General features: G+C 33.8%; 3 protein-coding genes, 3 long non-coding RNA genes and 2 pseudogenes across 7 annotated transcripts; 3 read left to right on the plus strand and 5 right to left on the minus strand.

Moving 5' to 3' along the window:
- Nucleotides 1-3,082: 3,082 nt before the first annotated feature.
- LOC126723586 (receptor-like protein EIX1) lies at nt 3,083-6,313 on the plus strand. Of its 2 annotated transcripts, none has more exons than XM_050427152.1 (2): nt 3,083-6,062; nt 6,150-6,313. In XM_050427152.1, exon 1 carries the CDS (start codon nt 3,088-3,090, stop codon nt 6,043-6,045), a length of 2,958 nt encoding a protein of 985 aa, XP_050283109.1. In that variant the 5' UTR covers nt 3,083-3,087; the 3' UTR covers nt 6,046-6,062; nt 6,150-6,313. The 2 variants fall into 2 exon arrangements, with proteins under 2 accessions (XP_050283109.1, XP_050283110.1); XM_050427153.1 differs by having other exon boundaries at nt 6,167-6,313.
- Nucleotides 6,314-19,542: 13,229 nt separating this feature from the next.
- On the plus strand, nt 19,543-23,585 carry LOC126724539 (uncharacterized). The gene is made up of 4 exons (XR_007655025.1): nt 19,543-19,888; nt 20,652-20,710; nt 21,544-21,763; nt 23,443-23,585. It is a non-coding gene; the product is annotated as an uncharacterized LOC126724539 (long non-coding RNA).
- Nucleotides 23,586-25,251: 1,666 nt separating this feature from the next.
- Nucleotides 25,252-29,680, minus strand: LOC126722526 (probable LRR receptor-like serine/threonine-protein kinase At3g47570; annotated as a pseudogene).
- A 2,201-nt stretch (nt 29,681-31,881) lies between these two features.
- LOC126723588 (uncharacterized) lies at nt 31,882-35,215 on the minus strand. The gene is made up of 2 exons (XR_007654383.1): nt 34,556-35,215; nt 31,882-32,146 (listed from the first exon to the last, which is right to left on the minus strand). It is a non-coding gene; the product is annotated as an uncharacterized LOC126723588 (long non-coding RNA).
- Nucleotides 35,216-41,556: 6,341 nt separating this feature from the next.
- On the minus strand, nt 41,557-43,358 carry LOC126722528 (probable LRR receptor-like serine/threonine-protein kinase At3g47570). The gene is made up of 2 exons (XM_050425682.1): nt 42,251-43,358; nt 41,557-41,939 (listed from the first exon to the last, which is right to left on the minus strand). Exons 1-2 carry the CDS (start codon nt 43,356-43,358, stop codon nt 41,557-41,559), a joined length of 1,491 nt encoding a protein of 496 aa, XP_050281639.1.
- Nucleotides 43,359-43,497: 139 nt separating this feature from the next.
- Nucleotides 43,498-45,799, plus strand: LOC126723587 (uncharacterized). The gene is made up of 2 exons (XR_007654382.1): nt 43,498-43,713; nt 44,297-45,799. It is a non-coding gene; the product is annotated as an uncharacterized LOC126723587 (long non-coding RNA).
- A 305-nt stretch (nt 45,800-46,104) lies between these two features.
- LOC126722529 (LRR receptor-like serine/threonine-protein kinase EFR) lies at nt 46,105-47,478 on the minus strand. Its single transcript, XM_050425683.1, has one exon. It carries the CDS (start codon nt 47,476-47,478, stop codon nt 46,105-46,107), a length of 1,374 nt encoding a protein of 457 aa, XP_050281640.1.
- A 5,591-nt stretch (nt 47,479-53,069) lies between these two features.
- LOC126722530 (probable LRR receptor-like serine/threonine-protein kinase At3g47570) lies at nt 53,070-59,668 on the minus strand (annotated as a pseudogene).
- Nucleotides 59,669-72,089: the final 12,421 nt, after the last annotated feature.

The raw sequence follows: 72,089 nt of genomic DNA on the forward strand, positions 1-72,089 counted from the left end.
AAACCCTAAAGAAAAACCAGATTGTTTTACCCACAATCTCTACCTTAGAGTCTCATCAAAATCCCTCACTCTCTTCCTCTCCATTGTCAAATCCTTGAGAGGCCTTTATACCAAACCTGGTTCTCACCATTATCATCTCTGTGAGACAGACGTTTGGAGTTCTGGGAAGCAGTTAGGAAGGAGCCAATATTCATTGGTTGATGCTACGGTGTAGTAGCGGAATCCGGAAAGCTAGAAAAGAAAAAGGTTCGGCGCAACCTCGTTGGAGCAAGAAGCTTGGAGGGCTTAGGTGCATTGGGTAGATTAGGCTTGGAGGGTCTATTGCTGTCCTTGTATCCCAACTGTATTTTCTAGTGGATTGATTACCGCTTGGAGGGCGGCGGAGAGGTTTTTCGCCGAGGTCTTCGGTTTCCTCTTCGATAACATATCTGGTGTTATCGCTGTGTTTGCATCTTCCTTCCTCTCTATCTCTGCCTTTACATTATCTGCTGTGGTTTATTTTGTTGTGGCTTAGATAGTTGTTTAATCAATACCATGTTATAGCATATGTTAAGTTTCCGCACATTATTGTTTAACATATTGCGTGTGTTGATTAAATTGGTTTTTGGGGGTCTAAACGTTCAAAAGTGTTTTTGTACACGTTTTTGAACTTTCAACTTCATTCTCTCTAATCTCTATTACTCTCGCCTTTTTCTCTCTCCCTCCCCTTTCTTGGTCTCTCATTAAACAATGAAATCCAGTGATGTAGTTGACAAAACGAGATGAAAGCTGGAGATTTTTAGCAAAATTATGCGGGGAAGAAAACCAGAAAACCCTTGCCCGGTTCCATAAACCGGACGGTTTGACCGGGGTTGGAATAGTTTGCTACAAAACAGAGAGTTCCGGTTTTTTATGTTTAAAAACCCAAATTGATGGCCGATTTTCAGTTAATCTGGTTCGACCGTACAATCCGGTCTGGATTTCAAAACCATGCTTAACACCACGCACATTAGATTAGCATTTACCCATCCCAAAATGTTTCTAGGCATGGAGTAAAGGCACCTTACGAAGTGTTATTGATCCAGTTTGATTTCTATTTAACACCTTTGGTCGTCTTCTCTAAGGATTTTTTCTACAACTTTATGTGCTACCATTTATTAATTCTCTTCTATGATTAAAATTATGCATGCATCAAGCTTGAAAGAGTTTAATCTATTGTGAATGTATATGCAATGGGTGAAATTTGTCCCTGCATCATACATTCCCATAATCAATTCAAACTAACGACGACCCCAAAAAAAAAAAAAAAAAGAAAAAAAAAAGATGTACATAGGCAATTTGCTATCCAGTCATGAGTTGCCAATTTTCAAACGCATTGGGACCAATTTATTATTGTTGGAACTTGGAAGCTATTGCAACTTGCAAGTGAAGTCTGTCGATTCAGACATGGTGCAACATCGAGATGGATAGGTCTTCCTGGTCTCGTCATTCTTCTTTGCTTAGCCATCGTAAGTTACAAGTTTCAATGACTTAGACTTGGAATGGGCCAAATGGCTAAGTCAGGATTGCTTAGCTTGCTTCCACTAGTGATCAATCAAACGTGAGTGTGGAATTTTGGTGTAGAAAACATAGCACCATTAATAACAAGGAATAAAACACGAGGATGGATTAAGTTCCACTGAACTCTTTGTTTGTTGTGAGTTCAAGTTAGCTTAATTGCTAAAAATTTCTATAATCGAATAAAAAAAAATCTAGGGTTCGAATCTCCGTCAATACCAAAAATTAACGGGGTGTTTTAGCTTGATGGTAAGAGTAATTTTCAAGAAGTGGTTATAGGTTGAAATCGGCTATTTATATAATAAAAAAAAAAATTGTTTGTTTGTTTTCTTTTTAAAAATATTTCAATGAGAGGGAGGGTTAAACCCTACCTAGACACATCAAGAGATACGGTGTAAACTCTAAATTAGTTAATACTTAATATTTCATAATTTTATAATTTTTTTTTATTGAATGCTTTTTTTTAGATGTTTTTTTTCTTTTTTATAATATTATGCTTACAAAATATATTGGATTAAAAAATAATAAATATCTCATTTAAAAATGTTTAAATTTCAACTTTTTATTTTAATATTATACACAAGATTGTGTTATGGATGGTAGTACATAACATCTTATTGATAAGTAATTTGGTATGTTTATTAAGAATAAAATACCCTATAATCCAATTATTTGATTTTCTAAATTAATCTAAATTAATCCAATTATTGTAGTTTAAGATTATGCATAAAATATAAACTTATAGATCATAAAATAATAATATTCAATCGACATAAAATTTGATATGTTTATTAAGAGTGTAAAGAACATGTAATTCAATGGTTAGATTTTCAAAATATGTAATAATCTTTATTTTATTAAGAAGTTGTAGCCTTAGATTATAACCAATTTTGTAGCTAAAATTTGTTCAAATAAAATCATTACATTGATTAAAATTTAATTATCAAAAGTTTCAAGAAATTCAAAGGCAATTATTATTTATTGTTTTAAATTATTTTATAAGCAATTATAAACTTTGGTTTTTTTTTTTAATTTTTTTAAATATATAAAAACTTAGTCCCAATCGATGTACATTCTTCATGTAACTTAAACTTTATTCCATTGAAAAAAATGACTTTTTTGTTTTAATTTTATCATCTATTTCATTATTCAAATGTAATTATATATGCGTGTGTGTTTCTAATGAAAAACATAACAAAATATAAAAGACATTAGTATATATGTTGCTTGATTGATTTAATAAAAATTAATTTCATACAACCACTTATAGTTTTTTTTTCCTTTTTTACTGCTTGTTCACTCAGAAAACAATTTTTTTTTTTTAACAATATAGTATCCATTGATATAAGTAGAAGACTAATAATTTAGCAAATAAAACAGAAACAAAATTAATTTATATTTATTTCTTAAACAAAACTATTCTATAATAAAGTATATCCTGCAAATTCTACGTACCAATAATTCAAGTGAAAAAAAGAAAAGTTAATAGACAATCCGCATGCTTATAAATAAGCATCTATAACAACGATCCTTGTAAGGAGATAAGGGGAAATGGCCAACATGAATACCACCTTTGTACTTCTTCTTAATCTTCTTTACCTTCTTTTGATAACCGAATCTATTTCACTTGAAGCTGTACCATCCAATTCTATTGCTGTAAATGCCAACGTGCGTTGCATTGAGATAGAGAGGGTAGCCCTTCAAAAATTCAGAAAAGGTCTTAAGGATCCATTCAATAGGCTTTCTTCTTGGGTGGGTCAAGATTGTTGCAATTGGGAAGGCATAGGTTGTAGCAATCAAACGAGCAACGTAGTAAAGCTTGATCTTGGAAGCTCAAATCTATGTGGTTTTGGAGGAGGAAGCCAATATACTCCTGATCAGCCTAATTGTTTGAGTGGTAAGTTAGATCCTTCTTTACAAAATCTGAAATATTTGAGTTACTTAAACCTAAGCAACATCAATTTCCAAGGATTATCATTCCCATATTTCCTTGGCTCTCTCAAGAAGCTGACATTCCTTGACCTTTCCTTTACAATGTTTTCTGGAGTAGTGTCTCCCAGTCTTGGAAATTTAACAAATTTGAGCTATCTTAATCTCATTCCATCTCAATTTTCTGAAAGAACTCTTTCGGTTTCAAATATATATTGGCTCACCAATCTCTCTTCCTTACAATACTTGAATTTGCAAAACATAGACCTTAGCAAAGCAGAAACTCATTGGCTGCAAGTTGTTAATATGCTTCCTTCACTATCAGAGTTGTATTTGTCAAGTTGTGGTCTTCATCATCTCCCTCAAACTCTTCCATTTGTGAATTTAACGTCCCTTTCGGTCCTTGATCTCTCAAATAATGGCTTCAACTCTTCTTCTATTCCCCCATGGTTGTTTAATCTTACTGCCCTCATTAATCTCAGGATCAATTTATGTGACCTAAAAGGCCCCATCCCTAACATAGCAAGGGCTAGCCTATGCAATTTGAAGAATTTAGATATGTCGTTCAATTTTTTTATCGGTGGCCCAATAACTGAATTTATCCAAGCATTATCCGGATGTGGCAACCATAGACTAGAACAATTAAATTTGGGATCAAACCAACTTAGTGGTGTTTTGCCTCATTCCTTGGGGTATTTTACACATTTAAGAGAGCTCCATCTGTCCAACAACTCATTCTCAGGCCCAATTCCATCAAGTACACAACATTTATCACGTTTGGAGATACTAGATCTCTCTTACAACTTGATGAATGGAACCATCCCAGAATTTATTGGACAACTTACTGAGTTGAGCACTTTGGATCTCTTCAGTAATTCTTGGGAAGGTACCATGACTGAAACTCATTTCCTAAATCTCAAAAAACTAACTTGGTTTTCCTTGTCATCAACTAGGAAATCCTTAGTTCTCAATGTGACACATGATTGGTCTCCCCCTTTTAGTCTCCAAAATGTCCTAATCAAAGACTGCCAATTGGGTCCTGCATTCCCGGCATGGCTCAAAACTCAAAAGAATCTTCTTCAGATCTCCCTTGTAAACTCTTCAATTTCAGCTAAAATACCAAATTGGTTGTGGAATTTGTCTTCGTTGCCTTTGAAATTAGATCTTTCTCATAACCAATTGAGGGGAGACCTTCCTAAGTCATTATCTTTTGAGTGGGTAGATCTAAGTTACAATAATTTAACTGGTTCACTCCCACTGTGGCCTAATGTGTCATATCTCTCATTAAGGAAAAACCTTCTTTCTGGACCATTACCAGTAAACATCTTCCAACGTATGGAAAAATTGGTCACCCTAGATCTTGCAGGGAACTTTCTAAATGGTAGTATCCCCTCATTGACCATTGGGCCGACGGGTTTGTGGTTTGTTGATTTATCGAACAATCTTTTATCAGGAAACATCCCCAGGCATTGGATGAGTATGCAAAATTTAGAGGCCATTGATCTGTCGGGAAACAATCTATTGGGTAGCATCCCAACCTCATTGTGCTCACTACCTACTCTTAATTGGCTGCAACTAAGCTACAACAATTTTTCTGGAGATCTCTTTTCCACCTTGCAAAACTGCTCGAGCTTATATGCACTTGATGTTGGAGGTAATAGATTCTCAGGGACTTTGCCAAAATGGATTGGAAAAAGGCTACCTTCAATATCAGAATTGCGCCTACGAGGAAACATGCTCTCAGGACCCATTTTGGAACAATTGTGTTTTCTCGCTCGTCTACATGTTTTGGACTTTGCACATAATAATTTTTCAGGATCTATCCCTACTTGTTTGGGCAATTTGGCTGGTTTGAAATCTTTGGTCGAATATTCTATATCACCAATCCGTAGTCTCCTTCTTCCACTAACCTACTCGGAGCATATGGATTTGACTGCAAAGGGTGCCCAACGTGAATATTACAGCCAAATTTTCTTGATGAATAGTATAGATCTTTCAAGAAACAATCTAACCGGAGAGATTCCAGAAGCACTAACAAAGCTCTCATTACTATTTACCTTAAATTTGTCATGGAATCAATTGACCGGAAAGATACCAGAGAATATGGGAGCATTGCATGGTTTAGAAACTCTTGACCTCTCATGCAACCATCTTTCAGGTCCCATTCCTCTAAGTATGTCTTCTTTGACTTTTTTAAGTCATTTGAACTTGTCATATAACAACTTGTCTGGACCTATTCCATCAGCCAACCAATTTCAAACTTTCATTGATCCGTCCATTTATGAGGGTAACCCACAACTTTGCGGGCCTCCATTGATAACAAATTGCTCATTATTGCCAAGTGATGGGGATACAAAAGCTGTAGATGAAGACAATGAGGAATTCAGGTCTGAAAAGTTATGGTTCTATGTAAGTGTTGTTTTGGGGTTCATTGTGGGATTTTGGATTGTTTGCGGTAGTTTGGTGATAAAGAAGTCTTGGAGACATGCTTACTTCAATTTTGTTGATGAAAAGAAAGATAGGCTTTTTGTGGCTGTCAAAGTTAATATGGCTCGTTTGCAAGGGAAGATTGAAGCATAGAGACGCAAAGATTGAAGGTAATTCAAAAAAGAAATCACTTTGTAGCTTCTTTTTTGTGACATCATTTCTTCTTTTTAATTTCTCTTTATTATTTATCGGTGCAGTTATGCTTCATTATCAGGTGGAAGTCTCAGTACTTGGAGATCCTATGATTTACAGTTCATGTTTCTTCAGTTCATGCACGTGGAGAAGTACTCTATTAGAGATTAAGTTATGTTAGTTTGTTTATTGTAACATAGATAGTTGTGTAGTTGTATCAATGGAAAAGCTCAGGTGCAGTATTTTGATTAATATAAATAGATAGCTCACTATAATTAATGAAGAGTAATTAGTTGTATAATTTTTCTCAATTTGATCCAATATTGCGAGTTTCTTCTCTTCTCTTCTCCTCTCTCTCTCTCTCTCTCTCTCTCTCTCTCTCTCTCTCTCTCTCTCTCTCTCTCTCTCTCTCTCTCTCTCTCTCTCTCTCTCTCTCTCTCTCTCTCTCTCTCCTCACCTGAACATTGATAAACATGAAAATTAAATAAACCTTTCAAACACAAGATGAATCTTACATGTTCGATTGTACTTCTATAATATTTTTTGAGCATTCACTTGCAGCCAGCTATATTGTAATGGAAAATACTAAAGTCATAAACTATTTTATAATTTTTTTTACGAATTGCTAATATGACAAGTGGTTATTAGTATGTAAAAAAATGATGTTGATAATGAGCACAAATAAAAACTATTAATAATTTATCATATTAATAGATTATAAAAATATTGTAAAACATTGGCGGAGCCAAAGGGGGGTGAGGGGGGGCACCTGCCCCCTGACTCCTCCTAAAATTTTCTAACATTAGTAGTCTAAAGCAATTACTTACTGACATGGAGGAAAAAAAGAAAAAGAAAAAAAGGACTTCTACTTGGTTGAAAGTGACTTTGACACAAGAAAAAGAAATGAAAAAAAAGTTCTCAAGCACCAAACCATGCTCTTGTCTTGTCCTACGTGAAACTTGCACCTATTTCAATATTTTTATTTTATATCATTATTTACACTATTTTCACTATTTATGATACTTTTCACAGCATTTTATTCTTGAATGATACTAGAGATATTACAAATTTTACTACTTATGTCTTACAAATTGGCATGTTACCAATTACAAAAAATCATTTCAAACATTTATTCATTATATTTTTTAAGTAACACTAATCACATTTTTACTCCATTAGTTTGTAAAGCTTTTAGTAGCTATGAATTGGTTATTTTTATTTATTTATTTTAATAATATGAAATATATTCATATTTGCTTACAATTGTTTATTTATTTTGTTATTATTGTTGATTAATATTATTTAGATTAATTTCACTTTTAATATCTTCTTTTAATTTTTCCCCCTCTAGAATAAAATCTTAGCTCTGCCACTGTTGTAAAATACTTTGTGATAATTGTAACATTATTCTTTTGTCATGGACTATACTAAACATTACGGCGAACAGGGACGAAGCTACGGTGGTTTGCAGCAACTATACATACTACACACTACACAGATGATTTTTTAAATGTAGTATCTATCTACTAATTAAGGGGCTCCCTTGGTTTGGATTCCTCATTTTTTTTGTTCAAAAATGCCCATACACTCCTATGTTTAAGTAGAGAAAAAAAAAAACAAAATGACAATCCAATAAAAATGCAACTCTAACTCCTACTAAAATATTGTTTAAAAAATAAGGTTACTCTACAGTTAGATTTTCAAAATGGAAAATATATATATATATAAAATAAAAATTATGACACTATAAAAAAATAAAAAAAGTCTCATCGCATGCACAAATAGCTAGTTAATAATTAACTTATGCCTTTGCTATTATTTACTAGTATAACTTATTATTATTATTGACTTCAAAACTCAAAATTATTATTATTATTATTAGGCGTAAATGCACTTTTAGTCCCTACATTTTGACCTTTTTTTTTTTTTCTTTTTTTTCTTTTTTTTTTTTCATTTTAGTCCCTACATTTTATTTTTACTACTTTTAATCCTTAAACCAATTAACGCGGGACATTTAAGTCCTTGAAGCACCATTCTATCACTAAACTAACGGGGAAACTGACGGATCAATAAAATAATAATTTTTTTTACACGTGGAAGCAATAAAATAACGGGAAGAAATCAGACTCATCAAGCAATAAAATTAACCTCATCCCCTGTTATGGTAGCTTACAGTAAGTGCAGTGTTATGGATGGTGCATTTCAACTGTTTTCTATGATGCATGGGGTTCAGAATGTTGTGTCATGGACGGCCATGATCAGTGGGTACTTACAGAATGGTGGAACAAGGCAGGCAGTGAATTTATTTTGCCAAATGAACAGGGAAGGTGTTAGACCCAACCATTTCACTTATTCTACCATCCTTACGGCTGATCATCCTGCCATTTCTACTTTCCAACTACATGCACAAGTCATTAAAACTAATTATGAGAAATCATCTTCAGTAGGAACTGCACTTTTAGATGCTTATGTTAAGATGGGCTGCATTGATGAAGCTGCAAAAGTATTTGAATTGATTGACGAGAAGGACATTGTTGCATGGTCAGCAATGGTAGCTGGATATGCTCAAAGAGAAGACACAGAGGGAGCTGTTAAAATTTATCTCTGGTTGGCGAAAGAGGGTGTCAAACCAAATGAGTTTACCTTCTGTAGTATCGTTAATGCCATATTTTTTTACACGTTTATGAGGAGTGGGCCAAGAGCCATTTTTTAAACAAAAACCTTCCTCATCTGAAATTTCTCCACCAAGTCCCCCTCAAGTCAACTTAAAATCTTCTAATGCATTCCAAATTCTCCAATCTGACGTGAGTGAAGTGGTGGCCCCTATTGAGTTCGCTGACCAATGTATTTCTCCAGCTATATCTCCTAGACTGACTGAGGTGGACACTCATGGTAAAACCCAGTTTTTACCTTCGCCAGCTAGCTCACACACGGACTGCATGCAGGCCTCTCTTGGTGCCAGCTGTCCAAGTACAACCTATGCATGTAAATGTCCTTTGCCATCTTTTACCTCTCAAACCGAATTAATCTCATCTCCTGTTTCATATATCTCAAAACAGGGGATGAGGTTAATTTTATTGCTTGGTAAGTCTAATTTCTTCCCATTATTTTATTGCTTCCACATGTAAAAAAAATTATTATTTTATTAGTCCGTCAGGTTTCCCTTTAGTTTGGTGACGGAATTGTGCTTCAAGGACTTAAATGTCCCGCATTAATTGGTTTAGGGACTAAAAGTGGTAAAATAAAATGTAGGAACTAAAATAAAAAAAAGTTAAAATGTAAAGACTAAAAGTGCATTTACACCTTATTATTATTATTATTATTAACGCGTGTTCCAATTAACTTAGTTGGTAAAATCTCATGTCATCGAATAAGATTCAAAATATGAACTTTATCTATATTAAAAACCAATTAGTGTCTTAACATAATGATAAGAGCAATCATCATGGAATGAACCCCATAAATTAGAAATAATAACATCTCAAATAAAAAAGAAAAATATTTACTTAGTATTATTATTTTTTTGATAATGGTAATAATTAACAACTGAAGTATAATTATTTGTGAGATTGCTACAAGATTTTTCTCCCTTGGTTGGCTGGCTGGCTGGACCACATGAGGATTCCAAAATATACTTCTGCTTTGTTGAAAGCTAGCTGGTGGAAGTGATGGGTGTCTAATAAATGACTTTAATCTAATGACTTAACAAGGAGTCGGTACAGATCTTCTACCGTGATTTACTGTGATGGAATAGGAATTTGGTTCCGGTTTGGTTTTTTATGTAATACCTTTGTTCATCTTCTATCGAAGAGCAACCACATTAGTTAGTGCAAAATTTTCATCTATTTTGTAAGAAAAAACCTACTTTTTCTATTATACACACTCACTTTTACAAAACTCTCACATCAGTTTATCTATTCTACACATTTATTCAATAAAATAATCATTTCTTTTAACACTGTCATCTCTCAACACAACCCCCACAACCACCATCATCAAGCAACCACCATTATCAACCCAGCCTCTGGCCTCCCACTGAGCAACAAGATTGACACCAACATCCAACCAAAAAAAAATGTAAAAAACCTAGAAAACCAGAAAAACAACTCATAGAACAGATCGGCAACCCACCGACCCACACCCACAATCACTGATACCATCAACCCACACCCATAATCACTATCACCGCAGCCTCAAGCTCAACCAAAAAAAAAAAAAAAAAAAAAAACAAATCAGTGATCAAGAGAAATAGCCCACCACAACCTAATCGGCGATCAAGAGAAAACCAGCAACCGTTATCTGAGAGAGTGAATCTGATCCACAACAGATCGGCGACGAGGCTTGAGTCAGTGGCGTGGGTCAGCGAGAGTGAGGTGATATGATGAAATGAGAGAGTTGATCGATGAGAGTGAGGTGAGAGAGGACATGAGAAAAGAGAGAGGTGAGAGTTAGGGGTAATGAGAGGAGAGAGAAAAAAATCTAAAATAATAGATAGACAAGCTACAGTAACCATGTAAATATACACAGTTACTGTAGCTAATGTGTATATATACACATTTTTAAACCCACTGATGTTGGTGTTTTTTTGCTTAAAATGTGTAAAATGGGTACTTTTTTCTATTTTAGAAGACTATACAAGGGCTGATGTGGTTGCTTTAAGGATTTTTCTTACAACTTTTTGTCCTAGGGTTTATTAATTCTCCTCTATGGTTAAAACTATGCATCAAACTTCAAAAATTTAATCGGTAATTTTTTAATAAAAAGAAAAGTCACATCATTTAAAAAATGTTAAGTCATTATTTAGTTAACCACTTCAGCAATACTACTAATGGAAGTTACTCAAAGGATTTAAACGGCTTATTTTGAAAATTTGAGGGACCAATTGTGCTCACTTGAAACTTGAGAAACTAATTGCGCATATAGGATAAACTTCAGGAACTAACAGTATAATTTCGCCATATTAATTTAATTCTCCTTTGTATTTTAAATTATGCATAAAGCTTTAAAAATTTTAATCTGTTGTTGTGAGTGAATACGCAGTGGGCAAAATTTGTCTCTGTATCATACATTACCATAATCAATTCAAACTTGGCAGGAAACAAAAACAAAAAGAAAAGGGGCCTACTGAATCCAAAAAAGAGTTGAAGTTTCTATAGGCAAAGACTTGGGACCGCAGCTGAATGTTCAATTAGTGTATAAAACACCTTGAACGTTTAGACCCCCAATTTACAAATTACCAATTCAAGCTTAATATCAAACAATATATGTGCGGAAAATGAATATGAGCTTATAACAGAATTGATAAACAATCTAAACCAAATAAAATCACATCCAAAACGGAAATTAAATGACAAAGATTAAGGGAAGAGAGATGCAAACACAAGGACAACACAACGATGTGTTATCGAAGAGGAAATCGAAACTCTTGGTGTAAAACCTCTCCACCACCCTCCAAGCGGTAAATAATCCACTAAAGAATGAAGTTGGGATACATGAACAACAGAAGACCCTCCAAGCCTAATCTACCCAATGTACCTAAGCCCTCTAAGTTTCTTTCTCCAATGAGATTACGTTGAACATTTGTCTTCTTTAGCTTACCAGATTCGGCTATAACCCATAGCATCAACCAATATCAATTGGTCCATTTCTAACTACTTCACAAGCACCAAATAGCCTTCTCACAAATATGGGTATGATGAGAAAAGGTTTTGGCTAATGTACCTCTCAAGGAAGTAACAATGGAGAGGATGAGAGTTGAGGAATTTGAAGAGTCAATATGTAAAGATTGTGGATGAGTCAATCTTGTTTTTCTCTAGAGTTTCTTTCTCAAAATTCTCTCTAGAAGCTCTCAATATTTTGTGGGTATAAGGGGTATTTATACTGGAGTGAGAAAGGAATGCGAAGAGTTAGTTTTTCCATAACAGAGTGGACTGGCGACTTGGCCTCGCGACTTGACTGAGTCACGAGTCTAAGCCACGAGCTAATTGAATGGCCAGTCTGGACTTTTTGTCCTATAATGCTATAGCTGGCATGACGGTTCAGCTTCTCTGCATGCTTCACTCGTGTGCATCATCTGGCAGCTTGCAAGCCGCGAGATCCAACCGCGAGTCCCTGCTTCACTGCACAATCTTGAACATTTCTTCATACTCTCTTACACACTATACCTTTACATGATTCCCACCTAAACACAGGGTTACTAATTGCTAAATTACAAGTAAATTTGACACGGAATAAAGCCAACAAGATGGTTGATTAAATTCAACCTTACAACATCGAGTAGGACAGGTCTTCTTGGTCCCTTGTGCAAAGCCGAGATACAAGATTTTTGACAATTTTCTATTATTAAAAGTATTTTAAAATATGGTACAAACTACTAAGTAACAAGTTGGTACTATTTGTGAGGTTGATAGAAGATTTTTCTCCCATGGCTAAGCCTGTAGGATTCCAAAATAGACTTCGGGTTGCTTTATTGAAAGCAAGCTGGTGGAAGATGGAAGTGATGGGTGTCTAACCTAACCAAGATGTTTTCTAATTTCTATGAAATCTGTAGCAAATAAATGTGTGAATTATGCATAACAAGGACAGGTCTTCTGCCGTGTAAGCCCTTTCCTTCCATCCTCATGATGGATATGTGTGATGTCTAATTTACTGGGTTGCTTATCTCTGCAGTCATAGAAAACGAAGTTAAAGAATACACTAGTTTTTTTTTTTTTTTAAAACAAATAATACACTAGTTGGCAGTTGGCTCAGGTTTGTTATTGAAATTTCAAAAATGTATATGGTCCACAAATACAATAGACTCATATATGGGTATATTATACTCCCTCTGTGGTTGGGCTTGGTCGTCATTTAGTTTACAAACTTTCAATTGTTACATTTTCCATTTATTGTTTGAATTAAGATAAAATGATTGGTTTGGCCCAAATCTATAGATTTCGCATTTTTTAAACAAATAAATTACTTGTTACCGGTTTGATAAAGAATGAGGAGCTACACATTCCGTTCGATTATGTTATACTTGTACGATAATTATATTGACTCAATCAACTCAATTTAGATTAAAAGGCACATGTTTAATACAACTTGTTCTATTATGCAAGGTTGGAATCTATAGATGCAAAGCTATTCAAGTCTTCAAATATTCATGAAAATACTCAAAATAGACCTACTTCATGATAAAATTCCCTTAATGGATCAGTTAATCATTCTAATTTGATGACGTTATAATAAAGTCTAAACACATGAGATGTACCCCAATCTTTCATGAAAAATACTTCAGATTATTCAAAGTTGCATCAACAACAATCTGCATAAATCATTCATTGCTTCCCAACGAACTGAGCTCTCATTATCAACAACACTTGGACCAAAATAATTTTGAACCCAACAAGGGCCAACCGACCCAACCCATGAAACTGGAGCAGGACCAAACTGGCTCAGGCCTAAAAACATTGTCTTTTGTTTAACATAAGATTAGGCCAGATCCAAAATGAGCCCAATTTGAATTTAACTGGCTTTAGGCCTGAAAACATTGACTTCTGTTCAGAATAAAGTTATACCTGACCAAAAATGAGCCCAGTAGTATAAAACTAGGATTGGGTCAAAAGTGTTTGATCCTAACCAACGTTAAAAATAACAGGAAAAGACCAATATGTAGGCAAAAATGGCCCATTACCATCAATTTTGGAAATAATTTGCCCAGAAACACTGTTTCTGAACTATATAGCAATGTACCACCTTTTCGGGTACTCGAGCTTGGTGAGCTCGAGTACCACGTTTTTTTAATCCACTGTTGCCCCATATTCAAGGAGCCCTATAGTGGCGTTTTAAGCCCTATAGTGACGTTTTCGGGCCCTATAGCGGCGTTTTTAAGCCCCCATTAAGGGGCCCTATAGTGACGTTTTCGGACCCTATAGCGGCGTTTTCCTGCAAAATATTTTTGTAAGTCCCCATAACAGGTTCAAGGGGCCCTATAGTGGCGTTTTTATGCCCTATAGTGACGTTTTTGGGCCCTATAGCGGCGTTTTCCTGCAAAATTTTTTATAGTCCCATAACAGGTTCAAGGGGCCCTATAGTGGCGTTTTTGGGCCCGAAAACGTCACTATAGGGCTTAAAAACGCCACTATAGGGATCCTTGAATATGGGGCAACAGTGGATTAAAAAACGTGGTACTCGAGCTCACCAAGCTTGAGTACCCGAAAAAGTGGTACATTGCTATATAGTTCAGAAACAGTGTTTCTGGGCAAATTATTTCCAAAATTGATGGTAATGGGCCATTTTTGCCCCAATATGTATATTACAAGATCCAAATTCACATGAACCCAATCTTAAATAGAAAGTGACCGAAAAGCAGTACAAAAAGAAAAAAGAAAAAGGAAAAAACAAATTCTCCATCAAAATTTGTAAAATTACATCTTCTATGTTTAAAATTAAATTCACCTTTCTCTATAATTAAAAAAAAAAATTACACCCAAGGCCAAAACTGTTAAGATTGACAAAAATTATTCTTGAATATTACACATTACTTGGATAAAATTCATGAAATTAGTTTGAATTATAAAATATAAGTTGATGAAATTGTAAAAATTACCTTGGATTATACCTTAGCCAATTAGATACCACAGCATATACAAATGCGTCATAGCCCATTTTTAATTTGTTGAAGGGAAAATCATCCACCTGTGACATGCGATGTCTTTTGAAAATTCAATGAATTTCCAAAAAATAAAATTTAGAAATTGAAAAGGGAAAAAAAGAAAAAGAAAAAGAAAAGTAAAAACACCCTTGAAATAATTGAATTTCCTATTGGCTTGAAATAATAGTGATACCAAGCACGGACTTCTCTGTTGTGGTAAAATTGGAAAAGGTGCACATAGCTTCTAGGACACAGGATGAGAAACTGGAAAAGGCAATAGCGTTACGATTACAAATAATATATTAACTAAGGGCATGTTTGGTAGACTGTAATAGACGCTGTAATGTAATAATTATTCCTATGGTTTAGTTATTCTTTAGTTTGGTTATGTTTTTATTACAAGGAATAATCATTCCTTATGAATAGCTATTCTTTAAAATGAGGAATAACTATTCCTCTTTAAAATGTTGTATTAGCTATTCCTTAGTAAGTACAATAATTTTAAAACTTAATATATTTCCAAGTAAACAAACTTTCCATATACATCTAACAATTATAAAAATAAAAATCATAAAAAATAACATATATCTCTCTTAAATTTAAAAATAACAATTTTTAAGGAAACATAATTGTATGAGTAAGAAATTTCCTAAAATAAATGTTAAGTTTCATTCTAATATTATAACTCAACCAAACTAATGAATAGATTTAGTTAAAGATTACAATCCCTGTCGTAATTCTCATTCAGTGTATCAAACGTATTCTAAATGGGCCATGCTTGAAACAATTATTGGAAAATTGTCTCAAATTACAATTTTAACCTAAAAAGCTAATTGAATTAATCATTCTAGTGCTAATATGCAAAAATGGAATCATAGATGCAAGATAGAATTCTACTCTAGCCTAAATCTAAGTGTATATGTATGTGTAAATGGAATCATAGTCATAGATGCTATATTATTGAATTCTTCTTCATTAGTGAAAAACATTACCATCTATATAACTAAAAAAACAGGAAGCTAAGTTATATTTTGTTTTCTTTTATCGTAAGTTTGACATTAATTTATTTGACTTTTGTTGGTTGCTTTTGCAGAAAGTTAGGTAAAATATATTTGTATTTGAAAAAAAAAAGTTAGAGATTTTAAAAATTGTGCATAAACAAAATAAATTAAAAATTAAACAAAAAATCCTATGACAAAATCATTTTAATTTAATAATAGATCTCAATCCGTTGATCTGTTAATCATTTTAGCTTAATAGCGCTATGATAGGTTTAATTTAACTTAATTGACCAATTCATCATTTTAATTTGCACCATTACCCATTAATCTTGAAAAAATATTATGCAAATTTTCAGGATTGCATAATTACTTGCAACAGTTTCAAGGAATTATAAGACAAGGAGTATCATGATGTCTAATGCTAGCAAGTAACTCACAACATATGCGCGAGTACACTTGACTTAAACTCACAACGAGTTTAATACAACCAATTTTAGGTTTTGAATTTCTACCATCTCTTGAAAGAACCTTGTAAGGGCATTGACAATGACTTCTACAAAGTTCTAGCAAATTTTTTGCTAGAAAGCTCATTTCCATTTTTAACTACCGACCTTTTTGAATATAAGTTTTAACAAACTCTTTATTTTTTTTTTCTCTATCTATTTAAATATTTTTATTTTTTTATCCCAATAACCCCCACAGCAGCACACCTACATCAAAGAATACCCCCCAAAAAAAACCCATGGAAACCCATAAATTCCCAACAAAGTTTGGCTCCAAATATGTTTGAAGTTTTGGATTCCAACGCTCAATAAAAGATGATATGTATTCTTGTTAATTGCAATATACATGACTCACATAATCTAACTAACCGAGTAAGTCATATGTATTATACATAAGAGGGACACACAAATATCATCTTCTTATTGGGAATTAAAATCCAAGACTCCAAACATTTTTAGAGACAAACTTTCTCCGCCCCACGAACCCACCCCGACCCACATTTGACCAAATTCCATTTCTCATCAACCCACCAATGCGATAGGTAAATTCTTACCCCCATCAACTCCCCACATAGTGTCAAATTATAAATAGTATTAGTAGATCTAGTATTGCATATTAGAAGTCAAAAGACCGATTTAAGAACCAAGTGTGGTTAGTATCTTACAATTCCTATCTCGTAATTAACTTGATTTATGAATCAAAATCAAGGAATGTAGATAGAGGTTTCCATTGTGTTTGAATCATATATTATAATTTTTATTTATTCTAGATTGTAATTAAGGCCAAAAACTATATAATTGATTTTTTAAAAAATTTATTTGTGATAATTTTTTTTTATTAATATTCTCTCTATTTAATATCCCAGCAAATTTTCCATCATAAGAGTTGCAATTGAGGATCCAAATATTTGCAGTCCATTGAGCAATATTCTCATAATATATGATAAGATACTTGGATTGTCCTATCTTTAAGCTTTACTCATAGCATGGCAATTCTCGAAAAGAAATACTAACGGCATGACCAAGAATAGCATATGTTTGTTTGTTTAGACCCCTTAAAGCAAATTGTTTAATCTAATATATTAGCCAAGTGATTACTTAGGTTAATTATGAGATCTAGGTTAAACAAGAATAGATTATATCATGCACAGCTGAGGAAAATAAAGAATACAACGATATGATGACCCAGGGAAACCAATGAAACCAACAGTTTCAACGTAAAAACCTGAGGATAATTTGACCTAGTTATCCTCAAGGTAAAAAATCCACTTTAGAGAATCAAAGTTTTTACAATCAGATTTAATCCTAAATCTATTACTATCTCTAGTAACTTAACTGACACGATCACGTGCAAGAATCGACTCCATGAACTCCTTTCTTGGATTTGCACCACACAAGCACCCACGCTTGTAACTTTGAGATCCCGCTCAAAGGTTTCATATCAAGGCTTGTTGATCTTTGCTGCAACTAGATTCCACCAACACTTGATTGTAGATCTTGTTCCGGTAAATGCTTGTATCGTTAGAAAGTACAAAATCTCTCAGATCTCATAGGAGTAACTCACAAGCCTTCCAAGAGCCTTCAAAACATAGCTAGGGCTTTCTTTTATCCATAAGAGTGTTGGATTGAAACTCTAAACGTTTTCGCGGGCTTGAGCCTGTATAAAATTCTGTAGAAATTCTTTTTCTTCAATTTTCGATCGATTGAGCTTCACCATTCGATCAATCGAGCTTCATAGAAAAAATAATCTTATTTCTTGTAGTTTGTACATTCTTGAGTCTTGACCTTTACAAGTTTGAGCAATGTCTAACATCCATGATTGTCAAAATCGCAATCCGGATCGTAAAATCGCACGATTTTACGATCCCACCTCACCAAAAAGTTTAAAATCATAGCAGGATTGCAAAAATGGTAGGATCGTGTAGGATCACATAGGATCGTAGGATCGTATGGGATCCTGCCGATCTTACTGATCCTACCATTTGGATTGATTATTTTTTATTTTTTATTTTTAAGTGGGATTCATTTGGGTAAGATAATCCACCTAAACCCACAAGCCCAACGGATTATCAAAAGCCCAATAATGAATTGAAGTCCCAAATTTACCCCTATGTCAACATAAAATATCAAAAAAACCTATAGTACTTAAGTTTAACGTTTTCAAAAACAAAACCTAAAATATTTAGATGATGAAATGGGATATGACAATGGCAGTGATTAGATTATAAGAACCTTAGAATGAGAATTCTCTTTTGGATTTCATATTTGTAATTAGCTAGTTTACCTTAGATTGAGAATTCTCTTTTGGATTACATATTGTAAATTTGTAGTTAGTTAGTTTTTATATGCTAACTAGCCTAACTTATTTTGGATTTGGAACTTAGAATTTGGAAAACATTTTCCATATGTGTAGATAATATTTTGGTACTTAGTTGCTACTTAAACATGTACTAAATTTTTTATGATGCAATTTTTTTTAATGACTGGATTCATATTTTAAGTGATTATATAACATATAAAGTCACTATCAATATATTTTTTGCTTAAAATCTGAAAATAGGTAGGATCTTACGATCCGATCCTACGATCCACGATCCTACCTACCTCCCACGATCCTACGTAGGATCCCAATTTTGACAACCTTGCTAACACCTATCGTAGACATTTTTTTTTTTTTTTTTTCTGGTTTGCCAACACATACAAGTTGAAATTCTAAACATTCAATCCTAAATATTTAGAACCTAACAGCATAGAACCGCATGGAATATAACATTGGCTGCATAGAAAAATCAATCTTTGGGTGTACTTGTTTTCATGCATAACTTTAGCCTTCATGTATCAACTTAAAATTTTCTTGAGCATGTAAATTCTATAGGTCTTGATTGTGAATAGCTTTGGATATAAACTTATTTAATAGTACATTAAAACATAAAGTTAATTATTTAAGAAGATATTACATACTTGATACAGGAGGGGAAAAAACAACATACATGAATCATGACTAGTCAATATATATATATATATATATATATATATATAAAACCGAAGCTTTTGAAGCTCCCACAAATTTCCACATCAGCATAATATTAAAAAATAAAAAAATAAAAAACGTTATAAAACTATAAAAAAAACACCCTTTCACACCGCTTATCCACAAAAAAAAAAAAAAAAAAAAAAAAACGCAGACCCTAAAACCCAAATCGACTCAAACGTAATAAAACTACAAAAGACACCCTTCACGCCGCTTATCCACAAAAAAAAAAAAAAAAAAAAAAAAAAAAAAAAAAAAAAAAACGCAGACCCTAAAACCCAAATCGACTCAAACATGCGATTCTTCGCTGCACCTCCATATACACACAGATCGAAATAGAGAGGCGATGAAAGAGAGAGAGAGGCGACGAGGAAACGGTGAAAGAAGCAGAGAAAGAGAGATGGAAATAGAGGGAGGAGATGAGGCCTGGGACACGGAGAGAGAAACTGAGAAGAGAAAGAGGCAAAACACAATTACTGTCAGATTTTCCGCCGCCATCCGTTCCCTCGCCAGACTCAGAACACCGAAACCGCAGGCACACACAGGAATTGAGATTGAGGAAGAGAAATCTAAGTGCCATTAACTCCGTTCAGGCCATTTACCTACCATCATCAGATCGTCGAAATTGCCACCGGTTATTTTTTTCCCCTTTCTTATATCTGGGTTTTTAATATGACTTAGTTTTTGGGTATTTTGGTTGGATAGGTATAGATTTAGATATTTGCTTAGATGTTTTGGGATTTTCTGTTACGATTTGTAGATTTCAGATTTTGATATTGTTTGTTTGGTTCTTTCCTTCTTGCCCTAACTCACCTTTTCTCTCTTGCTTTCCATCTCTGTTTCTTTCCCAAGAAAGCTGTGATTATATATGCTTTTTTATTTGTTATTTTTCTTTAAAGAGTATAACTCAAGGGATTATTCAGTTTGCGTAATTAGAAACAATGAGGTTTTTGATTGGTTGTTGAGAAAATGGAGGATTAAGTGAGGGAATGATGAGGGAAATTGGAATTTGTTTTTGGTTCAATTGGGGACTCATTGAATGAGCAAAGTTTGAGTTTTTGGTTTTGTTAGAAACTAAAAAGTAAAAAATGTGTGAAAGGTTATTAATTTGATGCTTCATTTTTTGCTGGAATTGTACTGGAAAAGAAATAAATGTGAACAATATTAAGGCTTTTACTGTTGTTCTTATTTTAAATTTTATGCTTGGTATTTGATGCGACCTTTTTTTTTTTTTTTTTTTTTTTTTAATTCAAATACTTATCTCTGTTGCCTATGACATTCACATCAAATGGTATTTCCTCATCCATCTATCATCCGCTTCTCTCATCTATATCTCTAGTCACGCTTCACTGCTCCTCTAATTTTCTCTCTCTCTTTTTAATTTTTTTTTTTCGCAGATCAAGCATAGATTGTTTCATTAGCTTCGAAATTCCTATCCACAATCCATCTTTTCTGAGTGAGTTATTTTCTTAAACAATGCTTACTCCTAAATCAGTTTTATATATGTTCATTATTATTGATATGCAGATTATTTATCAGTTTTAGTCTTGGTCCTATGAGCATTCGACATTACAAGCTTTTTTTTTTTTTTTGCTTCTCACCAAATTCTGCACATGCATGTTTTTGCTACATTTTTCAAAATTTTAAAAAGTGAAAGATACAGAGTTGTAGATATAAAGGGAAGGAACCAAATTGATTCAATAATGCCCCCCTGTTATAATACTAACAGTTAAGCTGATGGTTTATTAAAATGTTTCATGTTATGCCACGTAGGATAAAAACCCACTTAAACTTATACCTCATGTACAGTTAAAAAAGAGAAAACACGTTATTCTGCTTAATGTATTAGTAAGTTAACAGGTATTTCCTATTAGCGTAGGGAGCAGAGAGTATTTTTGGAAATGGTTATTTTGAATTCGTGTCTTTTGGAAATCCAAATTCTTATATGTGATTATTATTAATAAATATTTTTTTTGTCAATGGGTATCTTTGATCACTTGGTTTTTGTTAAATTTCTTATTCAAAATCTTGGTTTCTTTGTTTATGCTTACCTTTTTGTTAGGGCTTCCAAATTTCCATAGACATTGATTTCATGTCTAACATTGAAAATTTCATTGCAATGTGGCAACTGTGGAATGACAATGGTTAAACACACATGCAAATGTGGGTTTAGCCCTATAGATTTTTTTTTTCTTTTTTAAATGCTTGATGTAATTATTTCCCACCCCCTTATTTATGATGCTTTGATATTGAGTATTTTTTTCCTGTTATCTGTTATTATATGCCTAGATAGCAAAGAGTAGATGAGAGAATCAAAAGCGTGTCCAACAAAAGTTACTAGAAGATCTAGGAAGCAAAAAACTCATTCCAAGTTTGCTGTATTGGACAAGGGAACCGAAATCTATTCTAATTTAAAAGAGATCAGTGACTCAAATATGTTGGCGCCACACCAAATCCAAGATAAGGTTCTAAAGGATGGCTAGAAGAAGAACGAGAAGACTATATCTAGGTAATACTAACTGTTATGCTCGCATCCGAATTGGTTATGAATAAATAGTTTAGAAGAAGCTATAATTTTCGTATATATTAATAATTTTTTTTAAAATAAACCTGAGTGGTTCTATCATCTGTCACTTAGATTTGGAAACTTGATCCTATTGATACAGTTTACTGAATACATTTGACTACATTTGTTTCTCCTAAGTGGTTCTGTTTGAAAATGTATGAAGGATTTGTCACTTTGTTAAAACTATGAAATTTGAAAGTATAATGTTATTTACTTTTACGTTTTGATAGAGATTTATTTCTTAAAATATTTTTAACTGATGATTTGATTGTTTACAATGCTCGATTTTATAGTTTTTTAAAGTTGTATTTCATTCTTAAAATTAGATTGGCAATCTGTTTGGTGCTAAGAATTAAAAAGTAAAACAAAGGTAACCAGTTCTCAAGTTTGTTTCATCGTACCCTTTTGTTATTTACTTTATTTTTTGTTTTCTTTCAAATTATGAGAGATTTAATATTCTATATTTAGGTTATGGTTTTATAATTGTTGGAGGATTTGTTTTAGTTTATTTATACCATATTTTTCATTAAATTTTCGGTTTTGTCATAGGATATTCCGAGTATCCTAAGACTTATATCAACATGAAATTCAAGTGATGTAATATTTGTGATTCCAGTTTTGAACTCAGTTGTAATTTAACCTAATGTTGTTTGCTTAATTGTAGTTATGGTTAGGGGGTTTTTAGGTAGATCTTGCTTGCATCTCAATGTGTTAATGTCATTCTTTTTAACTTATCATTTTCTGTGTCTTTGTTCAATTGAAGAAAATTTGTGTTAAATATTATTAAGGTTTTGTTATTTGTTAGTTTTTTTTTTTTTTTTTAAGATTTAATTTTGTGAAAAATAATTATTAATATAACTCATATTTGTAGTCTAATTATTGTGTTGATGGTTTAATTAGGCCGACAACTGTTCACAGCTGCTTATGCTTCACTGTCATCATTCTTTTGAACCCTTGGAAGGTTGAGCTTCAATAATTTGAAATAAAATGATTTAGAAAGAAGATAAAGTTTTTCACTTACCAAAAAAAAAAAGGAAAGAAGATAAGGTTTTAGTCAATAGGCTTTCTATGTTGCTCCTATGGTCATAAGGCTAATCTTCATTTTCCAGTATTCAAACTAACATTATTGCTGCTGTGTGCTGCTATACTAAGGCCTGGTGCTGTTGTTTGTGAAATTTTTTTGTTGTTGTTGTATATGCTAATATGCATTATGCTTCTATTGTACTTAGTGTTAGCTGTATTGTGATAATTGGTAATTGTTGGCATTGTATTAGGAATTGATGCAAAGTCCAGGATGTTTTGGTAGTTATTGGCAGATTCTTAAAAAAGCACTTAGTGAGAAATATTAACATAGGTTGTGTTTGTTTGCTTCATGTTAATAGAAGGTTACAAGGAAATTCAAATGTTAATAAAAAGTTGGCCTTTTAAGAGTGTGCCACCTCAGCTTTGGAGTCTTCACAATTTTACACCTCAACAATATTTTTAATTTTTATTTTTAGCACGGTATTTTAGTTAAATATTTTACTTAGTTTAAACTTAGAACTACTTTGAACCCGATAATGCACTCCCCCTCTCTCTATCTCTGTAACCTCAATAGGCTATGGCTGCTACCGTGATTTCAGATATCTCTAATAGCAACCTCTGAGGACAACCATCCAAAGGCAAGATGGAATGTGGGGTACTGCTGCAAGTGTTGCCTTGAAAAGAAAAGACTGCAGTTGATTCAAATGCTCCAGCTACTGCTTGCAGTGCACACAAGACTGAGACAGGGCTAATGAATAACTTTATATGCAATAACATTATAACCTTATTTCACAAAGATCAAGGTCCTTAATGTTTTTCTTTTAATATGTTTTTTTATTTATTTAAATGGATGTAGTTTATTTAAAGATATGTAAAGCATTCTTGTGTTTGCATGTTGTGCTCCCTTTCTACTGTTTATTAATTGCACCCATAGTTGTCAGTATCGTACGATACGTATCGCGTATCGTACGATACGTATCGTATCGTGTACAAAAAGTTTCGTATCGTAAGGGTGTATCGTAAGTGCTCATGAATCGTCCGATACATAAGTGCGTATCGTATGAATCGTATCGTATCGGTGAATCGTACGTATCGTACAATACATAGACATGTGGGTTTAAAATGGGTTTTTTTGTTAAAATTTGTGATTTTATTTGATTTAAACAAGTTGTTAGACTTTGTTAACATAAAATTATTGGGAAACTTAATTAAGTCTAATGAAATAGCAAGTCCATGAGTTTTTTCCTCTCTTCTCTTTCTCCTACAAAATTTAGACAATACTCATAATACTCACTTTCATATGTGCAAATTTATTTTCTATGATATTAATAATGTATTAAATGAAAATATAATTATTTTTTATTTTTTTATTATTATTTTGAATCTAAAAAGCTAGAATGCCAAGAAAAAATATAAAGAAAAAATTATTAGAATAAAAAAACCAAAAAGAGAAGAAGTAAATGTTGATAATAATAAAGAAAATGTCTACGAAAAAATAATTTTGCAAAGTGCTAAACATGATGATAACATTGACTTAGATGGAGTTGATTAATCAAGATGATGAAAAGATATTATTATTTTGGTTCATATATCATGTATTACTTTTGTGTTTAATTAATTTGAATGTGCATGTTATAAATATAAGTTAATTTGATTTATTTTGTTAGCTTTGTTAAATTTTATTACATAAGTAATGATTAAATTGGTCATTAGTTGAATATATTTTGAATTTATAATGAATATACATTTTATATATGTATATTTATAATTATTTTATAATTTTATTAGGTGTTTGTGTATCTTACGATACACGATTCGATACGATACACGATACAAAAAAATCAAAAATCGATTCACGATACGATTCACGATTTGACAACTATGATTGCACCATATATGACTTTTCAAATGATACTCCTAAACGTGATTTTTAAAGCACATTGATGATGACAAAAATAAGGAATAAACAACTAGGATTACCAAGATTTTGCAAACAGACTGAATAATAGAAGGGATTATGTTAAAAAAAAATGATAGAGACCTTAAATTTCATGAAAGAAAGGATGCAATTCATAATAGACGTAGGATGCCTACCAGTAATTTGAGGTTGTTAACTAAAGGTACAAATAAGTAATACAAAGTTAGATGTTGTTTTTAACTTTGTATTTAGGTAGAACACAACAATCAAATTTCTCATATTGGTGTAGTGTTTTAAGAGATTTGAACTTCGATAAATACTCATGTATATTTAACAATCTTAAAAATAAATAAATAACACTATTTTGGAACTTAGTTATTAATTTGCCCGTGCATCGCACGGGTTAGCGACTAGTGTTGTATATAATAAAACTAGAAAATCATGATGATCACAACCTTCATGATAAATCATCATTCTTGTGCACCTACGAAGAAGGAAGATAATTTCAATATATTAGAATGATAAGCTTCGGAATTCATAAATGACAGTATGCTAAATGACCGTTTTCCCAAAAATAAATAGAATTCAAAAGATATTCATTATCAGTAACTTAATATTTATGTTTTACTAGTGAGAAAATTCATGATGGGAGAATCCTTACTTGCGGTATGAAAAAATCCCAACCCATTCAATAATTGTGGAATTGGTGGGCATTTACTTGGATTTATTTAGAATTCTAAACAAGAAAACTTCTCCAACAAATTCGTTAACTTCAACTACACCCTTCAAATGTCTATGTTATTCATTCAGTAAAATTGAGATAATATAATCTTATGTTATCGATATGGAGACCTCCTACATCTTGTGGACCACTTCAACGATAGAAATCAACAAATAGAAAGTAGATTTTAGAGGTATATTATGTGTTTTGGTATTATAAAAAAGTAATTGGGCTTATTCCCCAACTAAATGCAACATAATGAGCTATATGATTAGTGACACCTTCTTCCCTTAAAATATTTGGACTAGCCTTATCATATTAGATCATGTAGTGTGGGGTGCTACAAAATTATAACATATACACAAAGGCAAACAATATATTACCTGTTTATTGAAGCCTTCGTCTGCGTCTATTAGTTCCAAGAAGTTTCTGTCGAATTGAATGTAGCTCAATTATAAGAGCACTCATGTTCATCCTTTCTCTTGGAAATTCAACCGAACAAGCAACCCCAATTTTTATAATCATAATCAAGCATTCTTGACTTGTTACACTTCCATTTTGACCCTCATTGCGAGTAATGTTGTTTGTACGTGTCTCTCCTTCTCTTTCATGCACACTCAAAAGGATAGGATCTATAATGTCAATTATCTGTTCTGGCAAAACTGCTTTAACATAGTCATGGAGGTTTAAGTTATCTTGAAAAATATTATCAGTAGGCTTTTTTCCCGTGAACATCTCTAATAATAATATGCCATAACTATAGACATCACCATATGTTGACACATTATTTCCCAAACCATACTCTGCAATAAACAGTTACATATAACATATATGTAACGTGAGCATAGGTTTCTACTAAAAAAAAGATGGAAAAATATATGTAACAGACAAGTATATTAAAAGAGCATTTTCAATGGTGCATAATAAGAATTAAGAAAAGCGGAAAATTTTGTTATATATCATTCTATTTTTTTTGGCTACAGTTCGTCCTTGTTAAAATCTTCCTTCAAAACTTTAAAATATAGTAAAAGACAAAGGGAAAAGGAACACAACTAAATTTAAAAAATAAAAAAAATATTTACCTGGAGGAACATAACCAATTGTGCCTCTTATTCCAATGGAGCTTGATTGGTGAATAGAACAATCTTGGGTAGCATCAAAAAGCAATCTTGCCAAGCCAAAGTCACTTACATGTCCAACCATTTCATCATCAAGAAGAACATTGCTAGGCTTGAGGTCACCGTGAATGATTGGTGTATGGCAATGATGATGAAGATAATTCAATGCATTAGCAACATCAATGGTAATATCCAGTCTCTGAAGAAGACTCAAATTTCTTGGTTCCTCAAGAGTCTCGCTTGTTCTTAGAGTTGGATGTAGCCATTCATCTAGGTTGCCATTTGCCATGAACTCATATACCAATGCTTTAAAATCATTACCTTGATGGTCAATACTAGAACATGATGTAAGAACCTTTACAATATTTCGATGTCTAATGTTTTGTAGAGCCTCACACTCGGCCATAAAACTTTTAGAAGCTCCATGATGCAAAAGGTTGAGCACCTTGACAGCAATCGTATGTCTACCTTGATCAAGAATTCCTTTATACACGGATCCAAAGCTACCCATACCAATTAAATTGGTAGAAGAGTACCCATCAGTTGCTTTAAAGAGATTTTGGTAAGATAGATTCAAAAGCAAATTCCCCAAGTCACTTGAGGTATTTTCTTTTCTTTTCTTTCTTAAAGAGGAAAGAAATAGAAGTAATAGAACCAAAGTTACTCCAAGAAGCCTAGAAAATATAGAGAATATTAACTTAAAGGTGAGGGTCAGCTTTCTCTTCTTAGATTTTTGGTATTTACATTTTGGAAGCTGAAACTTAGGTATACCCCCACAAAGCTTCCTATTACCCTTAACGAAAGTTGCACTTCCATTCTTAAAAACTCCGATTGTTGGTACCTCACCCTCAAAATTGTTGTAAGACAGATTCAGAGATTGCAAGTAGACAAAGAGCTCCAGAAACTTTGGAATTTGTCCAAACAAATTATTGTTGGAAAGATCAAGATTTTCAAGACCTCTTAATGATTTCCTCTCATGGCTAGAGTTTCGAGCTTTACACAACTACCAAGACTTGATGGAATTTTACCAAAAAACTTGTTTTCAGAAATATCCAAATATTCAAGATTCTTAAAATTTCCTATTTCCATCGGAAGTGCTCCAGTAAATTGGTTGGCAGACAAATCAAGAAAAGTTGGTGAGAATGAGAGACCAATGACTTGTGGAGATATTGAACCATTGAGATTGTTATTAGCAAGAATCAAAGAAAACAATTCTTTGCACCTGCTTAGACTTAACGGAATGTTTCCTTCAAGATTATTATCAAGTAAATACAAGTTCAACAAGACCGTTAAATTTTCAAGAGAGGATGGAATGTTCCCAAAGAAATAATTTTCATGTAATTCCAAAACTTTTAACTTTTGAAGCTGTCCAATTTCAGAGGGAATATTACCTGATAATTTGTTGTTCCACATGTTAAGTCTCTCCAAGTTGATCATGTTTCCAATTTCAATAGGAATCTTTCCATATATTTTATTATTATCTAGAGTTAAATAGATAAGAGTAGTTGAAAAATTTCCAACACACTTAGGCAACTCTCCCCCAAAGTTATTGAAACTTATCTCCAAATCAGTCAAAAAGGTGGAATTTGTCAAAGAACGAAGAAAACTCAAGTCATTCTCACCTCCATTTCCAAAATTGTTACTGCTAATGGAAAAAGAGGAAATTCTAATTAGCTTTTCCAAAGAATGAGCTTTTCCACTTAGCTCATTTAGATCTAATTGAAATATCTCTAAATTTGAGGCATTAAATATTGCAATAGGGATAGATCCAGTAAATTGGTTGTTTGCAATAATAAATATTTCCATATTTTGTAGGGTGATATCTATGTATGATGGAAGATGTCCTTGGATTTGGTTGTCTGCTATATCAAATAGTATCAATGAAGAGAGATTGGATATTGAGGGAGGAATTGTACCAGAAAACCTATTTCCAGGCACACTGAATAATGTAAGTTTGGTCAATTGACCAAAAAATGGTGGGATAATCCCACCTAAGTTATTATCAGATGCTACAAAGGCGTCTAGAGAAGATAAGTTCTCGAAAGAAGTGGGATACCTCCAATCATTTTATTGTTAATTATAAAGAAGGATTGGAGCTTTGACAAGGTGCCAAGCGTTGCAGGGATTTCTCCAGTCAGAAGGTTGTAAGTGACAAGAAGAGTTTTTGAGATTGGCGCAACTGGATAAATTGCTAGGAATTTTACCACTGATTGAGTTACCGTTCAATCGTAAGACTTGCAATCTATGCAAATAACCAATTTCAAGAGGGATTTCATTATGCAAGCTGTTGTTTTGGAGGGTTATTTGCCTCAAAAAACTTAAATTTCCAATATGTGGTGATATGGAGCCTACTAGTTTTGAAGATGGCAAATTCAATACGGTGACCCTCTGATGTCGACGACCACAGGTGACCCCTTGCCATTGGCAAAAGTGGATGCTGTCATTCCAAGAGCTCATAACCTGGAGAGGATCATCAGCGATCTTCGCTTTGAACTCAAGCAATGCTAACCGGTCTGTCTCATTATTCCCGCCAGCAACAAAGGTGACCAACAAGCCACAACACAAGAGAAGGACAAAAGCATGCGTGGAAAAAGAAGAGGATGGTGGAGCTGAAATCCAGTGGGAAAGTCTTATATGCAATATGGTTGAAGAAGCAGTTGGCTTTTTGAAACAAGGCAGATAAAGAGGGTTTGATTTCGCAGCTTAGCACTCATGGGAAAAGCACATTTATAAGAATTTGGTAAAGATTGAAGAAGAACCAACTTACTGCATGTAGTGCAGACCCAGTCGGAAAGAATACAAGGACTTGGGGGATTCACCTAACTGGAATCAAAGCATGTAATAGTCAGTGACCTCAGTGGTCCCTTTACCTTTATAATTAGTGGAAAAATCAAAATATTCTTTGTGATTGAATATGAAAAATATTTAAATAAGCCTTATTTCCGAATGCTATATCGAACGGAAGTGTGTTTTGTTTGTTTGTTTGATTTTTTTTTGTTTTTTTTTGTTTTTTTTGGGTGTGTTGAGAAACTATCGAATCGAAGCTTAAAATTGCAATATGGAAATTGAGCAGATTCCATGTTCCAAGATTTTGTGTAGTGTTCAACACAAAATTTCATCAACGTAAAATAGATATGCAATAAAGAATTAAAAATACACCAAAATAAAAGGATTTATATATATATATATATATATATATATGTAAGGACTCAATTTGTAATGACCCAAAATGATATTGGGTTCGCACGTAAAAAGGCCCAAACAATATCATTTGTAGAGCGTGGGTTTGAAAGGCTAGGCCTTGGTCACCGGACGGTAGTTAGTCGTGGTGTTCATACAGAATTAAACCGTGTTCGCTCGAGGAGTCTTTCTCCTTGAGGCGGTCTGTGAGGCTCTGGTTTTTGGCCTTTTTTCCCCAGCCCCTTTTCCAGATTGCTTGTTTCTCCTTTTATATTAGCCTGTATTCCTTATCCTATGTCCACGTGTAGGTTCGACTTTCCAGGACTGATACTTGTCCCATCAGCCCATACCCAAAGTGGTTGGGGGTGGTTGTAAAAGCTGAAGAGCATGGCTCTGTCAGGTACAGAGTATTTAATGGCAGTAATGGCAACTTTTCCTTTGTCCTTAGTCGTTATACTATCCAGCGTCCCCTTCTCTATTAACATAGATATTTTAAGTTTTTCCCAAAACTGTTCCTATTCCGTTCTTGCCCTTTCTTTCAAGGGGACCTCGAATATGTCGAGGACAGAATTATCCTCGGTTATGTCTCAAGACTACTTGGACTTTTATTACACGTCCTCGGCTATACCCCTCCTCGGCTTGGGCCTTGGGCCCCAATGTAAAAATGGGCCAGGGCTACAAATTCTTGGGCCCCACAATATATATATATATATATATATATATATAGAGAGAGAGAGAGAGAGAGAGAGAGAGAGAGTGAGAGAGAGAGAGAGAGAGAGAGAGAGAGAGAGAGAATTCACCTTTTTGTGCAAGCAAAATATGGATTGAATGGAATAGAGAATAGTAAAATTTCTAGTAAATAAAATGGGAGAAGAAGAGTCAAACTAAAAGGAAGATGGAAGGATGGAGGAATTGTAACATTAAGGCATTGAAAATAGGTAGATGATGTGACTCAATTAGAGCGTAGCAACAATAAATGCTACGCTTCAACTTTTATATATACTAGTGTTTAACCCGCGCAATGCGCGGGATCGTTTTACATATTAACAAACTTTACATCCAACATAAACTTAATTATCATACTTATACTACATATATTCAAACTTAAATAACATAGTATATTTAAGCATATAGTGTCCAATATCCCCTAAATTTTTTAAAAATTAGTTTTCTCAAATCACTCATGTGTTCTTCCTTGTTATGAGAGACTTAAAAAAAAGAATCTGACTTTAAACAGTTAAAACTTACATGACAATTTCAAATAGCAAGATCGCTATTTCTAGGAACCACAATGAATCACACCGAACTAAAACTTGCAAGACAATTTCAAATACCAAATCTACCATTCCTAGGAACCACAATGAATTAAACCATGAGATTAGAGAATTTTACAACCAAAAAGTTTAAAAGAGAAAAATGGCTACTAGTTTGTGAAACAAAAAGTCGGAAATATATTAGTCAAATAATAATATGCATAATCAATAGTACATTGGAATCTCAAATTGTAAAACCAAACCAATATATAACCCTTAAAAGGGACATTGAATCCAACTTTTTCATCGCAAAAGAAAAAAGAAAAAGTTGTAGTGCATAATCAAGCCACAGTATATAAACAAAACAGAATTCAACCTGCAACATATAAAATGCATAATCAATAGTAGATGGAAATCTCAAATTCTAAAACCAAACCAATTCATAAGTCATAACCCATAAAAACAACATCGAATCTTAATCTTGACCCTAAATTTCAATTGCAAAACAGAAAAAGAAAAAAGCTCACAATCCCCAAAATGCTGTAATGATACAGAGAAAATTTGTTAACAAACCTCATCGTGATAAATAAAACAGATATATTAGATTATACACACACCCAAGTTATGGAATTCATGAAACTTTTCACCCATTATTATGTAATCATCTATTCATAAAATAAATAAATAAAAGTAAATCATCTAGAAGTACTCAAATCCAAAACACTAAGACATACACAATAAAAACAATCATACTGTAGATTATTCTTTTAAAGGTAGTCATATATATATATATATATATATATTTTAATAATCTATAGGAAGTGAATCTTATGATTCACAATCTTCAGTATTGTGGAATTGACTAATCTCTGTCTTATTTACACTAAATGTATCACTTTTTGTAAATATAGGACTTCGAGTCCATTTTCTATTGTCAGTCCTACTCAAATTATGGAAGCTTTCCCTCCAAAAAGCAGCTAAGGTGGGATTCTGCATCTAGGAACTTCCAAGATGGAAAAGCACATGGAATCTGTCCTCATCTTAACTCACTATAGAAAAGCAAGGTTCCTATACAATTATAGATTCCACATAACACAATCAATCAGCTTTGACCTGAGGAAGAAAAAAAAATTGATAAGAGAATGATTGGAGGGAGAAAAAAAAAGTTATCACAATGAACCAACTGCAAATTATCTACCACCTCAAGCATCAATGCTACATAATGAAATATTGCAGATAATTTTTTTTAGTATTCTCCTCAAAAAAAAATTCCAAATCTTCATTAAAGTAGAAGAGCCCAACAATCTGACATACATCATCCAAAATACGATGCCTATCAAACTCTAACATGCATACTATAAGCCAATTAACAATGTGTCTGTTACAAAACCGAACCACCTTTCAAATCCAAGAAAAACCAGAATAAAAGGCTTCCAATCAGACTGACGAAGGGTACATACAAAAAATGTACATAACTCTACAGTGGAGGAGAAGTCACTAAGAAAGTCCTCACAAATTTCGTACACAATCAAAATCAATCCCACTTCTATCTTAACATAAAATACTTCAATGCTAAATAACAAAATGATACCAAAAAGTATAAAAATATACCTTAATATTAAAAAAAAAAAAAAAATGCCATAGGAGACTATTTATTTTTTATTTTTTATTTTTTTGAGAGAAACCATTAAAGCCAATTTGAATCATTACTCTCCACTTGAAATGAAACTAAATGGAAATTAATTTGAGCTATAAATACTCCGTGACAATTTGCTGTCATTGTATGTGGGGTTTGATATAGGACACTTAGATTATTGTATCTGAATTCAGAGGAATATTCTTGAAGGTATTTTTTTACAGTGAGGGAGATTCGATTGTGTTATTTAGAACACAATACTTCAATTCACAGGTGAAAACATTTATCATAAAATTAATTAATAAACATAACAACATAGGTATCACAACATCAATCAATAACAATAACAATTTTTTATAAAATCAATCAATAATCAGAACAACATTCACTGATAACCTGAATAACACAGCCCAACAAAGGGAGGCAGGTAATCTCAAAAGAATTATCACACAATCTTCAAATCAAAGGGTGGCCATTAGATGAATAATGAGTAATTATAATTAACAAATACTGCTATTAACTCATGATGATGAACAAACTTGGCTAATAAATGAACAGAAATTATTATAAGACAGTTTATGGCCTGATGGGTTAACATATTGAACAAAGAGTGGTATTCTCTTAATATTAGGAAATTAGGCGATTGATAATTTGCTGATATAATGTCAGTGGTAATTTGCCAATGAGTAATAATTTCTAATTTGTCATTGTTTTCAGTTTATAATCATAAAGTCATAATAACTGGAAACCTATTGATATCTATAGCCATCAATAGAAATTGTGAGTTTAAAATTGCATCAACTCACTCAAACATTTGTAGGATAAATTCACATCAATTTCAACATGGGCCTAGTGGTTTTCAAGATATCTATTGTAGACGATCATTCATCTAATTTGAGAAACAATTACCAATATTTCCCTATGCATGCCATTATTAATGATTATAATAAATCAATATTAAAAATTTTTAAATAGGAGATTAGTTACATTGATAATCATGTAGAAGAAATTGTCTAAATAATGTAACTATGCAATTAAATCACTAAGCAAGCACAAATAAGAAAACTCTGTATCCATATAAAAGAATGGATAAATAAACCCATCAAACAACCTCACCCACATCTATGGTATCAACCTTCCCCAAAAATGGCCCATTCATTCTTCCATCACCACAAAGAGGAAATCATCTATACATAAAATATATCCATAACAAAACAAACAATATCAGAACTAAAAAAAAAAAAAAACTATATCAGAACTAAATCTCCACAAACCATAACAGAACAAATAACCTAAAATAAAATTGGAAACAAAAAATATATAACAGCAAAATGTTCAATCCTATTCTAATAGGATCCCAAAAATATCTTCAAGATTAGTTACATATATAAATGTTTAAGTTCTGTTTCTTTACAGTGAATAACCAAAACCATTTTCTTTCGTTGTTGTAATTTCTGTAATCTATAATAAGAAATAAGAAAAGAAAATATAATTGAAAAGGTTTATTGGCAAAAAAATCAAAACAAAATTGAATGCAATTCAAATACCTTAATATAAACCAATCCAACCAAAATATCCAAAAACTAAGTCATATTTCATACCTAGATCTAAGAAAAAAAAAAAATACCAGAACTAAGTGATGCGGCTTATTTCACCATTAGCGAGTAACACAATTATTCCGATTCCGAAATGTAGAATGTGAACAATTGAGGAAGAAATACATTGAAATCGGAACATTCAAAGTTGAGTACTAACACCACCAATAAACAAAAGCAATATATTCATCCAAAAAGCATATGATAAACCCTAGATCCAACCAAAAAATAAAAATAAAAAATAAAAGTAGATCCAAGCGATCTGGAATCTGATCGATACGAAATTGGTACCTGGCTAAACTTGAGGGCGTGCTGTATTGTTGACGGTGGTAGAAGCTTGGATTGTCTTACATCTTGACACAATTGGCGTACATGTTTCTCAGTTTTTTGCTCTCTCCATCTTCCGTGCCTTCTTTGTTTAAAGGATCGTCTAGGTATGGGTTTGCAAACCGTTTTTGAACTTTTTATATCTTGTCTTTAGTGAAACGATAGTATAGATTAAAGGGTACTGAACCGGTGTAGTGTTTGGGTTTAAGATAGACAGTGTATTAGTGACACTGTAATTCAGTACTCAAACGATATAACGATCGCTTTTGTAACTCTTTTACTGTCAACGTGTCAAAGTTTTAAGTGGGCATTTTTCCTACATGTCACAACTGCCTTAATTGTAGGAAAAGGCTTCTGCTATTATATATATATATATATATATATATATATATATATATATATATATATATATGTAGTGCCTCTAGAGACTACATTAGACTAGCGTATGCTCATTCCCAACATGGTTCCAATTTGATTTCTATGTAACACCTTCGTTCGTCTTCTCTAGGTATCTTTCCTACAACATTCTGTGCTAACGTTTATTTATTCTCTTCTATATTTAAAATTATGCATCAAGCTTAATATAATAGAGCTTAATGCATTGTGAGTGTATACGCAGTGAGCCAAATTTGTCTCTGCATCAATTCAAATTTTGGGAAGGAAACAACAAGAAGAAGAAGAGAGAGAGAGAGAGAGAGAGAGAGAGAGAGGACCCACATGAGCAATTTGCTATCCAGTAAATCCCACATTTTCAAATGCACCGGGACCAATAGCTTGGAAGCTATTGCAAGTGGAGTCTATCGAATCAGAAAGAGTTGGAAGTGTTGTGTAGCCAAAGACTTGGTGGAACATCGAGATGGACAGGTCTGCGTAGTCCCATCATTTTTATTTAATTAGCATCGTTAGTCACAACGAAGAAGACAAGAAATGGCTTGAACCTATATATGACAAAGAAGTCAGATTGCTTGGCTTGCCTACACTAGTCAATCACGAGTGTGGAATTTTGGCATAAAAAACAAAGCTTTGGCTCTGTTTGTCTGTTACAATACGCAAGAAGATACTAGTCAATCACGAGTGTGGAATTTTGGCATAAAAGAGAAAGCTTTGGCTCTGTTTGTCTGTTACAATAAGCAAGAAAGAAGATACTAGTCAATCACAAGTGTGGAATTTTGGCATAAAAGAGAAAGCTTTGGCTCTGTTTGTCTGTTACAATAAGCAAGAAGTTTTGAATTCTGAATATGACTTTGATAGTTATAATAGGGGAAAAGGGTTTGAATTCTGAGAGCCCGTTTGGTACATGTGTTTAAACACATGTTTTCAGTTTTTAAATAACATTACAAGTATTTTCACACACTTTTTCACCCACACGTATTTCCAAAAAATATAAACAACATTATTAGAACAATATTATCAAACGGACCCTGAATGTCTCTAATCTATTGGAAATGTTATCACCTAACAATTGAGCTCAAGAATTAATTTACATAACTTAATAATATTTTAGTTGAATGCATTTTTTTTTCTAATATATCAATGGGTAGAATTATGGATTATATTATCACTTTATAGTTTATACTCAATGCTTACAAAATATCATGATTTTAAAAAAATTGATAATTATCTCTTTCATAAAAATAAAATGCTTAAATTTCAATCTTTTTCATATTAAAAATTATACACAAATATGAATTTATGGATTAGCTAGTACTTAGTACATAACATCTACTCCAATAGTCCAATTGATAAGAAATTTAGCATAGGTGTGAAGAATAAGAGAAATATAATCTAACTATGAGATTTTCAAAATATGAATTAATAAAAATTTATTAAATAATGTAAAGTTAACAAAGAATTAACATTAAAAATTTACAAAATTATGTATTTCGTAAAATTGAATTGAGGTTTGTTACATCAGAATAAACTGAAGACAAGTAATAACTCAGTCAGACCCCCCCCCCCCCCCCTTTCCCCTTCTGAAAAAACGCCTAATTAAAAAAAAAAAAAAATTCTAAATGTGATGATATAATAATGTTTGAGTTATATTTAGAATTAAAAAACCTATAGATATTATTTTTCAATTTTTATTCTCTTTTGAAATTCTTTCCATAATAAAAGAACATCCCTTTTTAGTTGTAATTGAATTTATAGATTATATTTGTCCTTTTAATCTCAATTTACTCTTAAGTATCCATATTAATTTTTTTAACAAAATATTTTAATTTAATTTATTAAAGATTAGATAGATATTTGTATATCTTTTATATTTATTATACATATATTTATTGAGATTATGAAGTAACATTAACATAATAAAATTGTAAAGTCTCAAATGAACTAGTTCGTACAATAATTAAATATTTGCTTAATTATGTAATTTTTTAAATTAAATTTTGTGCTCTGATTTAAAATTTAATTGCATCATAAATCGGTATAAATTAAATTATATTAAAGTAAAATTTCTATCTTAAATAAAAAAAAAAAAAAACAAAGATTAAAGATGATTAAAAAAAAAAAAAAGTAAAGTAAAAAAAAAACATGTAAAGAGCTCCAGTCGAGCAAGGTGTCACACTTAGGTGCTTATGGTCTCACAAGTGCCGATTCAGTCGTTGATAGTCTTGTAGCAGGGTTGTGGCTCCACGGAGTATATCACTTGGTTGGGACTGCTTAGCTTTAAAACAAAACTGGTTCCTGGTGTTCCAAATGGATCAAGCGACAATCACCCATAGCTCCATCTTATTTCCCGTGAGCTTCCCCTTCATCTGCCTAGCAAGGAGATGAAAGTTCTGCAATATCGCTGCACATTTCTGCAATTTTCCTTTAACCATTGCCCAAACATTGGTAGCCAAAGGGCACTCCCATAAAGCATGATAGACCGCTTCTTCAACCTGGCCACAGATTGCATAAAGTGAGTCAATGGGTACTCTCCTGCAAGCAAGGTTTGCTTGAGTAGGGAGAATATTGGAGCATGCTTTCCATGGCCAAAATGGTCATATACCACTGTTTGGGAAAATATATATGGACCTACAATTATTTGCAAAATATTTAGCAATTTACCACCTCTTTGAAGCTCGAGTTTGCCGGGTAACTCGAATTTCAGAAATTCGAGTTCTTTAAAAAAATAGTCTTCAAATTTGTCATGTTATTTTTTTATGGAATTTGAGTTCCATAAAAAAGTTTCAAAAACTTTCCATGGAACTTGAGTACCATGAAAAACTTGAGTTCCCCAAAATTGAGTTCCCAATTAGTGGTATATCCTTATATATTTCAGAAACAGTGGTAGATTGCAAAATATTTTCAAAAACAGTGTTATTTGATCATTTTAGCCCGCTCTCCATAGAAAATTATGGACCTTCGGTGGTATACCTAGTTTCCACAATTTGTTCCAGAGCCGTTTGTCATCTTGAGCTAGGGAATGCTCGACCATACCCACTTGGTTCAAGCGAAGTGCGACTTGATAGGTAGTTCTAACCGTGAACCGTTGGGCCTTATTCTCTTTCTAGCATATCCCATCCCGTGTCTAAAGGTTGCCAAGTTTAATGCTCAAAATATCGTCTTGTGTAGACTATGTGAAAGTGGCTTGTATCAAGGATCTGTTCCACTGCTTGGTTTGATGATCAATAAGGTCCCCACCTTCATAGTTGTGTCAACACCTAGTTTGAAAATTGGTGAGCAGGGCAGCCACCTGTTGTTGCTAATCTTGATGCTCTGCCTATTACCAATCGGTCATATCGATCCCTCAAGGATGAGGTCTCTTGTCGACAACAAACTACACCACACAAAGGATGGGTTTCGACCTAACTTGGCCTCCAAAAATGAACACCAAGGGAAGTATCAGGCCTTATATACTCTATAAAATAGGGAGTGTGTACTAGTGACCAAGCGCCATGCTTGCTTGGCTAACATAGCATGGTTGAAGGCGTGGATATCCCTAAAGTCCGTGCCTCCTTTATTCTTTGGGGTGTACAATCTTTTCCAATTTATCCAATGTATTTTTTTCTCATTATGAGTTTGTCCCCACCAATACTTAGCTAACATTGAGTTAATACCCTCACACACCTTTGGAATTTTGAAAACACTCATAGAGTAAGTGGGTATTGCTTGAGCCACCATGTTGATCAAAACCTTCCTACCCGTCTTCGATATTGATTTTTCCTGCCATCCAATCACCCTTTTGTTATCCTCTCTTGTAGGTCCATAAAAGTGCTCACCTTAGATCTTCCCCCAACCATAGGGAGTTTGAGGTATTTTTCACAATTGGTCATGACCTGTGCTCTCAACAAATTCTGAATTTCCTCCTTGTCCCTTCGGCTAGTGTTTTTGCTGAAGAAGATTGTGGTTTTTTGCTTGTTAATGGCTTGTAAATGGAGAAAGACTTAATTCAAGACAAAATTCACTTAATTGATCAGTTAATCATTCTAATTAATTGACGTTATAATAGAGACCTAAAGACTTGAGATCTGCCCCCAACTCACATGAAAAAATACTTCGGATCATTCAAAGCTACATCAGTAACAATCTGCATCAATCATCCATTAGTTCCGGCTTCCCAAAGATCTGAGTTCTCATTCAATAGCAGTTGGACCAAAATCATTTTATAGCCAACAAGGGCATATAGGCCCAACTCATGAACTCGCAGCAAGGCCAATCGGGCTTAGGCCTAGAAACATAGTTTTTAGTTTAAAATAAGATTGGGCCCGACTCAAAATGAGCTCAGTTTATACGAAACTGGCTCAAGCCTAAAATTATGCCCAACCCAAAATGAGCTAAAAGTCCAATTAGGACCATTTTTGTTTTTGGTACTGCACTCTCGGACCATGAGACAACTAGTGAAGTTCTCTTTAAAAAACTAAGTACACAAAATAAATAAAATTGGATGATTAGTGGAGGTTCGGTTTAATAAAATAAATAAAAGTGGAATCTGTTGTGGGGATGAGTAAGTATCATTACAAAATAGCCCATGATTAGGTTTACTTCGAACAAGAGCACTTCAATTTAGTTTGTTTAGGAATAATTTGCTTTGAATCACTGGCATTGGAAATAAGAGTACGTTTGGTACACTGAATGTGGATTACAGCATGAATGGTAATCTTTATTACTAGGAATAAAATGTGTTATAATGAAATAACTAAACCTATTCATTAGTTTGGTTATGAGTTGTAACATTAGAATACAACTTATGATCTATTTAGAAAATATCTCATTCATACAATTATATTTCCTAGAAAATAATATGTTTTAAATTTTAGAGGGATGAGTTATTTTTTGATGATTTTTTATTTCCATAATTGTTAGGTGGATATGGAAAGTTTATTTATTTGGAAATATATTAATGTTAGAAATTATTACATCTACTAAGGAATAACTATTACAACTCTTTTAGAGAGGAATAACTATTTCTCATTGTAAAGAATAGATATTCATAAGGAATGACTATTCCCTGTAATGCCAAACTATTGAATAGCTAAACTATAGGAATAACTATTACATTACAGTACTTATTATAGTCTACCAAACGTGCCCTAACTTTAGATTTAGAAATTGGACTTAACCATTTGGTAACTGTAGTCAATTAGAGTTTCTTGTATTTTGTAGCATGCAGACACATATGACACCATAATCGTCAATTCTCTCCAAGGCTGCGTTGATGCTCATGATGTAGACATGGCTGCTGCAATTGGTAGCTCATCGATACACCTATCTCACCAATACTAGATCCGAGTCATGTATATATGAGTCGACTTGATTTCAAACCTTTTTTTTTTTTTTTCTTACATATTCTCAAAAAATCTAAGGTTGCGTTTGGAAACTTGAATTCAGATTTGGATTTGGATTTGAATTTGAAATTAATAGATTTGAAATCAAGGGATTTCAAATCCATTGATTTTAGGAATTATTTCAAATCCAAGCATTTTAAAAGTTTAAAATTCTTGGTAAATTTGTCAAATCTAAATCCTTGACCTTTATTAAACTTTCCAAACAAATTATTTGGATTTTAATCACCCAAATCCAAATTCAAATCCAAATGCCTAAATCATGTCATCCAAAGTCCAAACACACCACAAAAAATTATTCGTTTTACTTTTACGTGCATGTGAGTATTGGATGAAATAATTGGAATTTGATGATAGTGTTGTATGTTACAAATAGAAGCAACTGAGGCATGAAATGGCGGCAGAGATCAAGAAATTAGTGCATTTTTTTTTATTGATCTTGTAGACCCTATAGGTGTTGATATATTGGGTTGGGAATCAAGCTCGACGCGGTGTTTTCGATGATAACATCATAATCTTATTGAGACTCAGGAACCTATGAATACACAAGAAGTTGAAGTTACTGGGGGGGAACAGGTCGGTTTGAAGGCCAAGTGAATTAGTTTAATTAATACGATTACTACTTTTAGGAATGACTTTTTCAAATTTCAAGAGGTACTAAACCGAAGGAACAAGGTAAATATAGCAGAATGACCTTTACAGTATCAAGTGGTACTAAACAGAAGATACAGGGGGAAGACTAATGTCCCCCAAATTATTAAAATCAACAAGAGTCTTAACTCTTAATAGAAAAGGAAAAAAAAAAAGGATATCCCCAGCTTTTATTCTACACAAAGCAGCCAAAGCATCAGAACATCTATTCGCTTTCTTGAACCAATGTCTGTCTTCTATGTGAGGGATTCCCCTCAAAAGACACCTGCAATAATCCATAAGAGAACTCAAACTAGGATAACTTTAAACGCATTAGGGAGAGGAAACCGCAACAATGGTACTAATGTCTTTTCAGTTTAGGTTAACAAGTACTAACATAAAGGTATGTGGCTTTATGATTTCTATATAATGCCCTGTCCCCCTCTTAAAACATTTGGAATAGCCATATAGATGGTGTGGAAGCACATGTTACCAGATAATAACACCTACGAAAGACTAACAAAACTTACCTATATCTTGAAATCTTTATTTGTGATACTAATTCTATCCAATAAGTTCTTGCCGAATTGAATGCAGCTCAACTATAATAGAACTGATGCTCATCCTTTCTCTATGAAATTCCATGGAACAAGCAACCCCAATTTCAAGTATCAAAATCAAGCATTCTTGAATTTTGGTACTTCCTATTCGACTCTCACTGTGAGTTTCATTCATCACTGTCTCCTCATCCCCTCTTTCTCGAAGGAGAATAGGTTCAATAATGTGAATTATTTGTTCTGGCAAAGCTGCTTTAACAAATTCATGAAGGTTTAAGTTATCTTGGAGAGTGTTTTCAGTTGGCCTTTTTCCAGTGAACATTTCTAACAATAATATACCATAGCTATAAACATCACCATATGTTGACACTTCATTTCCCATACCATATTCTGCACTTGCACATTATATTCATTGTAATATGAGTATGCTTTCATTTAATAATTTGTGGGAGGGGGGGGGGGGGTAATAATTGAACAAATCTTAAATGATATTTTTCAATGAGATGTAACTTAAAATTAAAAAAAAGAAAAAAGAAAAAGAAAAAGAAAGATAAAGAGAAATGGAACATTTTGTTACAACACATCTATCTCCTAACTATAATGCATCCTTAAAAAACCATCTTTCATGCTCGAAACTATAGTATTAATCACTGGGAACTGGGAAGAGACAATTAAAATTAAGAAATGATAAAGATATTCACCTGGAGGTGTATAACCAATTGTTCCTCTTATTCCAATAGAGCTCAGTTGATCAATAGAACAATCTTGGGTAGCATCAAAAATAAATCTTGCCAAGCCAAAATCACCTACGTCTCCAATCATTTCATCATCAAGAAGAACATTGCTAGGCTTGAGGTCGCAGTGAACGATTGGCGTTTGGCAATGATGATGAAGATAATTCAAGGCATTAGCAACATCAATGGAAATATTCACTCTTTGAAGAAGACTCAAATTCCTTGGTTCCGCATGACCCTCATCTATTCTTGAAGTTGGATGTAGCCATTCATCTAGGTTTCCATTTGCCATGAACTTGTATACCAAAGCTTTAAAATCTTGACCTTGATAGTCAATACCAGAACATGATGTAAGTACCTTTACAAGATTTCGATGTCTAATGTTTCGTAGAGCCTCACATTCAGCTATGAAACTTTTGGAAGCTCCATGACGCAAAAGGTTAAGCACCTTAATAGCAACTGTATGTCTACCTTGATTAAGAATTCCTTTATACACGGATCCAAAACCACCCACACCAATTAAATTGGTAGAAGAGAACCCATCAGTCGCATTTGGGAGATTTTGGTAAGATAGATTCAAAAGAAAATTTCCTAAGTCACTAGAGGCGGTATCTTTTCTTTTCTTTATAAAAGAACGAAGCAATAGAACTAACAAAACCAAGGTTACTCCAAGAAGCCTAGAAAATATAGAGATTATTAACTTCAAGGAAAGTGTCAACTTCCACTTCTTGGATTTTTTGTATTCACATTTAGGAAGCTGAAACTTAGATATGCCCCCACAAAGCTTATCATTTCCATTAATGAAAGTTGCACTTGTGTTCTTGAAAACTCCTTTTGCTGGTACCTTACCCTCAAAATGGTTGAAAGACAAATTCAAAAATTGCAAGTAGACAAAGCTCTCCAAAATTTTTGGAATTTGGCTAGAAAAATTATTATTAGAAAGATCTAGATATTGAAGACCCTTTAAAAATTCCAAAGATGGAGGAATTGTCCTTTGGAAGAGGTTTCTTCCCATGCCCAGATATTCCAACATTACACAGCTTCCAAGACTTGCGGGAATTTCACCAAACAACATGTTTTCGGAAATATTCAAATATTCTTGTAACGTCCCAGTCAGACCCAAAAAAAAAGAAAAAAAAAAAAAAGAAAAGAAAAAAGGGATAAAGATCATATTTTTTTAAGTCACACGTGCCTCACCTAACTCACGAACCCCCACCACACATCTCTCACATTACCTCTTATCCTCTTGGCCGGCCATCCTCTCTTCTTATTTTCTTTTCTTTCTTTTCTTTTCTCTCATAAACTCCTCTCTATCACTCTCTCATCCTCTCACCGGTACCTCCTTATCACCATCTCCACCATCATTTTTCCGACAATATCACCAGAAAATCCTTAGGAACCTCTAAGCACATTCACCTCTTTTATTTGAGGTAAATATTTCTAAAATTTTTGGTGGGTTTATATGCTTTTACTTGAGATTCTTTAGTCTAAGCTTTGATAATGATATCCATGTGATTTATGAGCATTGGAAGTGATATTTATGTGTTTATATGTATGAGTTTTGTATTGGTGGAATTATTTGATGAGTGGGTTTATGGTTTGTGTTAATGATGACTATCTAATGTTTATTTATGGTGGAAAATTTAGGGGTTTTGAGTTATAACATGTGATGGTTGGTAAATCTAATTTTTCCATCGCCATTGGGTTTATTTGGAATTAGTTGAAGTTCTAAATTTCTTGTCTTGGAAGATATTTTGATTTTGCTTTCATGGGTCTCTTAATGATGTAGTGTAAATTTTATGGAAGCTAGTCATGATGTCGGAGATGATATTAAATGGGTTAACTTTATAAATTGGAGTTTATGCCTTGTGAATCAATTTGTTGAGAAACTTTGGAAGTGGAATATATTATTATTGATGAGGTTAAATACTAGGCTTGTCTAATTAAGTGTTTATTTGGCAATTCCTAAATTGTAGCTAGATACAATTTTAAGCTTTATGCTTATTGTGTTAGGTTTGTTTGATATTGTTGAGGTTCTAGCTAATCTCATTTGGAGTTTGGAGAATTAGGCTTTTTGTGGGTTGCAAGGTAAGTAGCTTTTTAATGGGATTTTTGAAAAATAATCATGTTGTATAAATGTTGTTTTTGGGTTAGACACGCTTTTGGTAACTACCTATGGAAACTATTTTTGCTAAAAACTATTGTGTCGTAACCTTAATATATATATATATATATATATGATTATATATATGAAAATGCTTCATATTTGGTATCTCATTTGGGGAATGTATGAATTGTTGACATGGCAAATATGAGCATCTTTTATTTAATCTTTGATAAGGAAATCATAGATTTTATGGTATATTAGAAAATTTAAAGATGCTCATCTTGTTTTGTATTATTTGGGAAATTGATAGAAAATCTCTTGACAAGAATGAAGTTGAAAACCTTATAAACTTTGTAGAAGTTAGATTATTTAAGGTTTTTCTGAAACTACCTAGTTATAAACTATATATTTGAAAGGAAATGTATACCTGTGAGCTTTATGTGGTTTTGACACCATGCCATGTGTGATTTCCCGGTGATCACCCGATTTGGTTTCTGTAGTCTTTGTGACAATGGAATCAAATCCAGGTTAGTGCCCTTTCACTTTGGATGACGCATTCTTCCCCGCTGCCCATGGGGGAAAGAGGTTCCTTGATTGCGTGTGAGTGAGGCTGCTGCCCATGGGGCCAAGAGACCACATGCAAGAGAGGTCCTATTTGATGCGCTCTCTCTACTGCTCATAGGGGGAGAGAAAAATCTTGAGGGTATGGGTGAGGCTGCTGTCCATGGGGCCAAGAGTTTGCATACCAGAGAGGATAATATCATGCCAGTTGTGAATGGGTGGATCCCCTGACCGGTCTATGTGGTAGCATGGTAGATTTGTGATAAAATTACCGTATGTAGATTTTATGGCTTTGGAAATTATATTATTAGTGCTCACAGATTATAATATACAGTTTCATGGTATTATTTTGAGAAATTTTGTGTTTCATCATTTAATCATTCTTGTTACATTATTATTGAAAATGATCTTGCCGTATTCAGTTAGCAATTTCCCAAACTAAAACATGTTTTGTAAACTATTCAGTATCATGAAACTTGCATTTCCCCCCACCCCCATTAATTATGCTACTTACTAGGCATTAGCTCATCCCACCCTCTAACAGTTTTTCAGATTCACAAGCTATACCTTGGGTATGGAGCTTACTTCTTTGGTGATGATTAGAGTGCTATATTAAATTTGGAGACTTTTGCTGTAAATGGTTGATGACTCGATCTTGCTATATTCAATGAGACCTTGATTAATTCTATTGGAGGTGGGCCGCTTGAGATTTGTTAGCCTTTGGCGTGGTAGGCCTAGACTCGATGTTAAGGTCCTTAATCTTGATAAGATTGTGACTTTGTGTAATTTAATGAGTTTTGTAATATATTCATGTATTATGTGGAGGTAAATGATTTTTAGTTATTGTTTGTAAATGTGTTATAGAGCTCTGACTTGTAATGTGGAGATTTTAGTATGGTTATAGATTTTTATCCTGTGAAAAAGAAAGGAAAATAAACTAATAAAGATCTCCTATAGTTTGATTTGCCAAAAGGAAAAATCTACAGGTACCCTTGGGATGTTTTTCTCATGTTTTAGACCCTTTTGGGTTTGGGGCGTGACAATTCTAGATTTTTGAAATTTCCTATTTCCATTGGAAGGACACCAATAAATCGGTTGCTAGACAAACCCAGAAAAATTGGTGAGAATGAAAGACCAATGACTTGTGGGGATATCAAACACCATTGAGATTGTTGTTATTAAGAAAAAACTCTACCAAATTTCTGCACTTGCTTAGACTTAAAGGGATACTACCTTGAAGATTATTCTCTTCCAAATACAAGTTTGTCACAATAGTTAAATTTCCAAAAGAAGATGGAATATTTCCAGAGAAATTATTATGATATAAATCCAAATATTGTAATTTTTGAAGCTTTCCAATTTTAGAGGGAATATTACCAGATAATTTGTTCATCCACGTTTCTAGGCTCTCCAAACTTATCAAATTTCCTATTTCAATAGGAATTTCTCCAAATATTTTATTATTATCTAAAAGCAAGCTGTAAAGAATAGTTGAGAAATTGCCTATGCACTTGGGTAACTCTCCCCCAAAGTTATTGGAATTTACATTCAATATACTCAGGTTGGTGGCATTTGTTAAAGAACAAAGAAAACACAGGTCATTTTCTCCTCCATTACCAAGACTAGTATTGGTGATGACCAAAAAAAGAATTCTATTTAGTTTCTCTAAAGAAGGGACTTTTCCCCTCAACTTATTATCATTCAGTTGAAGTGTATCTAGATTTGTAGCATTAGAGATTGAAACAGGGATAGCTCCAGTAAATTGATTGTAGGCAGTGGAAAAAAATCGAATATTAGGTAGTGTGATACCTATGTCCGACGGAAGATGCCCTTGGATTTGGTAGTTGAATCCTACATCAATTATTTCTAATGAAGACAGATTGAAGATTAAGGGAAGAATTGTACCGGACAACCTATTTGAACTCACATCAAACATTTTAAGCTTGGTCAATTGGCCAAAAGATTTTGGGATACTCCCACCTAAGTTATTAAAATTTACGGAAAACTTTTCTAGTAACGATAAGTTTCCCAAAAAAGGTGGGATACTTCCTGTCAGATTATTGTTGCGAATAGCAAAAAATGAGAGCTTTGACAAGGCGCCAAGCGTTGCAGGGATTTCTCCAGTGAGAAAGTTGTGAGAAAAATAAAGGCCTTTGAGGTTGGTGCAACTGGATAAATTGCTTGGAATTTTGCCACTAAGTGTATTATTTTCCAACTCTAAGGATTTCAATCTGTGTAAATGGCCAATTTCTGGAGGGATTTCATTATGAAAGTTGTAGTTTCCGATGGATAGATTCCTCAAAAAACTTAAATTTCCAACATGGGGTGATATGGAACCTATCAATTTCAGAGATCGCAGGTCCAACATGATAACTCTTTGATGTCGGCAACCACAAGTAACTCCTTTCCATCGGCAAAAGTGGATGTTGTGATTCCAAGATGTCATAACACCGAAAGGGTCATGAGTGATCTTGGCTTTGAATTCAAGCAATGCCAAGTGATCCGTCTCATTATTCCCGCCAGCCATAGAGGCGACTAACAAGCCACAACACCAGAGAAGCATAAAAACATGAATGCAAAAAGACGAGGACGGTGGAGATGAACTCCAGTGGGAAAGACCCATTTGCAATATGGTTGAAGAAGAAGTTGGTAGAAGTGTGTTAACGAGTGGGTGTTGTTTATTCAAAACAAAACAGAGGGTTTGATTTCGCTAATTAGCGCTCTAGGAAAAGCACATTCATACGAAGGTTAAGAATACTTAGGATCGAAGAAGACTTTTGCTTGTAGTGCCCACCCAGACTAGGTGGACTTGGGGAATCGAATTGTAATCAAAGCATGTAATGGTCAATGGTCCCGCCAGTAGTGGGTATTGAGTGGGTCAGTAGCGTCAATAGTCTGTAAGTGCACTACCAAAAAAAAAAATTGTTAAAGGTAATGACAAAAAATGACATTCTATTTAGTTTCTCCAAAGTAGGAATTTTTCCACTTAGTTTATTTGCATTCAAATCAAGAAAACCTAGATTTAAGGCATTCGATATTGACACAAGGATAGATCCAATGAATTGGTTTTGGTAAATGAAAAAAAAAAAAAAAAAGAAGATATTTGGTAGAGTGATACCTATGCCTGATGGAAGATGCCCTTGGATTTGGTTGCCGCCTATATGAAATTCTATTATTAAAGACAAATTGAAGATTGAGGGAGGAATTGTACCAGACAAGCTACTTGTTTGCACATTAAAATAAAAAAGCTTGGTTAATTTGCTAAAAGAGTCCGGGATAGTTCCATCCAAGTTATTAGAAGTCAAAGAAAACACTTCTAGAAATGATAGATTTCCAAGAGAAGGTGGGATACTTCCTGTTAGATTATTGTAGTAAATAGCAAAAGACCAGGGCTTTGACAGGGTGCCAGGCGTTGCAGGGATTTCTCCAATTAGAAAGTTGTAACCGACATTAAGGCCTTTGAGGTTGGTGCAACCAGATAAATTTCTTGAAATTTTGCTGCTAAGTGTGTTATTATGCAATCCTAAGAATTGCAATTTGCATAGTCGGCCAATTTCTAGAGGGATTTCAAAATGAAAGCTATTGCTTTGCAATGTGAGATTCCTTAAAAGCTTAAATTACCAAAATACGGTGATATGGAGCCTACCAGTTTCAAAGATGGCAAGTTTATTGTGGTGAACCTTTGATGTCGACGACCACAAGTAACCCCTCGCCAATGTGACTGAGAAGCCACAGCACAAGAGAAGGATAAAGACAAGCATGCAAGAAGAAGATGGTGGAGCTGAACTCCAGTGGGAAAGCCCCATATCCAACATGGTATGTAGAAACAAAACAGAGAGGGTTTGATTTCGTTGCTTAGTGCTCATAAGGAAAAGCATATTTATATAAGAATTGGTGAAGATTGAAGCAGAACCAACTCTCTGCATGTAGTTCGGACCCAACCCCAAAAGACAAGAAGGTGAGGACGTTGGGGAATTGTAATCAACAAATGTAACCGTCCTTGGACCCGTTAATGAAAAATCTTCTTGATTGAATATGAAAAAATATTTAAATAATGTTACTTGAAAATGCCTGGTTGAAACATGGCCACTGTGCTGCCTTAAGTAGATGTAGATTGCGCCACATTTTCTTCCATTTGACACACATCTTCATGGACTCATACTGACTCCACCAATTTCAAATTCACCGGCACCGTTTTATTATTGATGGAAGCCATTGCAAGTAAAGTTTATCACATCAGAATAGGTTACGTTTTCTGCGGCCAAAGGCTAGAAGTCAGAATTGGTTGGCTTGCAGTTGTCAATGACGAGTGCGGAATTTTGACATCGGAATTTTTTATTTTATTTTTTATTTTAATTGTTTTGTCCATCCCCAAAAGATATTTTCACTGCATTTTAGTTGCATAGACTTGCAATCTTTGCCATATTTTGCGAGCCTCCAATTTCACTGAAACATGAATACTCAATTTATGTTATTTCTAAATTTTTGAAAAAATTACACTTTTCATCCTAAATTATGATATTTGTCCCACTGCACCTTGGCATCAAGTTTGCCATTAACTTGGATGAAAAAATATGACATAACGTGAAAAAACCTAATTGCCCCTATTCTCAATGCTTTAATAATAAAAGATAAATTACACTTTATCATCATAAAATATGCTCATGATTACACTTTACACCATAAAATTTAAATTTCCATATAAGTTAACAACAAACTTAATGTTGGAGTACAAAATGTAACAAGAGTTATAGTTTAGGATGCAAAATATGCATTTGAAAAGTTTAGGGTGCAAAGTGTAATATGAAATATAGTTTAGAGTGGTAAAATGTAATTTTCCTGAAATTTTTTCATAATTATGGCTTTAATTAGTAATTACTTGTAATGTGATCAAGACATACATGCATGCATTGTAGTGAGCATATGGGAGAGCAAAATAGGTGAAATTTCAAATTTACAAAGTTGTTTTGTTTGTCAATGCAGTAATTAGTCCCTCGTCGATTCAAAACCCACCCAACTTGTCCAATTGTCATCCCCAAAGAAAGATAGAAAATATAATTTAATAATTTTATGAGTCTCTATTAACCAAAACATATATCATAATTCACATGTTTGTACTTGAGCTTACCTAGTTACGAAAATTATTTCATTTGGATCATAAGTGTAATTTTAATTTTTTAAATAAAGTCACAGAATGACCTATTCATGTATAAACCAACCTTTAACAAATAAAAACAATAGAATGAGTATATTATTTCTTTTACGAATTTTAATATACCAAAATATCGCTTAATGTTTACATGGATCGTTAGTTATGAATTAGAATATCATGTGTTTCTTTTTTTTTGTTGAATGAATGCCATGTGTTTCCGTTTAGAATTATTGGTTGTTCATTTATGATGTAATAGATAAGTCCTGCTGCTCTGATTTTGGCTAAAATGCAATGACATATTCATGTATAAACCAACCTTTAACAAATAAACACAATAGAATGAGCATATTATTTCTTTTACGAATTTTAATATACCAAAATATCGCTTAATGTTTACATGGATCGTTAGTTATGAATTAGAATACCATGTGTTTCTTTTTTTGGCTGAATGAATGCCATGTGTTTCCGTTTAGAATTATTGGTTGTTCATTTATGATATAATAGATAAGTCCTACTTCTCTGATTTTGGCTAAAATGCAAAGCTGACCCTCTAAGTTTCTTCATATTTTATTTCAGTCCTCTAATTTTTAAGTTTATTCAATTAAGATTTTTCCATCCATTTTTATTATATGTTGTGGTTATTTTTTCAAATTTTTTAGATTTATCTTCAAATTTTTTTTTAATTAAAAAAATTCAATTAATGATTGAAAAATATTTTCTAGATTCTTTTTTTAAAAAAAATTTAACAAAAGTTTGATGGAAAGCCTTAATTGAATAAATATGAAATTTAGAGAATTGTAATAAACGAAAAAAAAATTAGAAGACTAAAATAAAATCTTAAAAAATTTAGAGAGTCAAATTTATATTTTAACATTTTATTTTTGATCAAAATAATCCCAACCACACCTCAACCCATAAAGGTTATGGAGAGTGATTGCCTATATAGCACACTCATTGTGCACAATCCTTTTAATCGGAGTGGATCTTATATTGGGCCCGCTTTAACTATCGGCAATTATGGCTGTGGACTCAGCCCACAAATGTTAAAAGTGAAACATCATGAGAATGAACCTACTAAAAAAAGGAGCAAATTACTTTTATCCAATTCAATCGGTTTGATTAAAAAGAAAAGGTTGATTAGTTTTAAGATTAATTATTGTCTGAGAGTAGTGTGAAATAGATCTCACTGAAATACAACAAATTAAGCTCTTTTTTTTTTGGTGGGGGGGGGGGGGGGGGGGGTGAACAAATTGAGCTATACTAGCTAGCAAAACACCATTCAAAGGCCTTGCAACATCACAATGTACAGACGTATAGTGGGTCGAAATGATAAAGGAAATGTTAACTGATCCCATTTATTAATTAATTATTTTTAAAAACTTTTTATCGAAAATGAAAAAAAAAATTGATTTTTTTTTTACAGTTTTTTATATTTCTCATAAAAACAGTATTAAAATTTTTCTAAAATAGTTTTTAACAAAAGGACATGTTAATAGATGCCCTTAAGGCAATTGTTAATGAACTATTTTTAAAAAAAAAAAAAATTATACCACTTTTAAGTAAATTAAAAAAAAACTGTTAAAATATATATATATTTTTTTCTATAAAAACTTTCTTAAAATAATTCAGTAGGGCATTTGTTAACATTTTTCCTTTAACAAATACTTTAAGAGTAATAAGACCCAAATGATAGGGAAGAGTTAAAAACAAGAGGATTTTCCACTCTGAAGAGATGCATGTTCTTTTGTTTTTGGGTCAACTCCAAGACTTGGTAACTTAGTAGCCCAATGTGTGGCCCAGTAGGCTCTATTTACGGGTCAACCTCCATCTCTGCTCCTCCCCAATCTGTTTGTTGGGCCCTGATCAACAATGATGGTCCCAACTCCCAAACACCCCTGTTTTTTTTTTTTTTTTTTTCCTTAGCTCTCTTTTAAAAAAATTTCATCATTCAAAATATATATTGCGCATGGCATTGGCTACAAAATTCTTAATACAGGAGGGAAAAGGAAAAAAAAAAACAAAAAAAAAACAAAAACAAAAGCAAAAAAAAAAAAAAAAAAAAGATAGCTATGGCTATGGGGAAGCTTACCTTGTCGTGATGAAGACCTTTATAGTAAGTCATCATTCTTGTGTACCTGTGGTGATGAAAGATAATTTCAATATATTAGAATAATAATTTCAATACATTACATTGAATGAGACATTTCTTAGAATATTTTTAAAAAAAAATTATTATTAACTTGAGGACAAAGTTTTCCTTCAAACCTTGTAAAACAAATCTCCTCCAAACCATTATGTGGGGAATTCATATGTGTATTAAATCACTTGAGTCACTAAATTATTTAAACTAGTCACATAATAATTATTAATCTGGTCATGTGAGTAAAAGCACATGTTGATGATCATATGAACTATCACATAGTGAATTGGAAGATTTTCTCCAAATCGATTTCATGTTAATGACTTAATGCGTAAATTAAGCTTTTATTTATGTTTTACTAGTAAGAACATTCATGATGCCAGAATGCCCATTAGTATGGTTAACAAATCCCAACCCATTTATCATTTGCAGAATTAGTTACAATATAATTAGATTTTATTTATTTTTATGTGGGATAGAATTTTATTGTATCTTAATTTAAGCATATGTAAATTAAGTTTTCTCTTAGAGACTTAAACCTCAATTTTTGTCTTAAACTTATGAAGTGGCCATCACTTTTGTAACCTTCAAATGTCTGTGTCAAGTAATTAAGTATAACTAGCAATAGTTTAACTTTATGTCATCAATAGAGACATTTATCAAGAGTAATAAGATGTGAGCCAATTTCTTGTGACCTCAACAACTTCAATGGCAGAAATCAACAAGTTAAAAATAGGCTTCATTTCACTTTGGAAAAAGCTTTTTAATTTTGAATAAGCTATTTAAAAAAAAAAAAAAAAAAAAAAAAAAAAAATCAAGTGTTTGGGTTTTATAGAAGAGTAATGGACATATTCGGATACCGAATATAACATAATAAGCTTATCAAATTTCAAGTGGCACCAATCTTTTCAGCATTGCTAGAATAAAATGTAATCCTACGAGGATGGGACTTTCTAATCGCAATTTAAACATTTGGAGTAGCCTATCAAATTAGATCAGGTGGTGTGGGAAGATATGCTACCAATTTGTAATATCTACCTAGGCAAGCATAATATACCTGTGACTTGAAGCCTTTGTTAGCGTATATGAGTTCCAAGAAGTTTTCGTTGAATTGAATTAAGCTCGGTAATGACAGCACTCATGTTCATCCTTTCTCTTGATAATTCCACAGAACAAGCAACTCCAATTCTGAGTATCAAAATCAAGCATTCTTGATTTTTTGGAATTCCATTGGGACCTTCATTGCCAGTAATGTCATTCATCCTTGTCTCCCCCACTTCTCTTTTTTGAAGAAGAATAGGATCTACAATGTCAAATATTCTTTCAGGCAAAGATGCTTTAACAAAGTCATGAAGGTTTAAGCTCTCTTGAAATATTTTATCAGTAGGCCTTTTCCCTGTGAATATCTCCAACAATAATGTGCCGAAACTATAGACATCACCATATGTTGGCACCTCATTTCCCATACCATTCTCTGCAATTACACATAACATATATGTAAATGTGAACAAAGTTTTGTATTAGAAAAAGAAGGAAAACAATACATAACCTAATAGGTATTAAAGGAGCTTTGTTAGTGGCATGCAATATGAAAGGAAATAATAAAGATAAGTCAATTTTTTTATATGTAACACTATCTTCTACCTAGAGTACATCCTTTTTAAACTTGCACTTTTAGGTTTTAAAATATAAAAGAATATGGGAAAAGGAAAAACAATTAAATTTAATAAAGGATAATGATACTCACCTGGAGGAGTATAACCAACCGTTCCTCTTACTCCAACGGAGCTTGAATGGTTAATAGGAGAATCTTGGGTTGCATCAAAGAGCAATCTTGCCAAGCCAAAGTCACCTATGTGTCCAATCATTTCACCATCAAGAAGAACATTGCTAGGCTTAAGGTCGCAATGAATGATTGGTGTTTGGCAATGGTGATGAAGATAATCCAATGCATTAGCAACATCAATGGAAATATTCAACCTCTGAAGAAGACTCAAACTCCTTGGTTCCTCAAGCATCTCATTTATTCTTGAAGTTGGATGCAACCATTCATCTAGGTTGCCATTTGCCATGAACTCGTATACCAAAGCTTTAAAATCATTACCTTGATAGTCAATACTAGAACATGATGTAAGCACCTTTACAAGATTTCGATGCCAATGTTTCGTAGAGCCTTACACTCAGCTACGAAACTTTTGGAAGCTCCATGACGCAAAAGGTTGAGCACCTTGATAGCAACTATATGTTCACCTTGTCCAAGAATTCCTTTGTACACGGACCCAAAGCTACCCAAACCAATTAGATTGGTAGAAGAGAACTCGTTGGTTGCATTTAGAATACTTTGGTAAGATATATTTAGAAACAAATCTCTTGAATCACTTGATGTGTTTTCTTTTCTTTTATTTCTTAAAGAATAAAGAAATAGAAGTGAAAGAATCAAAGTTACTCCAAGAAGCCCAGAAAATATAAAGATTATTATATTCAAGGTAAGGGTCAACTTCCTCCTCTTGGATTTCTCATATTTGCATTTAGGAAGTTGAAACTTAGGTATGCCCCCACAAAGCTTCTCATTTCCCTTAATTGTAGTTGCACTCATGTTCTTGAAAGCTCCCTCCATTGGCACCTCACCCTCAAAATGGTTGTAAGATAGATTTAGAAATTGTAAAAAGACAAAGTGCTCAAATTTTGGAATTTGGCCAGACAAATTATTGTTAGAAAGATCTAGGAATTCAAGACCTCTTAATGATTCCAAAGATGGAGGAACGATCCCTTGGAAGAGGTTTCTTCTCATGGCTATATATTCCAACTTCACACAGCTGCCAAGGCTTGCTGGAATTTTACCAAACAACATGTTTTCAGAAATATCCATTTGTTCTAAATTTTTAAATTTTCCAATTTCCGTGGGAAGGACACCAGTAAATTGGTTGGCAAACAAATCTAAGCTCATTAGTGAGGATGAGAGACCAATGACTTGTGAGAATATCGAACCAATGAGATTGTTATTAGCAAGATTCAAAGTAAACAAATTTTGGCACTTGAATAGACTTAGAGGGACGTTGCCTTCAAGATTATTCTGGTGTAAATACAATTTTGTCAAAATAGTTAAATTTCCAAGAGAGGATGGAATGTAACCATAGAGATTGTTAGCACTTAAAGCCAAAAATTGTAACTTTTGAAGCTTTCCGATTTCTGAGGGAATATTACTTGATAAGTTGTTGTTCCACATATCAAGTCTCTCCAAATTGATCAAATTTCCTATTTCAGTAGAAATCTTTCCAGATATTTTGTTATTGTCTAGATGTAATCTAGTAAGAGTAGTTGGCAAATTGCCAATGCACTTAGGCACCTCCCCCCCCCCCCCCCCCCAAAAGTTATTGGAATCTATAGCCAACAAAGTCAAATAGGTGGAATTTGTCAAAGAACAAAGAAAATTCAAGTCGTTTTTCCTTCCATTTCCAAGATTGTTAAAATCAATTAGAAACCGTGAAATTCTATTTAGCTTTTCCAAAGATGGAACTTTTCCACTAAGTTTTTTTCCACTCCATTCAAGTTCCTCTAGATTTGAGGCATTAGATATCGAAAGGGGGATAGACCCAACAAATTGGTTGTTGGCAATAATGAACTCTCTGATCTTTTGTAGGGTGATACCTATGTCAGATGCAAGATGTCCTTGGATTTGGTTGTCTGCTACATCAAGTACTATTAGTGAAGAAAGATTGAATATTGAGGGAGGAATTGTACCAGACAACCCATTTGCAGCCATACAAAAATACTCAATTTTGGTTAGTTGACCAAAAAAAGTAGGGCTAATCCCGTGCAAGTTATTATCAGATGTTACAAAGGCATTTAGAGATGACAAGTTTACAAAAGAAGGTGGGATCCCTCCTATCATATTATTTCTAAATATAGAAAAGGTTTGGAGGTTTGACAAGGTGCCAAGCTTTGCAGGGATTTCTCCAGTTAGAAGGTTTTGATCAACAATAAGTTCTTCGAGGTTGGTGCAACTAGATAAATTGCTTGGAATTTTGCCACTAAGTGTGTTATATTCCAAATCTAAGCATTGTAATCTGTGTAAATGGCCAATTTGTGGAGGGATTTTATCATGAAAGCTGTTATTAGAGAGGGTAAGATTTCTCAAAAAACTTAGATTTCCTACATGTGGAGATATGGAGCCTACCAGTTTCAAAGATTGCAGGTCCAGTTTGGTGACCCTCTGATGTCGGCGACCACAAGTAACCCCTTGCCATCAGCAAAAGTGGATGCTGCCATTCCAAGATGTCATAATCCCAAAAGGGTCCAGAGTGATCTTGGATCTAAACTCGAGCAACGCCAACCGGTCAGTCTCATTATTCCCACCAACCACAAAGGTGACAAACAAGCCACACCATAAGAGAAGGATAAAAGCATGCCTAGAAAAAGAAGAGGACGAAGGAGCTGAACTCAACTGGGAAAACCCCATGCGGAGTCGTGCTTGATACATGTGGATGTTGGTTTATCAAAATAGAACAGAGGGTTTGATTTCGCTGCTTAATTAGCGCTTACAGGAAAAACACATTTATAAGAAGGTGGAGATTGAAGAAGAAAGACCAACCCAGAGGACTAAGAGGACTTTTACTTTCATTTTATTTTTTTTAAGTAAGAAGAAGACTACAAGGCACTGGTGGCCCACTGTAATGTCAGGACTCAGGTAGGGGCGTGCATGGGTTGGATTTGGTCGGGTTGAGGGGATTTTTTGACCCAACACATTATAATATGTCAAAAAAAATTCAATCCAACCCAACCCAACCTATCACATAAGTCCAATTCAATTCAATCCAACCCAACCCACATGGGTCGGATTGAACCCATGAGTTTGATAAATTTTTATTATTATTATTAAATTGAGTAGAAAAAAAAAAAATATATATATATATATATATATATATATTGTGGGGCCGGGGAATTTGTGGTCCCGACCCACTTTACATTAGGGCCCAAGACCCAAGCCGAGGAGACCTATTGCCGAGGACGCATAATAAAAGCCCCCAAAAGGCCCAAAGATGTGGCCAAGGACGATTTCATGCTCAGCTATTCAACTTTTACGTCTACTCCTAACCACTTTAGGTATGGGTTGATAGGACAAGTCTCCATCCCAAAAAGTGAAACTTACACGTGGACATTGAAAGGAAAATAACTACTAGTATAAAAGGGAAGAAGAACCAAGGGAAAAGAGGGGGATCCCCAGAGGGAGAAGTCCTAAAAAAGGGAGAATGAGAAGAACATAAGCTCCTCGGACCAGCTCCTCAGACGTGGTCCGAGGACAAAAATCCCATAGGTCGCATTGAAGAAAGGTTTTGTCAGTCACGTCAGGTCCACCTTCATATGAGCTTCCATAAAAACAGGATTAGACCACTGTCCAGTGACCAAGGTTCAGCCTTTCAAGCCCACACTCTACAAATTATATTGTTCGGGCCCTTTACATACGAGCCCAATGTCATTCTTGGGTCGTGAATAATCGTGTCCCTACAATTGGCGCTGTCTGTGGGAAGGCTTGCGCATTGGCACAGGTGGTGGCGGAGTCAAGCCTCTGTTAAACAAGGGTCTGCGAAAGCTCATCCATTTCCAGCAACACGCTGTTGTTGTCTCGACATAAATTTCCGCTAGGGGCTACGCCTCGCTGCGTCAATGGCACGGGCAGCTCTAGGGGCTTCCAACATCAAGCTAACACTCTCCACCTTGGTCGAGGGGCTAATCTTCAAAAAAAAAAAAAAAAAAAAACTACTTAGAAGAAAAACTACAAGTTTTGGACAGAACCAAGGCCTCGTGTGGTCCTCGGACTCAAGCCTATGGGGAAACCAACTACTTAGAAGAAAAACTACAAGTTTTGGACAGAACCAAGGCCTCGTATGGTCCTCGGACTCAAGCCTATGGGGAAACCAACTACTTAGAAGAAAAATTACAAGTTTTGGACAGAACCAAGGTCTCGTATGGTCCTCGGACTCAAGCCTATGGGGAAACCAACTACTTAGAAGAAAAACTACAAGTTTTGGACAGAACCAAGGCCCAAGCCTATAGGGAAACCAACTACTTAGAAGAAAAACTACAAGTTTTGGACAGAACCAATGCCTTGTGTGGTCCTCGGACTCAAGCCTATGGGAAAACCAACTACTTAGAAGAAAAACTACAAGTTTTGGACAGAACCAAGGCCTTGTCTGGTCCTCGGACTCAAGCCTATGGGGAAACCAACTACTTAGAAGAAAAACTACAAGTTTTGGACAGAACCAAGGCCTCGTATGGTCCTCGGACTCAAGCCTATGGGGAAACCAACTACTTAGAAGAAAAACTACAAGTTTTGGACAGAACCAAGGCCTCGTATGATCCTCGGACTCAAGCCTATGGGGAAACCAACTACTTACAAGAAAAACTACAAGTTTTGGACAGAATCAAGGCCTTGTATGGTCCTCGGACTCAAGCCTATTGGGAAACCAACTACTCAGTAGAAAAACTACAAGTTTTGGACACAACCCGGTACAATCATACCTCGGTCCTCGGATCAGAGGCCAGATGTTATCAAAAACACGCCCAAAGTTCCACACTACTCGGCAACCCTCTCGGATGGTTTATTTTGGGTTTCTCATTCTCGGGCAACTACCTCACGCGCATTATGGTGCACTCAGCTGTTATCTCGGTTAGTCTCATAAGTTTAATCTGCTGTGGTTTGGTATTATTATGTTTGATAGTCTCAATAGGTTCAAATTAATAGCTTTTTGATACGAGGTTTCTTGCCCCGAGTGTCGTTAAATAAAAATACACATGAAATACATCCATTCACAAAGTAAGTACTGTAGAAAATAAAAATATTTAGAATGAAACAGAATCATCTTTTATTAAGACAAATGACTAGTACAATGTACAACGTACAACGTACAACGTACAATAAAGGAGCTTAAGTAAGCCAATACTAAAAGCTAACTGCATAAGCAAAGAGAAAAAATACAAAGGAGAAGCAGAAGAAGAGCTGCAGAGAAGAAAGATGCAGCAATTCCAAAATGTTGTCTAAGGAAACCCTTTCTCAATACTTTTACGTGCCCATAACTCAGGTAGCAAAAGAACTTGACGTGGGATTAACACCTTTGAAGAAAAGGTGCAGGGAGCGGAGTATTCGTGGATGGCCACATAGGAAGTTGATGAGCCTCCACATTAGCAGTGCTCGCGATAGAGTGGCTAGTTCTGATGACGGGAAATCCCACTACTGTCGCACCGAAAATCTGACGCGACCAGCACCTGCTTCGGATTTTGATTGAAAGAGGCGGAGGACCTGCTCCCACCTTGTGAAAACGGAGAACTGTCTTGAGTCTTTGTCTTCCCTGCCCTGACTGCGCCATCTTGAGACTCAGAGAGACCCATTGCTTCTAGAGCGGGTGTGGTTCCTTCATCCCCACTCATGCCTCAAACATATTACTCTAAGGGTTGATTGCAATGGAGATGAAGACTGAGAGTACAGCTGAAGGATTGAGAATTTGCAGGGGCCAAAGGATTTTGTACGTGAAGGGAATAACCTCCTATCCTGCTTCTTATATAGAAGGCAATTTGGAGACATTTAATCTATGCAGGTTCCCAAGAAATGCTACAGACAAGACGGTTTTTGCTCAACTCCCAACGCTGTCTGCCACCATAAAGTTTGGATAGCCTCGTGAGGGGAACATATTAATGGCGCGCCTTGAGCACTGAAACGTCGAGGACGCCGGGTAAGTAAATCTAGGGGGATGTCTCGTAATCCGGCGCACCTCCCATGCAAATGGAGAAACCCCGACATTAATGAGGTGCAGAACTAGGCAAGCCATGGTTTGGGCCTCACATCATCAAAACCCCCCTCCCCAACCACGAGGTCGGGCAGTAGGATTTTGAGGGGTTATTGTGGGGCCGGGGAATTTGTGGTCCCGGCCCACTTTAATTAGGGCCCAAGACCCAAGCCGAGGAGACCTATTGCCGAGGACACATAATGAAAGCCCCAAAAAGGCCCAAGGATGTGGCCGAGGACGATTTCACGCTCAGCATCCCATAAGACACCTAAAGAAAATGGACGAGCTTAATGCAGGGACAGGACAAGTAAAAAAGCTGCCAAAACTATAATAAAGAACTCTGCGTCTGACAGGCCCATGCCCTTCATTGTGCTATTCAACTTTTATGTCTACTCCTAACCACTTTAGGTATGGGCTGATAGGACAAGTCTCCATCCCAGAAAGTGAAACTTACACGTGGACATTGAAAGGAAAATAACTACTAGTATAAAAAGGAAGAAGAACCAAGGGAAAATAAGGGGATCCCCAGAGGGAGAAGTCCTAAAAAAGGGAGAATGAGAAGAACACTAAGCTCCTTGGACCAGCTCCTCGGACGTGGTCCGAGGACAAAAATCCCATAGGTCGCACTGAAGAAAGGTTTTGTCAGTCACGTCAGGTCCACCCTCATATGAGCTTCCATAAGAATAGGATTAGACCGCTGTCTAGTGACCAAGGTTCAGCCTTTCAAGCCCACACTTTACAAATTATATTGTTCGGGCCCTTTACATACGAGCCCAATGTCATTCTTGGGTCGTGAATAATCGTGTCCCTACATATATATATATATATATATATTAATATATTAAAAAAACTTAAAAATCAGTATCAATGTAACTCCTTAAAGACAAACAACACTAATGACTAAACAACAATAGTAATTTATTAGGATTTGTGTGAACTAATTAGCTTTTATATAGGATAGAAAGAACTGGCTATTCAAAAAAAATTTACTAATTTTATATATATATATATATATATATATATATATATATTAAATTAGTATTAGTAGGAGGAACTGAGGAAATGCTGCTCTACAGTTGGTTTTTTTTTTTTTAATTATTATTTATATATATATATATATATATATAAGTGCCCTACAATTGATTTAAAAAATATATAATATAAAATATATTTTAAATATATATTAAATATGGGTGGGTCGAGTCAGGTTTGACGGGTTTGTAATTTTATGACCCAAACCCAACCCGACTCGTCATAAAAATTTTTTTTGTAACCCAACCCAACCCACCAAGCCTTAAAAACCGACCCAACCCAGCGGGTCGAGTTTGGTGGGTCAGTGGGTTTTCTACACACCCCTACAGGTAGTTACAGGATAGCTTGACTTGTAAATATATATATATATTTCAAAATAAATTATTTACTAAACTAATCTATTATGACCATGCTAAAGAAAAGGTTCAACACTCTAGTTTGAAAAAAATTATAATTTGGGTTCAATAAAAATAAGTGTAATGCTAAATCCACAATTTATTTATAATAATTTCACAACAAATCTTATGCAATTGCATAAGATTTGTTGTGAAAATATTATAGATATAGCATTTCTCTGAAAATAATTTTTGGAGCCCCCAAATATAATCCTTAACCTCTTAAACCAAAAAAGGAAAAAAAAAAAAAAAAAAAAAAAGGGCTTAAACAACAACAATAAAAATTAGCCTAAAAGCATCCACTGATTTCCATTTATTTTGCACAAAAAAACTACTTTTTTTCTATTTTACACACCCATTTTTATAAAACACTCACATCAGTTTATCTAGTCTACACATTTATTCAATAAAATATTCATTCTTTTACAATTTTTTATTATTCTCTTCCTCACTGCCCCTCTCTCACAGACCCAACACACAAAGCAGTTGGTTTGTTTGGTTTTTACTTTATTTATTTATTTCAGAGGGTCAAAAATTTTAATTCCCAAGAAATTTAATTTCCTTGAGAATTCAATTCCTTAACCTCAATATTTTGAAATCCAGGAAAACCGGTTTTAGATTTTGATTTGAAATTTGAAACCATGCGAGCTCAATTGTTTTCATCGGCATCCGGTTCCAGCGATTCGGTGATCGAAATGGCTTCGCTTCTTTGTTCTAATCGGTCTTCTTATGCTCTTCTTAGCACTGAAGATCCAGGTCCTTCAAGGTACGTCTTTTTTATTGTTAATTTTCTTTATTTCTTGTTTGGTTGGTGAGAAAGTGGAGGAAAAGAGTAGAAATAGAAGGAAAGACAATCGACTCCACTCAAATTTGAGTGAGGTTTATCGCAAATTTATTTATTCTTTTTTTTTTCTCTGTGTTTTTCTCGGCAACTAAACAAATCCTATGCAATACTAATCTCTTGTTTTACTTGATTTTGGAAGAAATTTTTTGATGTGGTGTTCTCTGTTGATGCATGGTGTGGCGTTCTCTGTTGACGTGGCATTCTCTGATGATCGACAACAGTGAGAGTGAGCTGAGGGTGAGAGCAACCAGAGAGACTGAGAGAAGGAGAGAGAAAAAATTATTAAATATTAAATGCAAGTGCTACTATAACCTTACATATATGCACGATTACTGTAGTAATTGTACCTTTATGCATAATTTTACACCCACTAACATGGTTGTTTTTTTTATTAAAATATGTAGAATAAAAGAATTTTTGATTTTTGTATTTTAGAAGACTTTGCATCTACTGATGTGCATGCTCTAAATAACAACAAGCGATGTCTATCAACTCAGAAAAGGTTGAGAAGTGTTCTGTACCCGAAGACTTTGTACAACATCGATTTGGATAGGTCTTTGTTGTCATGTCATTTCTATTTGATTAGCACCGTAAGTCACCACCAAGAAGACAAAGTCAGGTTACATGGCGGTTAAACTGGACATGAGCAAAGCCTACGATAGAGTTGAGTGGATTTTTATAGAAAAAGTCATGAGGAGGTTAGGCTTCCATGAGAGATGGGTGGATTGGATTCTGAGGTTTATAACTACTATCTCTTATTATGTCCTAATTAATGGTGAGAGTCATGGGTGCATTACACCGTCGAGGGGGTTAAGGCAGGGAGACCCTTTGTTGTCATACCTCTTTTTGCTGTGTACAGAGGCATTTTCAGCCATGATTGTGGAGGCAAATAACAACCAAGAGCTCAGTGGCATTTCCATTTGTAGGGGGAGCCCTAAAATCACCCATCTATTCTTCCCGAATGATAGTTTATTATTTTGTAAGGTAGAAAGGCAAAAGAGCCAAACTTTGGTGGAGATTCTGGAGAGGTATGAGTTGGCTTTAAGGCAGAAAATTAACACAGACAAGTGTTTTGTGTTCTTCAGCCAAAATACAACACCTGACACAAGGAATGAGGTTTTGGGCACTCTTGGCCCTATGCAAGACACAAGGAATGGTAAATACCTTGGCCTCCCCTCTATAATAGGGAAGTCGAAGAACCAGGTCTTTGTTGAAATAAAAGAGAAAGTGGGGAAAAAACTATCAGGGTGGAAGGAAAAAATGCTCTCAATGTGGCAAGGAGATTTTAATTAAAGCAGTAGCACAAGCTATCCAAACATACACGATGAGTTGCTTCCTACTTCCTAAGGGTTTGTGTGATGATTTGGAATGGATGATGAGAAACTTTTGGTGGGGTCAAAATAACCAAGAAGCAAAGATACCGTGGGTGGGGTGGGAGAAAATGTGTAAGTCTAAAATACAAGGAAGGATGGGCTTTCACAATCTCAAGACTTTCAACTTAGCTATGCTAGCAAAGCAGGGATGACGCCTCCTTACCAACCTAAGTTCATTAGTGGCCCGGCTCTACAGAGCTAAATATCACCCTACAAGTGATGTCCTTGGAGCAAAGCTTGGATGTAATCCATCGTATGCCTGGTGAAGCATCTACAACAACCTGGAAGTGATAAGAAAGGGCACTAGATGGAGGGTTAGGAATGGGAAAATGATCCACATTTGGGAGGACAAGTGGTTCCCTAACCCAACCACCTACAAGGTCTGCTCCCCCCCCCCCCCCCCAAAATGAGATATAGATGATTTCCCAATGGTCTCATCTCTCATTGATGAGAACACAAGACGTTGGAGGACAGATAGAGTAAGAGCACTTTTCTACCCGCTTGAGGTAGAAACTATACTTAATATACCCTTGAGCTACAGCTTACTGAGTGATAGTATTATCTGGTTGGGCAACAAAAGGGGTGTCTTTACGGTTAAGAGTGCTTACTATGTGGCTTTGCCCTTGGTTGAAGAATCGAGTTTGGGTGAATGTTCAGGTGGAGACTATAAAGCCCCACTTTGGAGGAAAATGTGGCACCTTAAGATTCCAGCCAAAGTGAGAATATTTGCTTGGTGAGCCTGTGTGAATGGATTGCCGACTCGCTTGAATATGGTGACAAGAGGAATTGATGTTGATGCAACCTGCCCTTTCTGTGGAAAAGATGGGGAAAGCACAAAACATGCTCTTCTCTATTGTAAAAAAATTTGTGATGTCTGGTGGTTTTGGCAGTCTTGCCCAATAAATCTTTTAGCTAAAACAAATGACATCGTGGATGTGGCACTACGAATTAAGGAAGCTGGTGCCAGTCATGGTTTGGAAATATTTTTTGTCACAGCGTGGTCGATTTGGTACAATCAGAATCAGGTGGCTCATGAGGCTCAAGGTTTCTTTTCAGTACAAATCTGGAGTACTGCACAACGAGCCCTTACTGACAACAATGTTGCTGCAGCTGTCAATCTTCTTCGGCAGCAACCTCCGGAGGTTGGCTGGTGTGCACCTCCATCGGGTCTGCATAAAATAAACGTTGACTAAGCAACGTTTGACGATGGCAAACCATCAGCTGTAGGCGTGGTAATTCGAGACTGCAGAGGAGTGGTTGTGGTAGTAAGTGCAAAGCTACTGCCTGCACAATTTGAAGTGGACGTCACCAAAGCCTTAGCTATTGAAGAAGGCATTCTTCTAGCCTGACAAAAGATGCTCAAGCAAGTTATTATTGAGTCTAACTCGCTCTCGGTTGTTGATGCAATTTCCTCAAACTCACCCTATGGAGATTTAAGGCCCATCATTTAAGGGGTCCTTTTGCTGTCCTCTTCCTTTGATATATGGAAAGTCAAGCACTTGAAAAGGGAATACAACAAAGTGGCTCATGAGTTAGCCAAGACGGCTAGAGAGTCCAGGACATCATTGACCTGGAATGAAATAGAGCCTCCTATGGTTCATCATCTCTGCCAAATTGATAGGGCTAAATGTTAGGAATTTTATGTGTTTCTGCCTTACTTTGTTGTACTTCAATTTCTGAAGTGTTCTTATGAAATCAAGAAAAGTTTCACCTTTCAAAAAAAATAAATAAATAAAAATAAAAATAAAAATAAAGAAGACAAAGTCAGATTCCATGGCTCGCCTTCACTAGTCAATCACAAGTGTGGGATTTTGGCATAAAAAACATGGCTTCTTTGTTTGTTTGTGTGTATTATTATTTTTTTTTTAATAATAATATTACAAAAGTTGAAAGAGTAAGTCTTGTGACACAAATGTCACAACTCGCCTTTTTACTCAATATTATATTTATTGCTAATAAACACAAAAAGTAACACACTTTTGAGTCCATATCCTCACATTTTGAAGCCATGCCACTGTCAATGTTAAATGGCCACTTTGGGTTTCTACAAACTATGAGTGATAGAAGGATTACCGAGGACTCAAGAGTAAGAAAGTTACATCGTCCTTTTTCTATACCTTTTTATTCTTGGTTAAAACCTTAACAAAATAAATTTTCTTTTCTAATTTTTTATATCGTCATTTACTTTTTCGATTTTATGTTATTTTGGGATGTTGAGAATCATAGAATATGAAAAGAAATTTGAAATATTTTTTAGTAAATGTTGTGATTTTTTTTTCTTCCGAGCTCACTCTAGCATTCAGACGTAACATTTTAGTAACACCCCCCCCCCCCCCCCCCTTTTTTTTGGGTACTTATTTGTAGGTTGACTGGATAGATTAAAAAGAGTAGTTTGGATTATGCTTCGCCAGATTATCAATGACACATCCTCTTCTTTTTTTCAACTTCTTTTTACCTTGATAGGCTTTTGTTCTTCTATATGTAGTGTTGTTGTTATATATGTCCGTTAGATGGTAGTTAAAAAAAGGACTAAGATGCAAGCATGGATTAAGTTACACTAACTTTTTTTTTTTTTTTTTTAATAACAAATGAGGGTATCCAGACTTCTTATATTTGACCATTTTCTTGGGTGGACCCACACACGGAGGAATTCCTTGAAGGTGATCAGGGGCAGCTCTACATCATGTTCTAACTTAAAAAAAAAAAAAAAAAAAAAAATTTGTGTGTGTGTATATATATAATATTTTTTAATTAGTTTAATTTACCCTTAAAAAATATTTTTGCACACCCTAACATCACATATCACTACTATTAGCCCAACCCAAAACTAAATAACAGCACATCGTAATTTTGTTTACAAACTTTCAATTGTTGTATTTGTCCCTTATAGTTTGAATTAAAATGAAATGATAAATTCCACCCATATGAACAGATTTTGTATTTTTTAGACAAATAAATTACTTGTTTCAGGTTTGATAAGATTGGGAAGCTATGCATTCGGTTCGATTTTGTTATGCTTGGTACGAGTAATATATTGAATCAATCAACTCAATATAGATAAAAATAAAAAATAAAAAAAATAATAAAAAAGGCCCATTTTTAATGCAACTTGTTCTAATATGCAAAGGTTGGATTCCTTAGAGGCAAAGCTATTCAAGTCTTCAAACCTTCATGAAAATATACCTACTTCATGAAAAAATAAAAATAAAATAAAAATAAATAAATAAATAAAAGAAAAGAGAAGAAAAGAAAAGAAAAGAAAAGAAAAGACCTACATCATGATAAAATTCACATAATGGATCAGTTAATCATTCTAATTTTCCTGAATAAAGTCTATTATTGTTTCCTATTAAAAAAAAAAACATAAGATTGGGCCCATCCAAAATGAGTCCAATTTGAATTTAACTGGCTTTAGTAAATTTTTCACATTAAGAGACCTCTTTCTTTTGCTGAATACATTAAGAGACCTCTGACGCATTATTATTCATTGACTATATTAAAATTCTGGGCATCGATGAGTGACATTACCAAGTCTTTATAACACTAGTCTTTGCCAACTTCCCGGTACCAACATTTCAAAGTCCCACTTTCTCAAAAAAAAAAAAACATTTCAAAGTCCCGGAGTACTCAACTCACATAAATGGGCATTAATCCACTTGCTTTTATTAAAACAATATAGTTCAGAAAAGTATCTTACATTAAGAGACCTCAAAATGACTCATTATTAACTATTCATTGACTATATTAAAATTCTGGGTTGCAATGATATTACCAAGTCTTTATAACACTATAGTCTTTGCCAACTTCGAATATCACACCATAAAGTCCTGGAAATATCACACCATCGGGGTGATTAAACTGTGTGGACTAATGAGAAAGCCAATGGAGGTTTCATTAATTTTTTAAAAATTAGCAAAGTGGGTTTATAGTGGAGATTTAATAAAATAGCAAGGTGGATGGTTAAATTCATTACCAAACTCATAAATAAGCCTACACTTGTCTTGTATTTAATCAAACCCTATTGTTTAAAAGTTTGTTCATGTACAATTTTATTTTTTTTGGATGGGGCTAAACTTGTTTATTAAACAAGCCTAAACTTAAGACTCAATTTTGACTCATTTATAAACAAACAAATATAAACAAGTCTTTTATAAATCCAAGTTCGAGCTGTTTATGAATAACTTGATTCATTTATATCCATAATTTTAAACATATTTATATGAATGGAATGCTAGGGTTGGAACCCAAGAAAGTTGGCAAAATATAATGGGAATTTTGAGAAATTTGGAAAATAAATCAGGGCAATCAGTATGTTTTTCTTTTTTATGTAAAAATGCATATTATAAAAAAGACTATTAGTAAATAAATAGCAATAAATAAATTCAACATTGGATTATATTTCCTTTTTATATTCTCTATGCTTGCAAAATTTCTAAAAGATAAAAAATCAATAGCAATGTCATCAATCAAATGTTTAAATTTTAAGTTTTTGTAATCTAAAGTTATGGTGGTAAACAACAAAGGCTACGGCCAGTGGTGGCTCCAAGAATATTTTCTAAGGTGGTCATTAAAAAACTGAAATTATACAAAATTTAATAAAAAGAAAACTTCATATATCGACAAAAAAGCGCGCGCACACACACACACAAATACATAAGTCCTACAATTTTCTTTACATATTTTCTTATTTTGAAGTCTTTGCATGAAAGTCTTGTTATCAATGTTGCAAGTTACATCCTTTTCAAAATTTTAGTTAGATAAAAATTTTCTTAGGCTTTTTCTTTTTGCTTGTAAGGACCTAATATATTGTTAAGGGGACCAAAAGTTAAGGACAAAGTTTGGCTAATTTAGTTGTAAGGCTACAGCTCTCACTAAATAAATTAATATAATTACATATTTTGAAAATCTAATTATTGAATTGCATGTTCTTTATGTTCTTAAAACATATGTCAAATTCATGTTGTGGGAGGAAACTTAGTCTCGTCCCCAATCAGGTATTGTTCACTTTGGGCCATAGCGTGGCAGAAGGCAGCTCAGCCTGCAGTTGCTGAAAAGGCCCACCACATTAGCAAATGTGCTTTTGCCTGTTAATAGTGCCTTTTCAACTTGTTTTCGTATTTGGCTGAGAATTACTCATTTTAATTGGCATTATTACCATTAAGTTTCAAAAAATATGTGGTTTTCACGCATGCTTATTTCCTAAACAGCTCCATGCTATCCAAAATTGTTCTCTTTACTCATGAACTGTTCAGTTAGCAATTCCTCTTAAGTTTTTTCTGAGAGAATGGTTCAATCTATACCAAGTTACAAACAACATATGCGCTCAGTGAGAGTGGAATTAATGGAGTTTAAAATCTTATAGTGCTTTAAGAAGAGTAGGATGACCAGCAATTGCGAGCATTGCATTGAAGCAAACAATTCCTAATATATGATCTAACTATCTAAGTACATCTATAAGATCTCATATGCTCTTTTTATTAGCAAAAATAAAATCATGTGAAACCTGGCAATCTGATGGGGGAATTTTTTCTCACCCTGTTTCTGCCATTTTTTTTATATGAAAAATGAGTTGGGGGAGTTTAAACGAAATATGGTCAAATCTGTAGGCGATTCAGTGTGAATAACAAGAAGGTGATTTGAACTTGAAGTGTAGGCTTGTGCCAAAACTGATGCTTCTCTATTACGTTTGCAAAGCTCGAGTACAAAAAATTAAATAATAATTATGCATTTCAAAAAGCTAGACGATTTTTGCTTTTAAAAAAACAAAAAATTTCTAACACGTATGTCAAGTTAAATATGTATATTCTTTTTATTGATTTTTAAATATAAGAAAAGATATTGGTAATTTTTTTACTTGGGGTTTAATCTCCGCATGTACCAAAAATTGATTGGTGTCTTGGTCTAATGATAAAGAACTATCATTAAAAGTAGACGTCATAAGTTGAAACTCTCTATTATTGGAGAAAGTCGGATAGAAGGTTTTTATTTTTATTTTTAACTGAAGTTTGATAAAAGTTTTGGAAATGTATCAAATGTGAAATTTCTCCCTGCATTCCCATGATCATTTCAAAAAGGCGGGTGGTCAGAGACTTGATGCAACATTGTGAGGCACAAGTCTTCCAAGATTAAATTAATTACGCCGACATTTTTGAATCATAACGATTATCAAAAACTAGAATTGGCTTTAATCAATGTTGGGCTGACTAGGAAATCCTGATTTGTTGGCTTGCAATCGTGATACATCACAAGTTCACAATTTTGGCTTGGAAAAAATGGCACCACACTCATGAATCAAGGACCGAAACTTAAGCATTGATTAAGAGATACTTGTGTAATTCTTTGGTTTTGTTTTGTTTTTATTAAGACAACCTTTTTTTTTTTGAGGGTAGAGACAACTTAATATATATGATAATATTTGAATAATTCTTTGTTAATATTACATTATTTAATAAAATTTTATTGACAGAATTTTCTCGTTAATTCACCCTTGGATTAAATTCTCTTTATACTTGCAAACTAGCAACATTTTTAAAGATTTAGTTCATTTATAAAATGTTTAAGTTTCAAGTTTTTTATACCTTCAAATTATACACAGAAATGAGCTTATGGATTGGATAATACATAACATCTCATTAACAAGAAATTTGGATTGTGAAGAATACAAAAGCAAGTATTATGATAATGATCTAAGTTGAAGCAAACAATTCCTAATATATGATTTAGGTAAATATATATGACCTCCTATTCTCTTTCTATTAGCAAAAAATAAAATAATGTGAAACTTGGCAATCTGATGGGGAGTTGTCCGCAAATCATTGTAATGATCAATGGAAAATCTTCCGGATTGAATATTTATAAACATTATTTAAATAAGTCGTTGGTTGCGGATGCGTATTAGGTGGGTTTTTTTTTTTTTTTGGGAGATATTTTAGGTGGTTTAAAAATGTAGGTACATAAAATTAATTATCTTGTTCGAATGAAAGCTTTAATTTTTAGAAGCAATCATAGACACACAAAATAAATACTTAGCTATTGGACCGATATTTTTCTTAGAAAAAAGAAGTTACTGAACTGATATTTTACTTCATTTGGAATTTTCTAATACTTCATCCTCTCGTATAAATTGTGAATCTAATATAACGAACTTTAACTAAGGAAATTATTATGATATACTAGACTTATCACAAGCGCTTTGCATATACAATAATGCCAAGAAACACAAACGAAAGAGGGGCCTAGGGAAGACTTAACTCAACATCGTGAGACATGAGTCTTTGCAATACAGTCATTTTTCTCTGCTAAAGTACTACACCGACATTTTTGAATCATAACGACCAAGACTATCTTCCTCTCAAGAAAATGAGTATCAAAGACTAGAACTGGCTTGATTCAATGTCAGGCTGACTATGAAATCCTGATTGGTTTTGCTTGCAATCGTGAATCACAAGGACCGAAACTTAAGCATTGATTAAGTTACACTTGTGTATTCTCTCAACAACAACAACAACAACACGAACAACAAAAAGGATACACTTGCATAATACATATAGAAAAATGCTATGTTCACAACATTTTCACAGCAAATCTTAAGTATTAGGTTGTTATTGATTGTTATTGTTGAGGTAAAAAAGTAATTTCTATGTATGTGTGTGTGTATATATATTTATAAAAGATAAGATTTGAATAATTCTTTGTTTTTTTTTTTTCTTTTTTTGAGAAACAAATAACTCTTTGTTAATATTACATTATTTGATAAAATTTTATTAACTACATTTCACCAATTCACCCTTGGATTAAATTCTCCCTATACTTTTCATACTCGCAAAATATCAAGATCTTCAAAGCTTAACAATTAGCTCATTTATAAAATGTTTAAGTGTCAAATTTGTTATACTTTCAAATTATAAACAAAAATGAGCTTATGAATTGGATAATATATAGCATCTCATTAATAATAAATTTGGATTGTGAAGAATATAGAAAGTTAGTATTATGACCATGTGATGCATGGCTTAATTAAAAATTATGTTTTATTAAGTTAAATTTATATAACGGTTACTTAATGTTTTATAAAAATTAAGGTCTTAAGTTATTAGGGAAAATTGATCATCATTGATGATTTAGATCATTGACAACGTTTTTCTTTTAAACAATTTAATGTTCTAATTGGGTTAGGTTTCAACTGGTCTAGTATTTTAGAGGCCGTGTTATAGATGACAAAGAGAAAATGCTAAAATTAAATGAAGTAGCCCCTTTAACATAATTTTTTAATATAGTATACCGATCACAACCTTAACATAATTAGAGATCTAACTATGTACCAAAACAGTATCTTTTTGGGCTAGGCTTTGGGGTGTGCACAAAATCGAAAAACCGAAAAAACCAGCTAAAATTGACCAAACTGTGTCCAAAATTTTGGTG

Source organism: Quercus robur, chromosome 4 (assembly GCF_932294415.1).
Source record: "Quercus robur chromosome 4, dhQueRobu3.1, whole genome shotgun sequence".
Lineage (NCBI taxonomy): Eukaryota > Viridiplantae > Streptophyta > Magnoliopsida > Fagales > Fagaceae > Quercus > Quercus robur.

Excerpts from the sequence above, each read along its gene's own strand:
- LOC126722529 (XM_050425683.1), bottom strand. The coding sequence starts at position 47,478 with ATGGCTGGCGGGAATAATGAGACGGATCACTTGGCATTGCTTGAATTC.
- LOC126723586 (XM_050427152.1), top strand. The coding sequence starts at position 3,088 with ATGGCCAACATGAATACCACCTTTGTACTTCTTCTTAATCTTCTTTAC.
- LOC126722528 (XM_050425682.1), bottom strand. The coding sequence starts at position 43,358 with ATGTTGTTTGGTGAAATTCCCGCAAGTCTTGGAAGCTGTGTAATGTTG. Across the intron at positions 41,940-42,250 it reads AATTGGTTATACACCTCCAG|AATATGGTATGGGAAATGAA; the intron begins GTGAATATCTTT and ends GTGCAAGTGCAG.